At 40.9% G+C, this 72,089-nt stretch overlaps 2 protein-coding genes and 1 long non-coding RNA gene across 7 annotated transcripts; 2 read left to right on the top strand and 1 right to left on the bottom strand.

Moving 5' to 3' along the window:
- Positions 1-14,483: 14,483 nt before the first annotated feature.
- Positions 14,484-47,982, bottom strand: LOC117270335 (3',5'-cyclic-AMP phosphodiesterase 7B-like). Of its 2 annotated transcripts, XM_033647868.2 has the most exons (13): positions 47,665-47,982; positions 41,213-41,273; positions 25,797-25,886; positions 24,061-24,224; positions 23,865-23,928; positions 23,640-23,735; positions 21,004-21,104; positions 19,783-19,914; positions 19,605-19,696; positions 18,891-19,035; positions 17,748-17,844; positions 16,218-16,298; positions 14,486-16,119 (listed from the first exon to the last, which is right to left on the bottom strand). In XM_033647868.2, the coding sequence occupies exons 1-13, from the start codon at positions 47,683-47,685 to the stop codon at positions 15,908-15,910; spliced, it is 1,356 nt and encodes a 451-aa protein (XP_033503759.1). In that variant the 5' UTR covers positions 47,686-47,982; the 3' UTR covers positions 14,486-15,907. The 2 variants fall into 2 exon arrangements, with proteins under 2 accessions (XP_033503758.1, XP_033503759.1); XM_033647867.2 differs by lacking the exons at positions 41,213-41,273; positions 47,665-47,982 and adding an exon at positions 33,199-33,953 and having other exon boundaries at positions 14,484-16,119.
- A 5,973-nt stretch (positions 47,983-53,955) lies between these two features.
- Positions 53,956-59,030, top strand: LOC144466526 (uncharacterized). 4 transcript variants are annotated; one of them, XM_078173770.1, is made up of 5 exons: positions 53,956-54,766; positions 55,043-55,129; positions 55,230-55,276; positions 55,899-55,988; positions 56,895-59,030. In XM_078173770.1, exons 1-5 carry the CDS (start codon positions 54,740-54,742, stop codon positions 56,989-56,991), a joined length of 348 nt encoding a protein of 115 aa, XP_078029896.1. In that variant the 5' UTR covers positions 53,956-54,739; the 3' UTR covers positions 56,992-59,030. The 4 variants fall into 4 exon arrangements, 2 of the variants coding, with proteins under 2 accessions (XP_078029896.1, XP_078029895.1); XR_013493129.1 differs by having other exon boundaries at positions 53,957-54,310; XR_013493130.1 differs by having other exon boundaries at positions 53,958-54,272.
- A 6,601-nt stretch (positions 59,031-65,631) lies between these two features.
- Positions 65,632-71,155, top strand: LOC117271202 (uncharacterized). Its single transcript, XR_004502851.2, has 6 exons — positions 65,632-65,821; positions 67,707-67,793; positions 67,901-67,947; positions 68,341-68,439; positions 68,767-68,862; positions 69,007-71,155. It is a non-coding gene; the product is annotated as an uncharacterized LOC117271202 (long non-coding RNA).
- The last annotated feature ends 934 nt before the right edge of the window (positions 71,156-72,089 follow it).

The raw sequence follows: 72,089 nt of genomic DNA, 5'->3' as shown, positions 1-72,089 counted from the left end.
TTGCTCAAGTTTAGAGTTTATCATCTAGTTTATGGTTTTCTTGTGATGCAAACATGAACACAACTCCCTGCAAAAGCAAGAAACATGATTCTATAATAAATTGCAAGGTTAATTTGAGGGGGAAATTTTCTGGATTTAGATGTAAATGTTTGTTTCAAACTACCAACACAACCCTACCATAAAATTTGGCCGTGGCAACCACAAACAGATCACACTCAAAATAAATAGGGCACGCCTGGTTTAATCCAACACTAAACACCTTGTTTACAGCAGCAACAATATTACTGAGCCCGTGTAATTGTGTCTTTGATAGCAATATGTTTTGACTAATGATGCCAAGCCAAAGGAACCGGCCAGGCAGGTCAGACTGTGCTTGTAATAACAAGAGGAGACGTGACTTACAGGAAGCTGCTGAGTGGGTCTTAAGAGGAATTGCACAGACCAGTGGAGATCATAGGCTTCATGTATACAGTGAGTAAAACACTAAAGGGCCCCTGGTACAATGATTTTGAGGGCTGGTGGCAACACTGAAGAATTAAAAACACTAGAAAAATGAACACCTTCTTAAGTATTTTGGCTTTTTCTTCAAAGTATTTTGCATTTGAAGCCAAAAAGAAAAAAAACAAAACAGTGTAGCTCATGACCTGTTTTAAAATAACTACTCACAAATTGACTTTTAAAAGGGGCAGTACACCAATTTTACACAGGAAGTTCAATTAAGTCATCATGAACAGTACTACACAGCCTGTGAATACAATTAAATACTCTCTTTTGACGCTATAGTGAGCCTTCCAAAGTTTGGAGAAAAAAACCTTAAAACTATCCCTAATTATGTCATCATAAAAGAACACTTCTTGTCTTGTATAGTTGATATTTTGCCAGGTATTTAATACGGTATTGTTTTTAAAACCAAAATCTTATTTTTACTTTAGCATTTTAAGTCTGGCTTCATATGAGCAGAGGAAATCTCGGCTCAACGCTTGGCTAATTTATACAATGTAAAATGCCATAGGCTTGTGCTAATAACGTTAGCATGTTATATTTGTTTGGAAAACATGTTTAGTGTAAGACAGTTATTTTGTCAGTGAACCTTGTGAGTTCTAATGGAGCCAAAATATGTACTGTACCCTTTGTTAAATGTTGCTGTTGTCCCTGGCGTCATATGTGTAAAGGAAAAGTCTAGCCACTAGGCTAATTTATACAATGTAAAATGCCATAGACTTGTGCTAATAACATTAGCATGTTGTATTTGGGCGGAAAATTTGTCCAGATAAGTGTTTGTCTGTGAATGCTGGGAGTTATAGTGAGGCTGATTTGTGTACTTGTGCTTTGAAACTGTCTCTATTAAGCCATGTTTAATGTGTGTTTAATGTGTGTTTAACGTGTTGTTTTGAATCAACTAAACATTACAGCACTTCACAGAAACCTCTGCCGCCTACCAGTGTTTTGGAGGTGTAACTGCAGAGTGGCACAGACACACCACCGCACAAGTAGAAATGCTCACAACTGTGTAGGCTCTGCTGCACAACTATAAATCCTGCTTTACTGTAATTTGAAGCATTAACTGGCACAAGAATTTCCTTCAGGATAAATAAAGTTCCCTTGAATTTAATTATAAAAGTATTTACTATTCAGTTGCATCATGGGAATTGCAGGATCCAGCATTTTTTGGAGCTTGATCTAAACTATACAGGGACTATAATTCAAGATAATTTCTTTGATTTTGACAGCTCTTTTTTCTCTTTTAAGCTCCCCAACTAGGTGCAATAATAAATAATTGGAATACTCTTTTAACTTAATTATTGTTGCTGTTGTATCATGAACATGTCCTATTTTGTAATTATTTTTTCTTATTTCATAGTGTCTTTTAGCAGAGAAACTATTCTCTGTTTCCTGCCCAGGGACTAAAGATGAAAATTAGCTTATAGCTAACTGCGGTGCAGCTCAGTAGCTGTGCATTGTCCCTGTTAAATAAATTAATAAAATCTTTTGTCAGTACAAGCAAAGATCTCAAACCATGTGGGTTATTTTTTTATCAATACAAATTTGTGGGTTGTGCTGCAAAGGACAAAGGTCATTACCAGGGTTGAGATTCGAACAACATAGACATCAAGAAAAGACAGGAAGCCAAACTCAACCCACTCACATATTTGGGTGCAAAAACACACTCGCTGTGTTTGATAATTAACGACTCTCCTCTCTGGATTTGAACATCCAGCGAGGCCCTGAGTGCGTTTATGCTGCAGCCACCTGCGTGACAATCTGCTTCTGAGCCTTGTGTCAAATGGTCAGAAAACACTGAAAAAACCCACTGTACATGATGTACTTCTCATATGCTAAAAGTCCTCTGATCTGCCTACACGTTCTTACACATATTTGCAGTATGCAAATTGATGAAAGCTGCCGACAAATCTGTGAGCATATGCACGCATTAACCCCAAAACACTTAATCAGAGTGAAAATATGAACATAAATGACTGTGCTCACATGTACAGCACTAACTGTCCATCCTTCACACCCTTCACACACACACACACAGAAATGGAGCAGGTGAAATGTGGCAGGTGTGCTTCGGCAGTACCTGAGGGCTGTGTATATCACCAAGTCAGAGACATAGGGGTTAAGACAGCGAGATAAGATCTTTACGCACGCACACACTCACAAAGGCAGAGGTGCAAACAGGTTTTGCTCCTGGATATTGATCATGTACATATTTGTTTGCAGAGTGTTTGTGAATGTGTGGGTGTTGCATCTCAATACTGCATGACAAATTAACCCTTTATTTCCCCTAAGTGTACGCTTTAGTCATTCCACGACACTGAGTGCTGCTTGGAAACCACCTGCTGCTCAGAGACAACCAAATGCAGGGATGTAGTGGAGTGTAAACCTGCTGAAATCCAGTTTGCCACGAATTTTACGTTGATATCAGAGTGATATCTGAATGCAGAGCTTTTCAAAAATGTACAAACTATTTAAAACGAATAAAAATCAATGGAATTTAAAACAGTTTTGACTGTTTGTGGTTGCCCTTTGATGATCAATGTCTCGAGGTCAGAGGTTACGTTTATGCTATTTACTCACCACTCATTTATTTTTTTTCATCTTAAATTTCCCCTTTAGCAGCTTCAAAGTTCGTTAAATGTATTTGTACTTGTTCCATTGATTCACTGGTGCTGTTGTTTTCATCACTTTACACGTGTTCTACTGTTTTTAATACATCAATTCGACGTCAATGCTCAATTTATATACAGTATCTCTTTTTCAAAAGCAATCTGAAAACACAAAAAAATCATAACCACATACAAGAACAATGTACCTTATAAAGCCAGACAGCAAGTGACAAACAGGATCAATAGAACAATTTAATAGACATGGGATTATAAGCTTTAAATTCGTCAAGGACAATGAGATGATTCAGCTTGAGGGAGTTGCAGCTCAAGGTGCACATTACCTGAAACTAGTGCTGCCAAGGTCGGTGTATACTGTACTGTATATGTGGATCATTTGAGGTGAAGCACTTTGTGAACTGTGCGCTGCAATTTCAAAGTTTTAACAGTACAGCTTTGAAGATAACATCACGAAATGATGTATTCCTTCGTGTCGGTGAGAACGTCCATGTGCCCTTTGTGATTCAGAAAGCAGTATGAGTATGCAATGTGTCATTGGTGATAAGGGGTAATGCACTGTGGCAGACAGGTCAGCTCGGCAGCTCTGAAACTACTGTAAGTGTTAGTTGAATTTAAAATAAAAGTATTTTATGCAGGTATTTCTTGCAAGGGTGCAGGTTTTGTTTCAGGATTGTGGGGGGCATATATGAAATACAGGAATTGGGGGTCCTTTTTAAGAAAAATTTTAAGCATCAAACACTTCATTTCCTGCATTTTAGTGATTTTTTTATACACAATTTGAGACATTTCTGCGCCAATTTATGCTGTAAATTTAATTTTGCCAGAATAAAAGTCCTCTGCTACTTCTATGTCGCCCTACCCCTTCTGGAAATCTACACATATGGTTGCTTGTACATGTAACATTAGTTTTTAGTGACAGGTCAGTCTGGAATAAGGAAATGAAAAGGAAAAGGGGGACCTCTACTGTACACAGCTTTAAGGCTACATTTAAGTTTACTGCTCTTTTGTCACTGTGTGGTCACAACAGAGCAAACCAGAGGGGCACCTTGGTATATCAACCAGCACTGTGTAGGGCTACTTCTGAGAACAGGATGGCTGATTGGTGGTGTGTATATATGTACAGTTGGTATTGTATGGAAGTGACAGTGGTGTAAAAAGAGAGTGTGAGAAATGAGTGAGCATGCGAGAAAACTGTATCTCACATGTGCTGCTAAAGCACAGGGGTTTGACAGAAGACCATAGACACGTGCTGCAGAGATATAGTAGCTATTGTATTGCTATTAGCACTGGGTTGCAGGGGCATAGCACCAAATAAGGGGCCCTATGTATAGCAGTCTCCGTGGACCCTCCGTTCTTTCTCTCTGGATCCATGTGTCTCTCATGAACTTCTTGAGGGTTTTTTTAAAATTTATTATAAGGTCAGTATGCTTTCTTCCCTTTACTTTGTTATCTCACTTTTCATTTTTGGAACCCTGATTTTCCTTTTTTCTTGGGAAATCATGACAGCAGCTCCAGCAGCAAGCAGTCCGCAAATGAGAGGGGGAAACAATTTTTATACTAAGTAATAAGTACCATAACTAAATTAAATTGTCTGAATACATCAGTTCAGGGTCTAAACACTGTATAAAAATAGTGAAAGCTCTCTGAGGCTCCTTTCACTTCTTAGAGGCACAAAATGGTTTAGTCTGCCCCTGAACAAGAGTCGAGCGAGTAGCCCCTGGGCGGTTTTGCAGGCAAGCTACAAGCGTTTAGACACACAGAGCGGGATTGGTGAGTTGATCCGAGGTGCCCAATTTTCTGCCAGGTAGGGGAAAACATATTGATGGAACCTTTTTGGTTTAAAAAGAACGAGGCGGCCTTCCACCACGGGAGGGGCTGCTGAAGACTTGGGGGAGTAGCTGTTGATGACGCCGCACATGCGACCCACTGGCAGTGGACTAACAGCAAACAGCTGATAGCAGGAATGAGCAGCTAGTAGCAAGAGGGAAACGCAAACCTGACAGACACTGTAAAGATGAGCAACTGGGGAGACAAGGAATTGCGCGCCCTCCTTGTCCTCGCAAACGAAGAGGCCATTAACCGTCAGATCATGGGGGCAGTGAAGAATGGGCCAACTTATGAAAGAATCGCTGAAGGACTGACCAGCCGTGGCTTCCCTCCCACGTCACTGTTTACGTCACATGCTGAGCTACACATTTTGTTACTTGCTCACGCCCCCCATTGCCCCGAAAAAGGCGCATTCTGTATAAATAAAAGTAGGCAGGTGCACTCCCCGATTTTGTTTTTATACCGATTTTTTTTTTCTGCTAATGCTGAAAGAAGACTGATTGGGCTTTCCTGCAAATTTGCACAATTCCTGTTTAAAAAGGGCTAGTGACTGCTTATCCCTAAGACAGGGAAATCGGGGACCCAAAAACAACAAATTAAAAAAGGAAAGGGAAAGAAAGCAAACTGACTTTGTAAAACAAATTTCATGGTGTTTAAAAGAGACACTGATCCAGAGAGGAAGGACGGGGGGGGGGGGCTACACCCCTGCATTTGGCATTAGCTGTGTTTAGAGACGAATACAAGTGCAGGGATGGACTAAACCATTTTGAACCTTTGAGGGGTGAGAGGGGCTTCAGAGAACTTCCACTACCTTTTACACAAAATTCAGTCTTTCAACCGATTTATTCAGCAAATCTAATCCAGTTATGGCACTTGTAAGAAACGAAAAGTTTCAAACAAAGCCAAACTTTTCATTCCAGGCTTTTCGAGCACCCCCCTCCCACTTGAGTCCTTGGTTATCAGTCCCGCTTTGCCCCCACTATGACTCCCCAGATGGGTTGCAATAAACCGACATAAATTATTGTTATTCAAAGAAAGAGAGACAGGAAGCATGTACAGTACGTTTATAGCAGGGACACTGACTAACAACAAGAGATTAACCCTTTCAGTGCAGAGCACAGTAGCCAGACAGACAAGGTGAGACAGACAAATGCAGCATATGAACACCACAAGTTTCATTTTTCACTTTCTAAACACTGGCTTTACTCTTAGTCTCACAGCAGTGGAGGTCTTAAAAGGTTTTTCTCCAGCACAGATGTGATAACCTCTTCGGTCTTTTAGGTAGACAATAAAGGTATATTCCACGTAATACACTATTCAGGTTCTGGTGAAGGATGTCCAAAAAAAAAGTGCTTCTTCCAAGTTTGCATTTGGAGGTAGATGCTTATCGACACGATGGGGTGCATGTTTTTACAGAGGGAGTGGTTGGCTGACTGTCATTTAAGGGGCAAAAGAGGGGGCTCTGTTTGCAGTGTCAATATTTACAGTGACACACGCTGGATGACTACTGACTGACTGAGGGGAATTGTGTGTGTGAGTGTGTGTGTGTGTGTGTGTGTGTGTTTGAGCGGGAGACAGTCAGACAGAAAGGCAGAATGATCAGCATGAATGGATGTCAGATGTCATGCTCTGATGAACAGATTCAAGCCTTCAAAAACAGAGCTTTGTATATTGTTTTTGGATTATGTGTGTGTAAATATATATGTGTGTGTGTATGTGTGTGTGTATGTGTGTGCTCTCATCCACCCAAAGCAGAAAGTCCCAGAGAAGTGGAAAAAAGCTGCAGTATTGGAGACAGGCCTGCTGTGCCGCTCGATAAGATAAAGTTTAGAAGAGTCAAGCAGGGCAGCGTATTGTGATTTAACAAGTGACCAATCACAAGTGGACGATGTCACAATCTACGAGCCTCCTTTGCATTGCAAACCAGAGATATGCAAATGAGGGAGGGAAACACAGCCTGACTACACTATCTCTTGTGCGACGTGCTTTCCCTCTCTTTCAGCCCTGCATTTACATTAGCTCAACATGTCCCTATTCTTCTCCTTTGAATACTAAATCCTCATTAATCCTCTTAACATTTGTCTTATATATTGGACTTCCCTGCTTCATATGCCTGATGTGTTTAGTAGAAGTTAACTTTTAAACAGGTGATAAAGTGCTAACAACCGTCCTGCTGTATCCCAGTTTCATGATTCAACAGTGTGACTCATTCAGCTTCGTGTTCTCTTTTTGTTTGTCCTGCAAACTACAACCGAGCGCAACTTCATGCTGTTTGATTTTAGCCTGTCTTTCTTCTTTCTTTAAAGGCTCTCTGTTTGCATGTGAGCTCATGGCCCCCAGCGACACTCGCGTCACAGAAATCATCGTGTTGATTCACAAGTTGACTATTGTATTTATACTGTAAACAAAGCAGCAGGGAGAGGCACCCATAATGTGCCCCCCTACCATGAGGAGCGCTTTGTCTCCTGCACAGGCACACTGGAATGATTTTATTGCCCTCTAGTGGTCAAACATTTTCTTTGGCGATTTGGAGAGTTTCAACACACACAAATATACAGTACGTGCAGTGTCTGACACATTGGATGTTAATTGAAAAACATTTATTTCATTGTTCACAGTGCTCAGAGGTTGCTTGTCAGAACAGAAATATACAGTCAAAAAGTCAGATGGCAAACATCTCTAATAACTCACCAGTACAAGTATTAAGTTTTCGACATCATAGGCTTCATTTGAAAAGTTTCATTCAAACATTATCTGATAATTATTAAGCAGAAGATTACCTTAAGACATTTTTCCTTAAAGGGACAGTTCACCCCAGAATCAAATCGACATATTTTTCCTTTTACCTGTAGTGCCATTTATCAGTCTAGAGTGTTTTGGTGTGAGTTGCAGAGTGTTGGAGATATCAGCCGTAGAGATGTTGGCCTTCTCTCCAGTATAATGGAACTAGATGGCACTCAGCTTGTGGTGCTCAAAGCACCAAAAAATACATTTAAACAACTCAACAGCAATGTCTCTTTCCAGAAATCATGACCCGGTTACTCAAGATAATCCACAGACCTTGTTGTGAGCAGTTTCATGTGGGAACTATTTTCTTTCTACAGGGAATGCATGAATGCACTGTTTTTAAAGTCACATGCATTGAAATTTTTAGATCTGGTCAAATCTGAGTTGATACAAAGCACAAATATAAATCAATTTAAAACCCTATACCAAAATAATATTTTTGGCAGATATATAGACAAGGAAGAGTTTTGTTAGGGAAGTGCATATTTATTTTGTAACACTGGGTGGTACTTGGACTGTAAATAAACTGTGTTTGTTACTTATTTATTTAACTGGGTGGTAAATAGACTGGGGATAGTTGTTTATTAGTTGCAAATAAATTCAGGAATTTGTTGAAATAATGTACGAATTAAAAAAAATGTAAGAAAGAGGTAGCGACTTAAGTTACTTCGACCTACTGCTTTTCAGAAGCTGTTATCTTTGTCTTGTTTGTTTTTTTTATTATGTTTTTGGTTTGAAATAAAGTCATTCATTCATTCAAACTACACCCACCAACCGTATCACTAAACATACACTAAATGTGCATCTGCTTCTCACTTTCCTCGCACCACGGACCTAGTTAATGTTACGTCTTACTCTCTTCCATGAGTAGATGCCCACTTCCTTCTGTGCGGTGATACCATTGGAGGGTGTAGTTCGGTAAAAAGAAAGTAGTTCCTACATGAAACTGCTCACAACAAGGTCTGTGGATTATCTTAAATACATGGTTTCTGGAAAGAGACGCTGTCAAGTCTTCCCAATGTATTTATTTGGGTGCTTTGAGCACCACAAGCTGAGTGCCATCTAGTTCCATTATATTGGAGAGAAGGCAGACATCTCTATGGCCGATATCTCCAACACTCTGCAACTCACACCAAACAGTCTACACTTATTAACAGCACTACAGGTAACAGAAAAAATATGTACTTTTGATTTTGGTGTGAACTGTCCCTTTCAGGTAGTTAGCATGTACTGTAGTTGTCTGTGCTCAGACATAATGAAAATCTGAACACCTACAATTCAAAGACAGCTGGGCAGAATAAACGTGCTGATGAATGATGCCATATGATTGGAAGATCTAAAAAACAGCTACTAAATGGACCTTGTGGTGACAGATATTTCTCAACTGTTGGTCAAGAATGAACTTTGAGCTTTTAAAGAAACACTGACAAGAAGTTCTTTAAGTATTCAGAGAAATTTGAACATCTTTCTGGGATCCTCAAAACAATGTAATGTGATTGAAAGCTCCAGAGTCACAACTAAATGGACCTTGTGGTGAGATTGTTTTTCCCATAGTGGGCATGCTCATTTTTATACACAGAGCATCAGCCTCTGTGTCGATCACGGTAAATCAATTTAACAAAATACAGAAAAAAAAACTGCAGTTATCAGTGGCATTAGACTTGAACCCACTTCGCCCCCCCCCCCAAAAAAAGATATTTTCAACTTACTTGAGTGTTGGGCACTGGGATGACAATCATTCAAACCATCTGCTCTGGCAAATGACTATACTATATGTTGATACAAAGGATATACAGTACAGGCCAAAAGTTTGGACACACCTTCTCATTCAATGCGTTTTCTTTATTTTCATGACTATTTACATTGTAGATTCTCACTGAAGGCATCAAAACTATGAATGAACACGTGGAGTTATGTACTTAACAAAAAAAGGTGAAATAACTGAAAACATGTTTTATATTCTAGTTTCTTCAAAATAGCCACCCTTTGCTCTGATTACTGCTTTGCACACTCTTGGCATTCTCTCCATGAGCTTCAAGAGGTAGTCACCTGAAATGGTTTCCACTTCACAGGTGTGCCTTATCAGGGTTAATTAGTGGAATTTCTTGCTTTATCAATGGGGTTGGGACCATCAGTTGTGTTGTGCCGAAGTCAGGTTAATACACAGCCGACAGCCCTATTGGACAACTGTTAAAATTCATATTATGGCAAGAACCAATCAGCTAACTAAAGAAAAACGATTGGCCATCATTACTTTAAGAAATGAAGGTCAGTCAGTCCGGAAAATTGCAAAAACTTTAAATGTGTCCCCAAGTGGAGTCGCAAAAACCATCAAGCGCTACAACGAAACTGGCACACATGAGGACCGACCCAGGAAAGGAAGACCAAGAGTCACCTCTGCTTCTGAGGATAAGTTCATCCGAGTCACCAGCCTCAGAAATCGCAAGTTAACAGCAGCTCAGATCAGAGACCAGATGTATGCCACACAGAGTTGTAGCAGCAGACCCATCTCTAGAACAACTGTTAAGAGGAGACTGCGTGAATCAGGCCTTCATGGTCAAATAGCTGCTAGGAAACCACTGCTAAGAAGAGGCAACAAGCAGAAGAGATTTGTTTGGGCCAAGAAACACAAGGAATGGACATTAGACCAGTGGAAATCTCTGCTTTGGTCTGATGAGTCCAAATTTGAGATCTTTGGTTCCAACCGCCGTGTCTTTGTGAGACGCAGAAAAGGTGAACGGATGGATTCCACATGCCTGGTTCCCACTGTGAAGCATGGAGGAGGAGGTGTGATGGTGTGGGGGTGTTTTGCCAGTGACACTGTTGGGGATTTATTCAAAATTGAAGGCACACTGAACCAGCATGGCTACCACAGCATCCTGCAGCGACATGCCATCCCATCCGGTTTGCGTTTAGTTGGACGATCATTTATTTTTCAACAGGACAATGACCCCAAACACACCTCCAGGCTGTGTAAGGGCTATTTGACCAAGAAGGAGAGTGATGGAGTGCTGCGGCAGATGACCTGGCCTCCACAGTCACCGGACCTGAACCCAATCGAGATGGTTTGGGGTGAGCTGGACCGCAGAGTGAAGGCAAAGGGGCCAACAAGTGCTAAACACCTCTGGGAACTCCTTCAAGACTGTTGGAAAACCATTTCAGGTGACTACCTCTTGAAGCTCATGGAGAGAATGCCAAGAGTGTGCAAAGCAGTAATCAGAGCAAAGGGTGGCTATTTTGAAGAAACTAGAATATAAAACATGTTTTCAGTTATTTCACCTTTTTTTGTTAAGTACATAACTCCACGTGTTCATTCATAGTTTTGATGCCTTCAGTGAGAATCTACAATGTAAATAGTCATGAAAATAAAGAAAACGCATTGAATGAGAAGGTGTGTCCAAACTTTTGGCCTGTACTGTACCAATGAACAATACAGTTAAATCTGGGGTGTAAATGCACCACAGAAATAGTTAGCTGAACACAGTGGTTACTTCCGAACATGTAAAGGGGATAAGAATGGGAAAACGTGCCCCTGCTTCAACGCATATGCATAAAATGTTCAGTTTACAGACATGTTGATAGCTCTTGTAAATTTTGTCAGTTTTTTTGCGTCCGATCTCATAACAACAGCTACTGTACTGTACACCGATCAGCCGAAAAATTAAAACCACTGAGCGGTGAAGTAAATAACATTGATCATCTTGTTACAGTGCAATGTTCTACTGGGAAACTTGGGGTCCTAGCATTCATGTGGATGCCACCCACTGTGGACCAAGTAAGCCCCTCATGGCAACATCACTCCCCAATGGCAGTAGCGCCCCCCTAGCAAGACAATGTGTCATACCACCCTACAAAAACTGCTCAGGAATGATCCAAGGAACGTGACAAAGAGCTTAAGGTCTTGACCTGGCCTCCAAATTCCCCAGATCCAAATCTGATCGAGCATCCTTGGGGCATGCCGGTACGTCATCTTGCAACACACAGGACTCAAAGGATCTGCCGTGAAGACCCTGGTGCCAGGCACAATGGGGCATCCCTAGACTTCCTGTGTCCATACCTCGACATGTCAGAGATATGTCTAATCCGTAGAGGCCCCACTGTGGATGGGGGTACGTCTGGGGTATTGGCATGTCCCACGAATACTCAATCAGATTGGGATCTGGGGAACTTGGAGGCCAGGTTGATGCCTTGGACTCTTTATGACGTTCCTTGGGTCATTCCTGAGCAGTTTTTGCAATGAGGGGGTTTTCTTGGTCTGCAACAGTGTTTGGGTGAGTGGAGTGCATCAAGTAGCATCCAGATATACACCAGGACCAAAGGTTTTCCAGCAGAACATTGCATTGTAACAAAATGATCAATGTTGTTCACTTCACCTGTCAGGGGTTTTAATGTTTTGGCTGACTGGTGTATAGATACAATACCAGGTAGACATAAAGAAATCATTTTTACCACCCCAGGAAATTAAACACTTTCATGAGACTAACTTCTTTTTAATTATTAATCTGTTATAATAGTCATTCTGGCATAAAAACCTTTACTAAACACATTCAGTTCTACGTATTTGTACTTGTAAGTGAACCCAGTGCGGCTCAGAGACCCTGTATCAGTGCTGATTCTAAGAGGTATAGTAACACAAGGCAGCCTGAGGCCTCCTGTCTCGACCACAGTACGTCTAAACTATGGCAGCAATGTGACTCACAAATGATAAAATACTGCTGTTTTAGGTTGTGACGTTCTAAGTTCGTTCTCAGTAACCGCTGCTACGCAAGTCCTGTGAGACAGTCTGTGATTCCCCGTCACAGCAGAGGCGTCAACAGTGAAACAGTATGAACTTTAGACAGTACAGCAGTGTACATACAGTGGGAGTTTCAGCAAAGCCAATGCAGTGCTACAGTGAAGACATTAAAGATGTACTTATTAATTACCAGAGCTATAGATAAACATGAATATGGCCACTTTCTTACAACTTGGCCAGTGACTTCACTTTATTGCACTGCACCTCGTATAAAAGGCTTAAAAACTCTTGAAGAAATTCATTGTTATATAATCGTTTTTACACTTTTTACGAACATAGTTTGTCAATATATCTGTGATAATCTTATAGAATACAATCTATGTTGAATATACTATGTTCTTCGAATCATAAAGCTCTCAGGGAAGACGTGGGGCCTGGGCCTCTGTTAGCACCGTGTACAGTACACAGCCTTGACCATGCCAGACAGGAATCTTAAACATGACTTTATCTACACATGTACAGAATGGAGAGGTAAAAAAATGTTTTACATCGGTACATCTTACATTTGGACCAACTAGTATTTACAAAGTCTTTGTATACTTTGTTTTAGATTAGATCAGCCCCATATGGTTCAGTTTCACCACTGAGATTATAGATTTATAAATACGATTGTAGATGATGAATTGTACATATTTTTCATGTACAATGAATGATGGTATACAGTTTTCTTAATTGTTGTAATACTTTCGTCAGGATAAGGGCGGGAGACAAAAGAAAAATCGATACAGCATTGCATCAGGATATTTTGGGTGGCAAGATAGTATCGACGCATAGACCTTAAGTATTGTTTGTTTTTACTATATAAATAAAATTTCAAATACAAATGAACCCTTTAGTAGCCTACATGAATTAAAATTAACTGCTTTTTTATTCCAATAGATAAATTTTGTACTATTTGCATACTGTGTCATGACTTTAAGGGTAACTCCAGTCCAGTCTTGAGCGGCAGCGATGCAGGCATCAGCTGTGAAATAAGCTGCAATGAAACCACTCAGGGCCATCCATGTACCTTTGATTTATGATCAGGATGCCTCCTGGTCACCTCCTGTTAGAGGTGTTCCAGTCATGTCCGACTAGTGGAAGGCTGTGGGGCAGACCCAGAACACATAAGAGGGATTATATGTCTCGTCTGGCCTGAGAACGCCTCAGGATCCACCAGGAGGAGCTGGAAAGCGTTGCGGAGGGTAGGGATGTCTGGAGTACTTTGGTCACCTGCTACCTGCTGCCCCTGCAACCCAGCCTTGAATAAGCGGCAGAAAATGGATGGATGGATGATTTATGTCCACTACAAGTGCTTGTTTTTGCCACTGACAGGTGAATTGTTAGTGTCTGACAACATTATGGTAAGGATCCCTACAGAGAAAGACCTTTTTTAATTTAACCAGCCCCAACATCACTATTGACAAACCAACCAGACTCCATTGAAATAAAAAGTGATTATAATCATCATAAAACACACTTCATTTGAAAATGACAGAAACAAAATAAAGCTCACAATAAACCACCTTGGTTCGTCTTTCGACTGTGCCAACAATCACCAACTCTGGTTTGGTTGAAATAAACCCGTAATTCACCCAGTTAGACGTGCAAATATGCTGACTTTATACACAATAAAATTACCGTTTATTTAAATGGAGTCTGGTGGGTTTGGCGATGGCGATTTCAGGGCGGTCTCTGCTTAAACAAAAGGTCTATCTCTGTAGGGATCCTTTCCATATCATTGTCAGACACAACAGTCAATCTGAGCCTGTCAGTGGCAAAAACAAGCTCTTTACTGACAGCGCCCTGAGTGGTTACATCGCAGCCTGGCAGCAGTCTCACTCAATACTGGACCACTTTGAAAAATTGTTGTTCCCATTAGTCACTTAGACACAAAAACACAGGAAAATAGGGTCCAGGTTGAAAAACACCAAAGTTAATGTGGTAATTTTGCATTATGGGGTCACAGGGATTGAGTATTGAAAGTAGAGGTATCTAGAATTACTAATTGGCCCAAGTGTGTGACATAAGACGCAGTGCACACAGTGCCTGCAGCAAGTGTAAAAAGAAAGTAATACAAAAGCTTCAGAGAGGTAACAGAGCAGTGAGTCGACATATCAGAACAGTACATTTGCACCTTGGCATTGCTCAGTGGGCGTATGACCCAACCTGACCCTGACACTGGGTGAAAGATCGAACAGGAAGCAAGCTGCTACAGTCCTACCAGTGTGTGTTTCAGTATGCTGGTATGGCTGAAGAAAAAACAGGCAGAGACTGTAGGAAAGCTTGTCCAGAAAATGTCACAACACTGTTACAAAACGTGTTTCACAGACAGACCAGGTTGCTGTTAAGGCTTTGTTGTATATGAGCTCGTAAAGTGAGGTTACCAGATAAATAAATGCACCCGGTAAGTTGTTACAAAGGTAATAGCAGTGTGAGGGTTGTATTTCCCAATATCCATACCCAGTAAAAGGGTTTGTACATTGCTGAGATTTTGGCATGTGAAGTGCTGAGGTCGTACGTCACAGTATGTACAGATTATAGTCTTCTATGTCATTACATGAACACAAACACTTTAAAAAAACATGGCCCCGGTTTGTGTTCTCCATGAGTCTGAAAACATCCAGCTGACAGGTGATATCAGCGTTAAAGCAACTCTTTGTGTCAGTCAATAATCGTATTGGTCAGTCAGTCAAACAGGTTACACAGTTAAAACAGAATACATCGTACAGTTTACAGTACCGTGACATAACCAACTTAGTGAGTTAAAAACGCGCTTCAGTGAAAAGTAGACAAGTGAGACACTTGTACGAAAGAGCATCCAAGAGAAGTGCAAGCTGTACAAAAAGAAGAAAAGTGAAAAGAGCTTAATACAGTCTAAAAGTTTAAAAAGCATAGTATAGTGGATATATTCATTTCTTTCATATACCTTTTCATATATCTTCCCGGCACAGTCCAGCTGTATAGAATTTGGCTTCTTTATTGTTCTAGCAGCATTGTGCAAACACAGCATGTCTCTTCACTGATCCCTCTTCTGCCGTCAGCTGTAACCTTTTAATCCCTGCTTTCCTCAGATACTTTGAAGCAGGTATCACTGGTGTAAAGAGCAAGGCATGACTTTGTCCAATTGGCATATATTTACTAAGATTATCCATCATAAGCTTTACCATGAATATCTCTCCGTCTTTTTTTATTTCCACCCTGCAGGGCTACAATTCACCGCTCTAGCAGAGGGAGCCATTTCTCCTCCCATCCAGTGCTCCTGCTTTCAGAGCCTGTGAACAACCAGCAGTGGGAGAAAATCTGCTGGAGGACAAACAAGGAGGTCGATTAACACTCCTCTCCTTCGTTTACAAAGGAAGATCAAATGCCTCGAGAGACAAGAGCGAGATTAAGGGATGTCTTCCCCCTCTCTTCCTCCTCCTTCGGGCTCCTCGGCGTCAGGGTGTGTTTGCGTGTCTGAGGGTGTGCGTGCGTATCGTAGGCGGCTCCAGCGTGCCTTGTTCTTGTGCAGGTGACCAATCATGGTCTGGCTGAGCGGGCTGGGCTCGGTGAAGCGGTGCCACTCTTCGAACAGAGGCTCCACGATGTAGGAGATGAACCCTGAGCGACACACAACAAAGGTGGGTCATCTCCCAGTGAGCTGAGGAGCATCTTGGTGATGATACAGTATACAGTATAATATGCACTCTGGTACTCACCTATCTGAACGGCTGAGACGGAGTCAGCCTGCTGGTTACACAGAGGACTGATCTCCAAGTCAAACTTTCTCTCCAGGTCACCTGTCAGGTTACAGCCAAAATTCAGAACACAGTATCCACATCAATAACAAAATAGGATGCAGATAATCATAAAATACTCATGATTATATATCTTAACCCTTTGATGAATGCCAAAAAATGTAGGGAGCACAAGCATTTTTTAAGCTGCATTTTCTGGTATTACTACAATTACTGTGGACATAAAACATCTCTTAATAATGACATGAAAGCTCCAGTTTTTTTGGTGTATCCTTCTTGGTGCTTAATAATACAGAGGTGCTTAAAAACCACACAAACATGGATGCCAAACGTCTGCTAAAGTCTGTTTTCAAGTACATTAACCCTAAATTTCATGGATAGATTTCAGGCTGTACCAACTAGTTTCAAGCTCTGAAGCTTGATTCTGAATGTTGACAGCATTTGAATGCTGTGCAGCTTTTGCACTGTGCAGGATATAGGGGGATATATTGGCAGAAATTAAATATAATAATTATGTTTTCTTCAGTGCATAATCACCTGCATCACTTGCAGATGATTCGTCTCACAGTAAAAACCCCCTAAACACTGAACAATGAAAGAAATCTAACCAATAAAAGTTTCAGCACTGCTAGATGCCACCAAACCCCCCTAAATCTTACACACTGTTCCTTTACAGTTGCAGACAAAGCGAGACTTATCCGCAAGGTCTTCAAAACAGGGGCCAACAGTGAAAGTAAACTTGTAGTGTTAAACACAGGAGGACCTACTGGGAGTGAGACTTACCGGCACAGGCCTAAACACTGGGCCTGCTGCGATGGAGCAACCTCTGGTAAGCAGGTAAGTTAGCCGTGGTTTCCTCCTAGTTGGTGATGTTGGTGGCGATAATAACGCAAAACAGCAGTGATATAAACTGCCGTCCCCACTGGCTAGTTAGCTCGTGTGCTAATGACAAGCCGAGTTATGTTAGCAGTAGATCCTCCCGCATCAGGCTATCCTGAGCGGGATAGCGTGACATCGTGGTCTAGTAGCACCATAAATCAATTTTTTAGATTTATTTAACAAAAGACTCATTTATGAAATTATGAATCACTTTATTCATAATTGAGGATTTTGTTCAGGGAGTTTTTCAAGTTTTAGACTAAAGACGTCATAAAATACAGTGACAAAGCTTCCTTCAAAAACCTCAAAAGAAGCTTCGGTACAGCCCCAGATATATTGTTATGTTGTTGACAGTATTTCTACCCCTCACACGACCAACTCGGCGATCATACAACCATCTTGAGTTGCCCAGTAAGTTTCTTTAAATCATCTTTTGATATGAAGCAAAGACGGTTGTGGGAAATGTGGTCTTAAGACTATAAGTCACTTCCACTGTTGTAAAATACATGTTAATTGTAACCCGTACGGCATACAGGCGCTACATGTAGCCCCCTTTCATTAGAAAACAAGTATATATTCTTTTTGTATTGTTTAAAATCACACTGTACTCACCCTGTCTGTAGAACTCCTCACACACCCTCTCACTCCACTGTCTGCTCAGCTCCCAAACCCGACATGGATTACAGACGTCTGCACACTTCAGAGCAATCTGAAGGCAAAGAGAAAGAGAGGCTGTATAAATGGAGTGTAGTTAAACATTTTTGTGAAACATGCATGGATCTTGGAAATTCACTCTTAGGCCCCTCTCGCTCCTAACATAAAGTCAGCTACAAAAGATCTGTAGTGCCATGTAAAGAAAGTAGTCCAGTTCTGTTTTTAATCAACTCAGGAACATCTCCAAAACTAGATCACTTCTGTCCTTCAGTATTAAAAAAAAAAATACACATGCTCTCATATCCTCCCCCTTTGATTACTGTAATGCCTTGTTCATCTGCCGGAACAACCAAGCTACGCAACTACTCCAAATTGTCCAAAATTCAGCAGCTTCACTACATGACCAAAACAAAACAATCCTCACACATCACACCTATTTTGGCTTCCAGTCTCTTTTAGAGTCCATTTTAAATACATTTAATTACGTACAAGGCTCTGAATGAACTGGCACCGGGGTATATACCTGAGCTCCTTACACCGTACCGTCCAGTGTGAGGACTCAGGTCTGCTAGTTTGGGTTTTCTAACTGTTCCAGGGTCCAGGTTAAAAACAAAGAGTGATCGAGCCCTTTCAGTTCTGGCCCCTACAACCTCCCACTGAGCATCAGAGCAGCTGACTCTTTTCACACGTTTAAAGCTTGTCTCAAAAAGTACTGCTGAATAATGGCTTTTCCTGACAACTGGTGGACTTATATTAGTGCAATATTTCTTCCTCCCATTGAGTTACTGTGTGTGTGCATGTGTGTGTATATGTATTTGCAGATATATGGAGATGTATGCATAGGTACATACATGTATGTGTTTACATATATATCCTCCTGAGACCTGAACTTTTGTTTTGTGTGCATTTTTAATTTCTCCTAGGTATTTGGGATCAGTAGAACCTGATAAGTATAAAAAAATAAACATTGCCAGTGTCCTCAAATGAGACGATAATAAAGTCCTTAATGTCTTTTGTTTTGTGTTTTCTTCATCTTGGAAAAACATTTTGTACTTTGGCTTGAAAAGCACTTTACAAATAAAGTTATTATTAATATCATACCTGCAGTATAAAGTGCCTGTGTGAAGCCAGCTGAAGGTCCAGGTCCTGGTTGTCCAGATGTTCTCTGAAGGTCGACAGGAACTCATTCTGCCGGCTGATGTCTGTTGCCAGGATGAGAGAGCCCAGCTGTTGTTCCATGTCCTGCCTGCAGAGTAGAAGAGGGCGCCACTAAGCCACAATATCAAAACCACCAACACCTGTGGGGATTTTGAATCTACCTGCAGCTACATTTTTGATAATATACTCATGAGGTACTAGCTGTACTTTGTACACTGAGTACTCTATTCCTTTTTACAGCTATGTGCTAAATGAAGACCTCCTGTGTTGATGTTTCTGACCTCTGACCTCACAGCAGAGTCTGGCAGATGACAGATTATGATGCCAAATGTCTCCAAATTATTTAACCAGATCAAACAGGCTGATTTCTATTGGTGTATGTGTGTGACTGTGTCTAAATTCCTTGCAGGAGCTGTGTCTTTGAATTCCTGGAGGCTCATATCCATGTTCCCTGATGTGTTACTAGAAATGGCAGGACATAAATCCCAAAGATCTTTGTAGTAAGTCAAAAAGAGTGCCATCATAACAGTTTGCCCACTACAGAGCACTGACACACATGTTCGTATCTTGGTCACAGTTCTCCACGGAGCAAAGGCGTCACTCAGGCATCCTTAAAATATATTTTTTCATGTTAAGTGTTTCCGTAGAAGTTCTTACGACATGTCGGCCGGCAGGTGTGACAGCAGTCCTGACTCTCGCAGCATGGCCACAGTGGACCTCCAGTGGTGACTCTCCAGCACAGACGTGTTCTGTAAATGTGTTTGAAACAGACTTCATTACAGGCTGGACACTAAACCTGCTGCACATTTTAACCTTCACTCTGACCCGTGTGTACCTGGTAGAGGGAGGCCAGGTGGTGTCTGGTCTTGATGAGGAAGGGCTGGTTGACTCCGGGATGGTCCACGTCGTGGGCGGCTGCTGCCATGAGACCAAGGAACACGTCCAGAGGACTCAGCTGCTCTGCCAGCTACAACACACGAAGGGTTGACAGGGCAATGATTGTTCATTATGTAGGAGAGACACTTGACTCTTGACTCCTACAGAAATCAGGAGAGGTGCTATGAAGAGGTTAATTTGCAGTGTTATCCTGACAGGTATCCGCAGGATCGTCACTATGCCAGTTTCTTGATGATGATTGATACAAAGACGGATGAAGCCAATAGGTATAAGGACGGTGATTATTGTCACTGTTGTGGCCCCTCTGCAACATGCTGCAAAGGTGATTAAGGGTTTTTACATCGATATTGGTGAATGGCGCAAGACTTGAACCCTATCATAAAGATCATAAGGGTTTTTTTTTGCATCATGAGGATCTTGGCTATTTGCTCTGGAGCAGCTGTTCCAAACCAGCTGCCTGTCGCCTACTGCTGAGCCTCAGACTGCCATCTAGTGGGCGGCGGAGGTAATGCCAATGGGTTCGATGAAATTAAAAGTTATTTCAGAAGGTCGTTTACATTTGTATTTGAAAACAAAAATTCACTTTGTCATTTAAGTTTAGTAGAGGACACACTCTGGATTTTTTTTTTTAAATACCAAGTACAAAATAAAAAGGTAAAATAAGCAGATTTACATATAAAATTAAATTAAATTGAATCATTTAAAACGTGCACTCAACATTATGGATTTTAATTCACGTAGGTCACAGGGTGGGGGTAAATGCTTAATGGTTAGTAAAGGACAAAATGGCATATTGATCAGACGAGCAGCAGGCTTGCCATCTTAAACTGTGAGTGTGCGCTTGTTATCTAGTGCACGGCAGTGTGTGCGGCTGAATCCAATTTATTTATGTAAGTGCTTTTAACAAAATAGGTGCATCACAAAGTGCTTTACGGAGCAACGAAGGACACAAAAGCAATTACTGTATAAGGGGAAAGATGCAGAGACACTTAATCTGGTCAGAGGGCTTCTGGGATTTCTCCAGGCGGAGGATGGATGTGTTGTCAAGTCCAAGTGAGCCAGTATTATCCCTCAGAAGAGAAGCTAATAGAATATGTCAAGGAGAAGCTCAGGCTGGGTGAAGCCTTGCAGTGTGTGTGTGTACAGTATTATTCATTACCTTGGGCTCCTTCAGGTAGCAGTACATGGCCTGGGTGACATCGGCAGCATGAACAGCATTGTGATAGGGATTCTGGGAGTGGTAGTCCTCTTGCACCATGCCTGGCAGGACAGGACACAAGGTTAGACGCCATTAAATCATCTCAACTTTCACATGTTTAATCGGATTTTAACGTAATGTTGGCAACAATGCTGAGACTGTCATGTAAATGCTTTAATTTGATTAGCAGAGCAGAGTGTGTAAGAAGTGTAATTCAATTTAGAGAGATTTTAGCTTGGCGTTTTGATTCCCTAGGGCATGTGAACACAGAATTTACACTGAATTTTTACGACTTTTCTTTTCTTGGTTAGTAGCAGAGAACAGCAGAATGACTGTAGTAAACCGGAACAATAAGAGAGAGCACGTCTGGTACTGGTGTATCGATGCTACAGAAAATTAGCATTGAAACTGTTTAAAATATTCAGAATCGACATGCGTTGATGAATCCATATTTCTGACAATGTTACTGTATATAAAGATGGACAAAGTGTCTCCACTTCCTCCCACTGTCAAAAAATGAAGCCAAAATATCTCAGATACAGATGCTGACTTCTTGTGCTGGTGGCGTCATTTTGAGCCAGAGTCTGCACTGTAGCAATCAGATGATGAAGCAGCAATATCCCGCACACACAGCTGTCAATCATGACCTCAAACCCCCATTTTATAGCATCAAAAAACGAATTAAAACCAAACTTAAAAGTAAAACGAGCATTTGAACATACATCTGCGTGATAAGGACTACCTAAAATGACAGAAACCATCTTTGGGAAGAAAGTATTTGTCGAGTACTTTCATCTTTTAGTTTGGTTCATGTCCCATCCACTTTCACGGAGGGGGGCAAGGTTTATGAGCTATACTGGGGTAAGCTGTCGGGGCTGAACGAGATGTTTTAGCTTCATTTTTGAGGAGCCGTCATGTCGTCCATCTTTACATACAGTCTATGATGTTGACCAGCAGCTGCAGCAGCTCAGTGAACAAATCACCTGACACAGTACAGTAGGAAAACAGAGTAGCAGCGGTTTCCAGGATTATAAGCAATAAGAATTGATTTTTATTTTCAATGTAATGATCGTATGACAGGAACGAACTAGACACTAGATGATGATACGTGACGTAGGGATTTCTAATCAACTGATGATTTAAAAGACTAAAATACTTGTATTAGCTCTCATTTTCTGGTGTCCAATGACGACTGGAGGTCACTGTAGTTTGTCTTTATATCTTGCATTTTGTGTGGAAAAAACCCAGAACAATGGACAAAATAATGCTTACTGCGCAATTTGTTTCCATAGTAACACACATCCCATTGTTGCTAAGTTGTATCTGATAGCAACACTTAACATACACTGAAGCTCCAGTCTACACCTTTGCAGTCAGTGTTCTTTATTGTTGTTGTTTTTTCCTTTTTAATTCAACGTCTTTTTGTTATTCATTCCTTTTAACTGTTTTTGGTAAATTGCTAATAGGGACTGAAATAAATCACTACTACCATGGATACTGGATTAATATGCCCTTACACCGTCACTCTATCCACATACGGTTTTCATGGTGAGGAAATAAACCCTGTGCGTCTTTTGTAAAGATGAAGAAAGAGCTGACGTCAGTCTGGGCTTTCCTGAAAAGTTAAACCCTTCTCAGCTTTCAGGAGTGTTGTGCCCCGCCAAAAAGGCCGCCGGATGCACTTTTACAGAGGAAATGCTTTCTATGTAGTCATGACAAATGCTGTGTGTAAATACACCAGTACTCCAGACCATTTGCAAGAGTCAATACTTTCCAGACTCTTTGAGAAATCTGATGTAAAAATTTCATTCAGTGTTGCCACTCTTTTGTAATGACACAGTTCAAGGACTTTTCAAGCACTTTTCAAAACCTTATCTACAGTTCAGCATTACTGTTGGATTTGCTGGGCCTGATTCCGGCAGGTTTCAGCTGCTGACAGTCGCTATATGGACACCACAACGTGGCTAGTGGAGCGGCTACTCTTGAAAAGGCTCCCCGGGAGTTTTCGTGCACAGCTGATCTACAGTTTGGCATTACTCTTGGTCCAAACACCTCACTGTAATATTACTGAAATCCTCCCAGTAACACCTGATATTACTTCCTTACTGCTGAAGGTAATACATCAGTTTAACTTATTTTTTTCAGTCACTGCATTTTGCCAAATACATATTATTTGGGACTTTTTTTTAGCCATTTGCTGGAGAAGTAACATTACGGGTAAAAAGCATTCCCATTACTTTTGACAGGAGGGAGGGGTGCATGGCTCTGGGATCTAGCCTTGACACAGAGACACAAATACACTGTTCAATGTTGAATTTTTTTAGAGAGTCAAACAGCCAGCAGAGGCTCAAACTTAGAGATTCTAGTGGGCTTAATCCAAGCACTTTCAAGCACTTTCCAGACCTGTGGCAACCCTGTTATTTGTCCTCTGAATGATTCTCACGTCACCATTATCATGCCGCTATCTTTTATAAAAGCAATGCTTTTTCTTTTTCTTTTAACGTATGTACTGTGTTGTATCTTCCTTGTGTTGTATGTAGAACAAAGCGGGGCAGAGGGTGGATGGGTGTAATCACTGAGACTTTCTCGCAGCTTACCAAGAAACCTGTGCAGTTTGACCATGTCCAGCTCAAAGTGGTGAATGAGGCCGTAGACATTGAAGAGATGGCACATCAGAGTCACCAGACTGTTACCTATAGGGCATAAATTCACTCAGTACAGTCAGTCTGAAAATAACATTTTACAGAACACAATGTAAAGGAATATAGTCGGTGAGGGTCAACATCTGTTAAACTTTTAAGTAACACAAAAATCCATCTTACCATTCGTAAGACGATCAAAGAGGAAGATGTCAAAGTTCCATGTGCCGACTTTTGATAGCATGTGCTGTAGAGAAAGACAGACTGTTTTCAGAACTGATGTGTGATCCACACCTGACACATACACAACACAGGGAGAGCGGAGATACAGCGTACTTGCACCTCAGATTTGTTGGGTTCTAAGTGTGTGCATTCTTACTGCAGCTTGTCCCAGGTAGTCGTCGTCCAGTAGGTGCAGTGACCCGGGGGTGTGGGGCACCAGCCCTCTGAGCAGCCTGGAGGCGTGGCAGTATCTCTGAAAACTCAGCAGACGCTTCACCTTTCTCCTGGTGCCGGCCTCTACCTCCCCCTGCTGGGCACTGGCTGAAATTACAAGTGATTTACATTAGACTATGAACAGTACATGAAAAACAGGTGCAGCTGTGACAGATAAACATCAATAAACTTTTTCAAGATTTCCTGACTTATATGTGGCTCTTTGCCTGGATTTAGATTTTTGGCTTCAGCAACTAAGCACAATTGTGTCTGTTTTTGCCAGGGACACGAGATCTTCACGGGGAGATAGCAGGTCAACAGTACATGCCACTCAGAAGTGGTACACCTCATCTGAAAGCACTCAGTGTCAAGTTTTTCTAGTCATCAATGTGCAATAAATGTTGTGTTTCGTTTAGGTGCCCATTCAAATTTAAATGTCTAGAGTGTATATGGGCTTAGAACATTATGATGGAACAATATGGCGACCATTCCCATGCTCCATTATCTCTCATCAGTTGTTACAGCAATTTTTAGGTTGATGATATCTGTTACACAGCTTTGATGCTAAATTTAAGCATATTTCACCACTCAATAATTAATAATTTGGGTCAAAAAATGCCTCCAAAATACCAAATAGAGACACCAAGATCTCGAGGAACACCATAGAGAAAATTCATGCCTTGATTTGGTATCAAAAACTTTGACTCCTGGAGTTTTCTGTAAGAACTGCATTTGTCAGCGATTGGATTGGATAGCAAACACCTCTGTTCTGCAAACTGCTGAGAAATCTCCTTATTGCCAATACACCTATGAAAGTCATCCATCCTCTGAGTGCCTGAGGTCTCTAGTTTGTGGCTATAGAGAGTTCATGAGGCTGTGATTATTTTATCGGTCAGTACAGGTCATTTTAACAGCGAAGTCCTTCTCCAAAACCTGTCTCACTACAATGAGATAGACTTATTATAGACCAGATTCAAATACACCGTTTTTACAACACGTGAAAGTAACTAATTTACACTGCATGTTTTACTGCTAAAAACGGCATGTGATTAGCATAAAGTGGGCATGTGTGTAAGGGGAAGGCTCGTGGGTACGAATAGAACTTGCATGTATCTTGAGATGAGAGGTCAAAGGACCCCCCTGTAAATGGCCACACCAGTTTTCCTTGCCCAAGTTTGACCTAAAGGCATGTATTGCGAATTTTCACAATGAAGAGAACAATAAAACACATCGAGATCAGTTTGGGATGACACATTGAAAAACTACATCCGAAAAAAATTGATTCAATGTGCAAAGGCCTTAACTCTAGAGCTTTATTTAACCCCTTTCCATCCAGTGGTGCTATCAATGGATGTCTTGGTTTGTCTAGTTTGACATGATACCACTACCTTCTACTCCCTAGCTTGAAAAATGGTGTGCTGCAGCCTCTTAAAGAGAGCGATGTTGGCCAAGATTGCTGGCAGTCTCTTAAGGTTTCAAGGTTTTGAGGTTACACATTTACTGTAATCGCTGTTTGTATAAAGTTTGAATGGAATTCCTCAAAAAAATTATGTTTTTTGTTGACGAAATAATTTGTTGCTAAGAAAACAAACAGATGAGAGTTGTGTTACTGGACTGACAATTGTCAACATGATCTACTGATGTGTATCATCTTGTATTTAAGTTGTTGAGGAGACTCACTTTTGAGGATTCGCAGGTCAATCAGCGGGTAGGAGCCTCGTCTCTCGACCAGCAACACACCAGCATGACCAGTGTTCAGTCTGCAATCAGCTGCACACAGAGAAAGAGGAGGAGGAGGGGAGAAAAAGGAAAACCATGGATGAAAAATATAAATATCTGGTGTTATTACTGATGTTCTGTCGTGGCCTTTTTTGGCAGACATCCCCGCAAAATCCATGAATCAAACATTCCAGGAGTACGGAGCGAGGAGGTGAGTTTAGAGACCAAAGCTAGAAAAAGGTCGATGGCTGAACGATAAGTGGAGCAGTCAGCAGGGTGATGACGGGACAACGGAACAAAGTGTTCCCTGGTGAAGATGTTCAACATAATCAGCCTCATAAACGCAGATTCAGAGTCTCTCTTAAGACAGCCTCTCTGAAACAAGAGGATCTTTGACACATCTGAATCACCCGGACATCACGCATCTGGTCCTAGTTTGCCCGAGGAGAATGGATTTCACGACAGTGTGCAGCTGTTATGGTGCCAGTTAGTGCTGGACTGAGTGGATACATCCTGTTCATGCAATACCTACTCTTACAGTACGAACTTTAAAAGCAGCTGCAGTACCTGCTAAACGTTAAAAGAAATAGTCTGTGATTTGGAACGCAGCCGTGGTCTTTGTGCTAGACTATCTGTCCCGCCCTTCGATAGGGTGACAGTGACGCAGTGCTTTACCCAATGCATCCCACCACTCACATTCACCCATTTACACACCCATTCACACACTGGTGGCCGAGGCTACCATACAAGGTGCCACCTGCTTCTCAGTTTTCAATACAGTCACACAGTCAATTTGGGGTTCAGTATGTTGCTCGAGGACACTTCGACAGACTGGAGGAGCCGATTCGTGGACCACTAGCTCTACCTCTGAGCCACAGCCGCCCCCCACATTTGAACTGGTCGCGGCAGCAGTGATGATTTTGGCTTGCCCAAAGAGCAGCCACAGAGCCTCTAAGTTTTGGGGTGCTTCGGCCTCTTGTCCAAACACCCCCGTCTGAAGTTGAACCAGGGGGCACTGCAGAGCTTCCTGGCTTTGAGGCACTTTGTCTAAACCTGGCTTTCACACGAAGATACGCTCTCAGGTTTCACCATTTGGCACCAATGGACTCAACATTAATCGTTACTCAACAGTGCCAACGTACTTTAGCGAGTACCCTTAAAAGTGCTGAGTTTAACACCTAACCCTAACTGTAACCGAGGACCAAACAGAAGGTCTGGTCTACTTTTCCTGCCTAAACAAAGCTTTTCTATTTGATTCTAAGACATAACAAGAAAAAGGAAATGCGTATTCCTCATGTGTTTGAAGTGCCCGTGTATTTGTGACATGCTGACAGCACATTTTCTCCTAAGCGGATATCAAGCAGTTTTGTCTACTGTATGAATGTTTTCCACAGGAAATGTCTGCAGAGTCCCAGAAGTAGCATTCTGGGTTTTTAATCCTTGCTGCGTGAGCACCTATCAGACAGCCAGGGAACACAGCAGCACAAAGGGTGCTTGAATACTGCCTCTGTTTAAAATGCGCATTTCACACACCCCGAGGCCAGTGACAACAAGACACAACAGAACTGGGTCCCAAGTTGCAGCGCACATGCGCACACATGAAATTTTCACTTGAACAAACTAAAAACTATGGGAATACTAAATAATTTACACACCGTGATGTGAGGAACTGGAGCGTATTATGTCCCCGAGGTTGCCAGTTCGCTTCACCTCTGTGACCTACACAGCACCTGTTAATGGGGTTGGAGTCCCTGTGGTAACTTCCTCGGTATGCCAGCTTTGCGAGTGTGGGTTGCCAAAGCGGCGCAGTTTGCAGGCAACGTGCCGTGGTTTTGGTGTGCTGTGTAGGCTGGGCAGCTATACATAAAACATACGGTGGAAAAGTGGCATCATTCTCTATTTATGCATCTTATAACAAATATAAACCGCTCGGGGGAAGTGACTCAGCCTGGTTGCGTGAGGCAGACGAGTCCTGCTGGCCTAGTTTGCGCAAGAAAAGGAGAAGAGGGGGAAAGCCTCTTTGCTTTTTTATCCTGCGTGCTGGTGGGCAGAGAGAGGGAAATACATCATCTGGAAAACCCCCCTCTCCAACACACGCACACACACACACACACACACACACACACACACACACACCACCCTCTGGCTCTCTTCCTCCACTCGAGCCATCTCTCCATACTTCCATTTTATATGTCACTCCATCCTTCATTCCTCTCCTTCCTCTGGCTCCTGTCTCCACATCCTCCTCTCCATTACTACCCCCTCAACCTTACCATCATCCCTCATTCCTTCCTGTTCAACAACAACCCCCCCCCCCCCCCCCCCCCCCCCCCCCTCCTTTAACTCTCTGTTGGTAAATAGGTCATTGTCTCCGTGCGGCGCAGAACTGGGTCACTTAGGATGAAAACGTGAATCAGTTAGAAAGGGTGTTTGAAGACGCGGCAATGCACACGTGTCTCGTCTGCACCCGTGGATAATAAACACTCGCCACACACACACACACACACACACTTGCAAATGAGGTTAAATCCCTGATTCCAAATGAGAAAACAAGACTGCACACTTGGCACACACTCACACATGGGATGCTGATATAAATATGTTTACTTGGCTTCAGTGAATCTGTGGGCGTTTACGGCACAAATGGTGCTTTGGGGCTGTTTTCCATCGCAGAAAGAGAGACAGTGGGACACATCGTGCCATATGCAGCCAACACTCGAATATAAACAGTGGCACACAGTGGCAGGTGATGTTCCCTCTTTATCTGGGAACATAGAGACATACTGTGCTTCCACACAGAGACACTGCACGCTTTTCTTTTTCAGTGTGTTTTGTTATGACATGTGTTGGATGGTTGCCAGTTCAAATCCCCGTCCGGACCAAATATGGAGTGTAGACTGGTAGCTGGAGAGGTGCCAGTTCACCTGTTGGGTGCTGCTGAGGTGCCAAGGAGCAAGGCACTGAACCCCCAACTGCTTGGGGTGCCTGCCCATGGCAGCCACCTTGCTCTCCATTTAATGAATATAGATCCTGTTTGTGCATGTGTGTGTATTTCAGGCCTGTGTGTATGTGACAACAGAGTGAAATAGAATTGAATTTCCCCTTGGGGATTAACAAAGTATATCTTCATCTTTTTCTTCTTCGTCTGAAAAAATTAAAGGTCCAATGTGTAATTAAATCTGTGTAAATCTGCTGCTTGTCGACTAGCTGATTAATTGACTAACCCGTTTTAAACTGCCTGTAACAAGGTGGGAATATTGTTATTCTGCCTTGCTGTGTATAAAAAAGTACATCAGGTACAATCACGAAACGGGGGAGCAGAGTTATTCCACCTTTAAAGTGGCTGTGGAGGTAATAACAGCGGCAAATCCATGCCCCCATATAAAGTATAAACCTGCAGGACGGGGCCGGTGTGACATTTTGACAATGTGGTATGTGAAAGACAGTGGTGCTATTATGATGAGCCCTAGTGCCAGCTTTTGTGTCAAAAGAGCCTGTATAATTTATAGTATCGTCACATGATCAAATACAGACTTGACATTGGACAACACCAACACACATATAACCAGTCATCACTGCAACTCTGTATATGACAAAAATACCAAAATTAGAATTTGGAATTTATAAAGTTTAAGTAACATGAACATATGATTTTGTTATAGATTGCTTATGACTATTTCAGAAAAAAAAGACGCCCCCTGGTGCAAGACACTGGAGATTTTAGAAGCAGCTAATAGCAGTTAGCAGCTAACTTAGAGAAGAAGAACTGCAAGCAAAAATGTCCATAACTTGGGGAGACAATAATGCCTGGAAGCTCCTTGCCCTCCGAGCAGGCGACAATATCAGCCGCCATATAACGGGAACATAAGTGATTGTTAATGCCATCATTATTGCTTATAAAGCGCTGCTGACGCATGGTATCTGTCACACTAGAGGCTGAAGCTGTTGTGTTACACGTCACGCCTCTTTGGCTTACAGAATGACGGCATGCTGACTAAAATTACAGACTGGAGCGGAATTAGGGTTTTGGTCATGGAAGTAGTTTGGGATCTTTGTGTAAAAAGGACTTTCATTTCAGTTCCATTTTAATGGTTTGTTATAATTTAGTTTTTATTGAACCATTCACATTAACACAAAAGACAGGAAAAAGTATACAACCTGCAGGTGAATTGTCTTCTACAGCACTACAAACATTCAACTTATTTTACTTTACATATCGTCATTTAATCCAGACAGCTCATCTACCTCAGTGTTTAGCTATTAGAAATGTCCTGATGTCAAAAAGGGCAACTTTTAATACATTTTCATAAATGTTTTTTGAGATTTAATAAAGTGTTTTGCCTTTAGGGGTAAAATGCTGAACTCTGACACTCGGTACTTTTTCTACCTAAATGTACCTATAAATACTGGTGTTTTTCTTCAGCCCTTCACATCCTTGAGAATGTCAGAATGACTCACCATCACCACTGACAAGTTATCTCACAGTGTCTCGACGCATGTCATATGCAGTGAAGTCAAACATTGCGCAGATAGCCCTTCACCCCTGTAGGGAGTCATCAAACGAATGAGGTCATCACGAAGCAAAGGGAAAGTCGCAGGCAGTGAAGAGCGTACATTTGTCTGTTTTCCACCTTATGAGTCAGTGGTTACGAACAGGTGATTCCCCACAGTATGAATCATCACTTCATCATAACTCTTCAAAAGCATGTTAAAGATTTACTTGTACATTGTTCCATTTCTGTTATCAGCTGATTTAAGTATTAGTTTTATTGTCAAGTCCTTTTACTGCATCATACTCATATCAATAAATGGCAATTAGATCACCACTTTCAAGAAAAAATTTCACACCGTAAGTCCTTGAGTCAATCTAATATTACATTACCAATAACATGATGCCAATGTATGAGGCAGAACTCTTAAGATCAAACTAAAAACACCACCCTGCGCAAAAAATAACCACTGAGTCAATATCAGAATGTACAGAATGAAAAATGTCAGGTCACTATTGTTCATCACCATCATTGTGAAATATGAAATGCACCTCATTTCCTTTCATTACCGTTGACATTAAAGGAAATGACAACTTTAGAATGAAAATACAGACTCTGCTAATGCATTTCAAAAACGTAAGAATGGCTCGTCCTTCGTAATCCAAGTGCCCTGAAACTGTGGCATGCAAAACTGACTTGAAAAGACATAAGTTACTCCACTTTTATAGCACAATTTCTCACCATGGTCAGTTAGCCTGCAGGCGTGCTGTGTTTACACGGCAACTCGCATGAGACTCGAGAATGTTCAGAGATGTTCTTGTTCTCGAGTCTCGCAGAGTTTTCTTACATTTTCAAAATGATTTTGGATGTGGGTTCCATGCACTTCAAGAGTATGGAAGAATCCGGCTAGCTGTTATCCTCCGATACCCCGAACAAGTTTTGTGGATTAAAAAACTACACTGGACTTCTTGTTGGCATGAGGGTGAGTAAGTACTGTCTGTATTTTCATTCTAAAGTGGTGCTGCTATAGCAGCAAAAAAAATACATTTAAAAAACTCAACAGCAATGTCTCTTTCTGGAAGTCATGACCTGGCTACTCAAGATAATCCACAGACCTTGTTGTGAGCAGTTCCATGTAGGGACTATTTCCTTTCTATCAAAGTACACCCACCAAAGGTATCACTGTGCAGAAGGAAGCGTGCATCTACTCATGGACGAGAGGCTTGTGACAGTGCCAGATGTCAACATTGATGGCAACCTCCAGAGCTATAACGTTACTTAGCTAAGTGATGCTACGAGAGCTAACAGTAGATAAACGCCTCCTTCTGCACAATCAGTACGTTAACATGCAGCTTGAGAAAAACTAATTACTGGCTTAGTCTGACTGAAACCAGACTTTTAAATGCATGTAAACATAGTCCAACTGAAATTGGACTATCCGTGGCTCGACTAACACACCTAGATAATTCGTCTGAAAATCGAACTATTGCTGCATGTATCCACTTAGTCCAACTGGAGTACGACTTGGCGTTCTGGTGTAGCAGCAGTGCAGTAACTCCCGGAAAAACAAACAAACAAACACCATGGCAACTGAGAAGCAGAAGATGCACTTCTGGATAGACGAGGAAACTACATTCATGCTCCGACAGCTAAAGGAGCAAAGCATTTTGAAGTTTATGGATGGTAGGAAAACACGAAACAAGGATTTATTTAAAAAGGTTTCTGAACAACAACCTGAACTAGTTCAATACGCACTGTATTAAAAAAGACACAGCGCTGCCTATTGAGGCGGAGTCAGATGTACTTGGTCAGAAATTCGATTTTCTCTTCTGCATGTATACTCAGACAAGACGAGAAGTCCAACTTGACTGATTAGCCCAGCAATGAGCTTAGCTCAACTACTGTGTGCATGTAAACGTACTGAGTGATACACTTGGCAAGTGTAGTTGGTTTGAAACAAAATAGTTCCTACACAAAACTGCTCACAACAAGGTCTGTGGATTATCTTGAGTAACCGGGTCATGATTTCTGGAAAGAGACATTGCTGTTGAGTTTCTCAAATATATTTTTGGTGCTCTGAGCACCTCAAGCTGAGTGCCATCTAATTCCATTATATCATCCGTCAACATCTCCATAGCTGATATTCCAACATTCAGCAACTCACACCAAAACAATCTAGATTAATTAAAAGCTCTACAGGTAAAAGGAAAAATATGTATGTTGAGTGTACTGTCCCTTTAAGGTAGAATCATCCTTTCCCTACTGACGTAACTCACATAAAACTGTCCACAATGTTGACTGACTTGTCACCCATGTCGCACTCCAGACAGACGGACTCGGCTTGATTGATGGCATCAAGTCAGTGTCATCAGTGCGGCTCAGCAGATGGTAACGCACTCTGGCTTTACAGCACAAATCCCTCATTTCACCGTCTCCTCTGTCTGGGTGTGTGAACTGCTCTGAACCTCGTCTCGAACCACGTCACTCACAAACACGTGCGTAACCATCAGCTGTCAAAGATTATCTGTCTCACACACATACACATGTACACTTGTCAAAAATGAAAACGTGCGTCGCGGCATGGAGTCAAATGTGGAACACTCAAATGCAAAAACTGATGCAGAAAACCACACAAAGACAAGGCCAGACACCTTAGAAACCTGCCAAAAAACATGACCACTATATGAAGAGACAAACAACAAATTATACAGATCAGTACACATCATGAAGGAGTGTGTTTTCTATCACGGATGTGTTTTTATGTCGCGCACACAGTTACTGGGTCACACAAAGAAGGAAAAACATGCATTAGACATTAAACATTCATGAGAACTCCCATGAGCTTTACTGTACTTATAACATGCGCAAGTTACCTTCCAGCTGAGCGCTCCTGTCCTCTATGTCAAGCTTCACCTCTTCTACCTCTTCCTTCTCTGTTTCCACCCAAGTGCTCGCCTGACTTCTCTCAGGCCCCCGAGGGCCTCCCCTGCGGGCTCTCCAGGCTGCCCTGAGCTGCCGTATGAGAGCAGGGAGCTCTAGGGCCAGCGACAGACCCCCGCAGGTAATAGGTGGTGTCCTGAGAGGCCCCCAGACCGGCGAGTGAGGAGCCTCGTCTGGACATACCCCGACTTCGACCCCAAGACTGGAGTCTCGCATCCTAAGATCTGGGCCCCAGAGCCCCTCCAGCACTGGCATCCTCACACCGAAAGACAAAGGATAGATGACAGACAGGTGCAAAGGGAAGGACAGATCGAAGTAAAGAAGGGAAGAGACTGAGGAAGAAGAAAGAAAGAGGGATGGTGGTGAAAAAGAGAGAAGGACGGCAGAGGGGGAAGCTCACCGTCAGGTAGCCATAGGTGAGGAAGAGGAGGACAGACAGATAGTAGCAAGTCAGAATGTAGGACAGAAGAATAAAGACTGCAGGGAGAAAAACAGTGAGTAGCAGCAAAGAAAGAGAGAGAGAACTGAAAGCAGATGAGTGTGGAGTGAAAGCGAAGACAGAACAAGCGCAGGCAAAGGAAGCAGGGAAGAGCCAGAAAAAAGAAGTGAGAATCCGTCTCTATCCCTCTCTCCCAGAGTCGGCCACTGACAGTCTGCTCCCTCCTTCTGCCGCATTCTCTCTCCTCTCTATAGTCTCACTCGCGCCAGTGTTGTTGTGGAGTCGGAAAGCCCCTCCTCTCCCCTCTCTCAGCACGCTTGGCTCGCACACTCTCTCACTCTGCTACATTTGCTGCTACAGCGGCAGCACACCAATAGGATTTGTGTGAACAACTGTGGGACACTGGGTTCACGGACACGGCCTCATGGTCAGGTCAGGGGAAGCCCTCACAGAGTCCAACATTAAGTCTGTACAGACTTTGCATTTAAAAGCAGATAAGAGTATTCGAAGTGTGTGCACAGCAGGTTCAACAAAATACACAAAATATAATTACTATAATTACTTCATGCTCTGTCGCTTCTCCTCTAATCATCACGCTGTAACCTGTGACAGGCTGTTATGATACCACAACTATCACACATTCACATATCTCAGCTGTGAGTGTCACGTAGGTTTACATTACCAACGGTTTATGACAAAATGACTTGATGACACCAACTCCCGTGTGCGCACGGTGAGAAAGGAGAGGGAGAGACGCTGTGCTGCTGCCAGAGGAGCCGCTGAATGAGTTCCCTCTGAGCGGTAAGACGCTGAAAGAGTGTGAGAAGTCCGGGGCTGTTCATAAAACATTCAGGACGCCACAGTTTATTCCACACTACTGAAGCTGCTCCTCTTTTTGGAACCGCCGCAGAGTTGCTTTTAATTTCGCTTTCAGCCATGCTTGCTGTTGCCGTGGGTAACAGTATGACGTCAATATGTCAACAAGTCTAAATATGACAAGTATCACAATATGAATTTTTCATATGATATTGAAAATGAAACCGGTATTATTGTGCACAAGATGATACGGCATGCCTCTAGTGCACAGATACGACTAATACATCTTTTAAAATTATTTGGCTGACTGTTTGATGTATAAATTTTGGAAAATAGGAGGAGAAGCTTAGCTCAATTTACAGCTCACAGGAGTCTCTGGCTTAAATTTGAAATCTACTGTCATGACATTTCCGATCCAACCTTGGTGTAGTTAGCACATATTAGCTCCGAGGGCTAACTTGGCTTGCTTACTATATTACATGAACGTCACTTGCCACCCTGAACATCCCACCAATCATCTTCAAACTCTCAGACTCTATATGGGAAAAAAGAAACAATGGAATATTCATAGTAAACAGCCAAATCCTATTTGATGGTCACAATCCTGAGTCGGGTACAGCCCTACTGAATAAGAAGCACAATGTCACAGCAGCAGACTCCAACAAACTTATTCTGCTTGAAGGTAAACCGAGAAACAAGCTGTGAGTCACTCTTCATTAAGGCTTCACCGGCACAGAGACACTTCAGCGAGTTTGTTTTGATTTATTTGTTCTGAAATCTGCTGTCCAGGTGACTAACCAGCCTTGGGCTTTAACACAACTGGGAATTCTGACAGAAGCAGAAGAACAAGATTCGATCGTAAATTCTTGGAAGATGTTCTAAAAATGGTTAAATTCATAATGATGCACCGATGCATGAACAGAAACTATATCCAGAACTCATCTTAGCACGATTCCCACTTCCAACTTAAGCCTCACGTGTCTTATCTTTCACTATTTATGCTCAGCTGAGTCTTCTAAAGCTGAGTCTTTAACTCGGATGAACTGAACATTTGTTTGGGACTGAAAACACTCCTGTTTCCTTAAATGTCACGCACACCCAAAGGCTTTCCTGTGGCTGCTGAAAGCCAGATATCAATTAACAGGAATACAATTAGGTGAATCAGAGTAAATGAGACCTGTGTGTTCCTCTTTGCACGCACATAATCATGAAGGATGCAGTGCTATAAGCATTACATTTTTCCACGGAAATGTTCCCTTGAGAAACAGTCACATGCAGACACACACACACACAGACAAAGGCGCAGACAGACACACAGCCTTGAACGTCACATATCAGGCGCAAGAAGTCAATTGCAAGAAATCACAAGACAAAGAGCGTCAAGATAAAAGATACAGGCCGTGAGAAACTGGGAGAAGCAGGCAGAGGGACATAATGTACAGCAATGCAGATACACCATGGCTATGTACTAATGTACTGTTGTAGCTCGGCTCGGTAGATGAGACCCTAGTGTAAAAATATTGTAGTTTCTTGTAGTGATTTAATGAGAATCATACCATGGTCCTGGTTGTGACTGGCTGCAGGCTGTCCATTCATTCCAAATATAGGACACCCACTAAGTAGTTCCACTAAAACTCTGTTCAGAGCTCTAACATGATGTGCTGGCTACATAATATCAGCCTCCATCTCAAATGAGTAACCATAGCAACAGGGATGTAGCCAAAGTTAACAAGTTAACATCTAATTACAACTATGACTTCAACATTTCTCATCCTCTCAACAGTACAGGAAAATGACTGTTAACACACAAACAAATTTAGAGCCATTAGTCGACTAGTTGCCCGCATGTTTACGATATTAATTGAATTATTAGATTATATATTTTGGGCGGGGCAACACAATGGTTTGAGTTGAAGGTGTGAGAAAGAATAGTATCAGTAACATTGTTAACACTGTGCTACATTACAGCGAAATACAAAACCGTACTAATGAACCTTCATTGATATAGGCCTATATTTTATCTACAAGTGCACGTCACACACTGAGCGAGCCGCCTGCTAATGACGCTGTGGGCTAATGGGCATGTAGCTACTTCCATGTTTCAGATGATACGTCATGTTTGTAGTTGACCAATGAAGATGAGTTTACATATCACCTTGGGTTCATCCTTCACCTTCTCAAAATGATCCCACACTTTGGATTTCCTGCCCGATATGTTATTAACTAGCCAGTGGAATAACCGCAGGTACCAGTCCTGGAAATTAAGAGGCTGTACACATGCCGCTTCTTTAACCACCTGAAAACACAAGGTCGGACGTTTAGTGCTAATCTTTCTCCTTTTCTGTGCCAGCTTTCAAGAACGCGGTGGCAAGTTGCGTCTGAGGTTGCTAAGCAATCTGAACAAGCACTTTATCATCATCTGTTAACCTGAAATCCTGAGTGCAGACCTGATCTTCTTCTAGATGCTGTTTATAAGTGTGTAGGCCTATCATCTGTGGGACAGATGTAAAGCTCTGGGTAGCCCTGCACTAACATGATCAACTTTTCCATATTTATCAGACTGAAGATTTACAGAAGAAGGGAAAGATATCTGTCGGCTGTGATTGGTTTGTAACGGAACTCCTGTTTGACTGCTGAGCGTGGACACTTCCCGTGTCTGTCCTTTCAAATTGGGTGCGGTTACATGATGGCTTCTCATTCAGAATGAAATAAATCTGAATGAAATCATTCGGAATTAAAGTTTTTCCAGGTAGTTTACATAGGAAATATTCATTCCCAATGAGGGTTTACACGGGAGATCTGTTTAATCGCCTTTATTTGGGTCTGCGCAAGGTTTGGGGCAGGGAAGGTTTCTGATTGGATAGGGGGCAGGGCGGATGTTACGTGTACCGGAAGAAAACACTGTAGTCCACGCTCCAGATAACAAGATGCTTGACGACACCGTTCTTAGTGCCTTTTTTGGGCTTGTTTTGCTTATATTCTTGAAGCAGCAGTACGACAACAACCTTGTTCTGCTAATGCTTCATCTGTTGAGGAGGAGAAGGGAGGTAGAAGGTTGAAGAAGGGAGATAGATGATCGTGCTTTGGCGAATGGAAACCGGTGAGTGCAACGAGTCCGACTGCTCTATCTCAGCCCGTTGCTATGCACGCTGTAGACGTCATCACGCCAGAAGGGCAAGGAAATGAGCATGCGCAGAAAGAACGGAATGGCTGGAATCGGGTAGGAGGTGTATACAAGCCAGAAAAATTCTTCCATTCAGGTTCTGAAAAGGAATATCCCACCCCTGTGCACTAGATTAGATTTTCTTTTGGGTTGGCTGTTTTCATTCGGGTTGAGGTGTTTACAAGGAGCATTTCTATTTGGGTAGGGCTTCCAACCCGAATGCAAAAGGAATACATGGCTCCATGTAAACGCACGTACTAAGGTTTTGATTACTTTTGACAAGGCACAGCTAGTAATAGAGTATCACATTTTCTGCGACTTAGCGACCAATTAAATCTTGACAACTAATGACCTTTCTGGTCGACTAACGTTTGGTCGACTATTAGGGGGCAGCCCTACTCCGCTGTGGGTCGGATGGTTCTGGCGTCCCAGTCGTCCATTACATCCTGACAATGGATAGCTCATTGGCCATTATCCCTTACGTATCTAAAATATAACATCTAAAATCCAAGTGTAGGAACTTGATTTATTGGAAATGATCAACAAGTTCTCCCCCAACTTTATCCTTTAAACTGTGAACATAGGTAAGTGTTACTGAAACCTACAAAGGCGACGCCTCACACATAAAATACACAGAATTTTTTCCATCTTGATAGTCACATATTGAACATCTGAGTAAATACAGACAGGTTGGATGACAGATAAATAACAATTGCATTCATGTCACTAGCCAACCCCCACAATCCCACAGAAACATAAATTCTCACGTGTTTCTGTGCCAAATTATAGTGCAGTCTGTTCAGGAAAAAAAAAGAGAAACAATGCTGCTATGTGATGTCGGCTGAGCCTTTTCCCATTGTAAAAATCTATCTTTCTAATCTAAGTGTTGAGAGACTTACATACAGCCACATAATCCCTCAGCAAAATTATTAGATCTTTTAACACCACATGGTGCTGACAGTGTGAGATACAAGTCATACAGCAACTGGCCCAGACTTTAATGGACCCTTGGTATGTTCAGCCATGATGCCAACTTGTAACTCTCACCAGCACTACAATCATAAAGAGTGTAAAACAACCTTCATCAATATGAAGGAGCGCGACAGTGCCGATGACAGGGAAACTATCCTTCTTCATGTCACCAGTGGCAAAAATACCACACAGTGTGACTTCAGTTGAGAACATGTGAATAAAGCTGCAGGAGAATAATAGCAGCAAACAAACAGAGCTGAGGTTCGTAACTGCGTGGATGTGTGAAAACAAATCGTGTGACAGAGAGTAAGAAACGGTGATAATGGCACAGAGCGAGAGGGAAAGATATCAGTCGACGAGGTCAGTGGGAGTTTTGAGTAAACTTGGGAGTCAGCCAGATGACTGCTGGCTCCAAAGATCCCTCACATACATGCACATGCACACATACACAGAAGATACACAGTCCACAGTACGAGTGAGATTCCACTCGGTCTCTGCTCTCTTTGTTGTGTGTGTCTGTGTCAGTCTCTTTTTTATTATTCTTTTTAATGATGCTACTGGTCACGTTTTCTGGCAGGTCACTGCAAGAGAAGTGGGTCAGCCAGCGGATAAAGTGGCCTGTCTAAAGAAAACAGTTGCAAGTGTTTGTGTTTGTATCTACAATTCTACTGGCTTGTGTTCGTGCAAGTATGTGAACATATTTGGCACTGGCAATATAAATCCTTTCCTATCACATGTTCAAAACTGCGTCACACTTGTACTCAACTACGCATTTCTTCGAGGATCTTGTAAACAACGTTGACATTAATACGGAAAAACAGCTTTAGGCTACGTTCACATTTCAGGGTTTAATGCTGAATTCCAATTTGTTCCCCAGATCTGATCTTTCTGCCTCGACTCCTCACGTTCACATTTTAAGTGACCCATATCTCACATTAGTGTGAACGGATCTCTGCTCTGAAAGGCCTCATGCAACCAACAACATTACACACATGGAACAACAAACAATGTCACATCTGGGAAACCAGCATTTAGGGAAACTAGAACTACCGCCACACATTTGAAACAAAATAAAATCTATCTCAAATAACACATTTAAACAGCTCCCAAATACAAAAAAAATGTACCCTGGGATCTATATATATATATATATATATATATATATATATATATACACACATATATATATATATATATATATATATATATATATATATATATATATATATATATATATATATATATATATACACATATATATATATATAAATATAAATCAACAGGTGAATGATTGAGTTGTTTTTTTTCCACCTGGAACTTACTATAATTACTTCATACTCTGCCATTTCTCCTCTAATCATCACACTGTAACCTGTGACAGGCTGTTATGATACCACAACTGTCACACATTCACATACAGTATATGGAGTTTTTTGTCAAGCTGCTAGCATCACATAGGTTTACATTACCAAAGGTTTATGACAAAATCACTTGACGACACCGACTCCCATGTGCACACAGCGAGAGAGGAGAGACAGAGACGCTGTGCTGCTGCCAGAGGAGCCGCAGAATGAGTTTCCTCTGAGCTGTAACTTGCTAAAAGAGTGTGAGAAGTCCAGGGCTGTTCATAAAACATTCAGGATGCCACAGTTTATTCCACACTACTGAAGCTGCTCCTCTTTTTGGAACCACCACAGTCGGTAATAATTTCGCTCTCAGCCGTGCTTGTTGTTGCCGTGGGTAACAGTATGACGTCAATATGTCAACAAGTTGAAACATTACAGGTATCACAATATGAATTTTTAGTATCATATTAACAACTATACCAGTATTTTCATGGACGAGATGATATGGCACACCCTTAGTGGGCACCCAGGATTAGACTCACCAATTCAGTATTTGACCAAAAGTCGTTGTAGTGTTGAATCACGGCCAGAAAAGTGTTTTTTGCAGAACATTATGATGTCACAGTAAAGTTGACCTTTGACCTATTGGCTATATTTTGTCATCACTCCATCATTATATCCTATTAAATATTTGCATGAAGAAGAACTTCCCTCAAGGCATTCCTGAGATATTGCAATCAAGAGAATGGAACAGAGGGACAACCAGAAAACAAAATATCTCCAGACAGACAAAATATCTATCGCCAGTGTGGAGGCATGGAAATCAGATCTGTGTAACAAGAGAGCAAAGAAATCAGATTTGGGCCACAACTGCTTGTCACATGACCATAGCCTCAGCTACATCTCAAGGTCTGAGACTGTAGTTATAACAAACAGATACATTTTACTGTCTCCAGTCCAGACATCACAAAACATGCCTGGAGTGAAACTCTGTATTAAGCACCACTGTTTTTAAAACAAGCTACGCAGCTGAACAGCGCAGACTGTACAGTATACAGAGACAGCAGAGATTACACTGGGCCAAGGGTTAGTGACAGCCTGGAGCACCGTTACCAAGTATTCAGACACATTTTCCACCATCAATTTGCAGCTGACTATATATATTAACAGCCCTCTGCTCTGCGGTATTCAGGTCACTTAAGTGTTCTTACCCAGCATGCGCACTTGTATGGCATTCTGCTCCGACCTTTTGAATGCGACTGCTCCACACCTCTGTGGCCGAGAGAAAGGAGGAGAGAGAAAGAGAGGCTGAGATTAATATTACAGCACCCAAAAATACACACTGCTATCAAAAGAGCATCAATGAACCTCGCTAATAAATAGAAACTGTGCCAAAAGTCATGGCGACCCTGTTTGCAAAAAGGCTCCACACACACACACACGGAGGCCTCTTTCACACTAATGTGCCATTCTGAAGTATTGAGATGAAATGTATCAAGTTAGTCCCAGTAAATCAGTGTTTTATAATATCTGAAAGGTTGTTTTGTCTGCTCAACAGTTACTATGGTGACAATTTCTCGCCTTTGTCTGTTTGGCTCTTAATCACAAACTGAGTCTGAATTTTGGAACTGGATAAAAAGGTCTCGCTTTAGACACTATTCTTCATCTCGCTGAGTAAGAGATGGTAGGTGCATTAAGCGACAGTGGCATCTGCCGTTCCAGCAGCGACATGTCTGAGTGTTGGCCGACTACACTGAAAAAGTGGGTCAGGCAGCACACTGGCAACGAACTGGCAACCATTTGCACATTAATCACATGGCTGGTCCTCATGGTCAGCGGTCTTAAGTCATCTTTTTATAGCCGTTTTCTTTCAAAGGTGTGTTTATGACGAGGTTAGGTCACATGTTTTTGTTTTCTTTTAGAAATACTTGGAACACAGATGTACTATTATTTCCCCCGTTACGGGATATTTTTGGGGAGTTTTTCCTTATCCGCTGCGAGGGTCCTAAGGACTGAGGGATGTCGTATGCTGTAAAGCCCTCTGAGGCAAATTGTGATTTTTGATATTGGGCTTTATAAATAAAATTGATTGATTGATTGATTGATTGATTGATTGATATTACAGATAAAATTCACAAGATTGTCCATCAAATTAAGTCTGCCATTTTTCGATCATATCTTGGTCCCTCTTAAGGGACAGGTCACCCCTCGATCAAAAAGAAAACATATGTTCTTCCTCTTACCTTTGGTGCCATTTGTCAATCTAGATTATTTTGGTGTGAGATGTCCAAGATGTCTGCCTCCTCTCCAATATATTGGAACTCTATGATACTAAACTTATGGTGCTAAAAGTGCCAAAAAAATACATTTGAAAAACTCAACCACAGTGTTTCTTTCCCAGAAATCATGACCCAGTTACTCAGAATACTCCACAGACCATGGCCCCTTTCACACATGCCTTGCAAACCTAAAACTATCTAGACATTACCCAGAAGAGCTGTATGTGAGAACGTAAATGTCCAAATCAGTTGAATCGGACATTAAATAGGCCTCATCCTCAACAAGTTGAGTTATGGTTATAGCTCAACTAGGCCATTCCATTGGACTACTGTCCTTGTCCCAGCATACAAGCAGGGATCGATGGTGACCCAAGTATGTCTGACTCCACAATGATTGGTGATTATATGCCCCTTTCAGCTTGTTAGTATTGGACCTTTTTCCGGTTGACCTACTATGTCACAGACAGAACAATCGACAAACAAGTTAGCTACGGTTAGCTAGCAGCAAACTGGCACCATGGTAAATGACTTTACAGCTTTGTATATTTTGTCTGTCCAAAAATGCCCGGGGCAGACACTGTGGAGCATGTGCTAAGTGCCACAGTACCTGGGTCTGATTGACTGTGTACATGCAGGAGTAATTCGACTGCCAATGGCATTATCTGGGTCTTAGTCCAACTTCAAGAAATGAATATAGAAAGATTTCAGTCAGACTCACGTGTTAACATGTATTTTAAAAGTCCAGTTTTAGTTGGACTAACACAATGAATTGATATTCTCTAATGTCATGTAAACATACTGAGTGTCTCTGTAATGTCCGACAGAGCCCATGTGAGAATAAAGCACGCAACTGCCCAGAGAATTCACGAGCGAGTGGGCAGGTTGATGACGTTCATATCAAGAGGTTGTGCAAAACCAGAGGAAAACAAATATTAAAGGATTAAGGAAAGTCTTTACACAAAGACCCCAACTGGAGAGACGAGATCAAGGAACTTCTGTTGGTAAGGGCTACAGCCGAAATTGTCATATAAATTAAAGGAACAATGAAAGACCAACTTATGAAAAAGCTAGGGGGATTACTGCCTCCTGCATATTCTATCCAGGCGTCACTCCTCACCTCAACCACAGAGAATACTCCCGACCCGGACAATCTCTCGTTGTGTGCTGCATGTGTAAAACAGAAACACTGTACAGCGTCCGAACCTGATGCTCCGCACATAGACTGGAGTTCATGAGAAAATGGCTCTTGTTTTGATGGGTTAAATGAAGGAACTATTTTCTTTCTACCAAACTGCCATCTAGTTCCATCAAACTGGAGAGAAGGCAGACATCTGTACGGCTGTTATCTCCAACACTCGGCAACTCACACCAAAACAATCTAGACTTATAAACAGTGCCACAGGTAACAGGAAAAATTACGTAGTTTTGATTTTGGGGTCAACTGTCCCTTTAAAGGTGTTCATAGAGAAACACTCACCATCATCACTTAAAATTGGTGAAGAGTTTTTAAGGAACACAATAACCACGAAGTAGAATCATTGCTGCAATAAAGAATTATATTCTAATTACCGTATTGTCTTTAAAAAGTTCAGGAAACACTGAAATATGCTCATAACATTTTTTAGAGTCCAAGGTGGGATCTTAACGATGTTTGATTTTCATTCAAAACCCCTAACTATGTTCACTTAACTATAATATGACAAAGTACAACAGCAAATCCTTACATCTGAGCAGCTGGAACTCAGGATGTGCGCATTTAGCCAACAATTAATCATTGCTACCCTCACTAGTCAACACCAGAAATAGGAGTTGGTTAAATTCGTAAACTTTTTGAACTTTCTGAACTTGTTTTACTGAGTTTTCGTCATGTTTTGTAGGATAATAGCAGCTTTTGAAACACAATGTGACTATGTGTGATCAATGTGTACCACATCTATTAAATTGTGCTCAACTTTGAACATTTTCTGTGCGTTTCCTTACTTTTAGACTAGCCGACTAGCCTAAAATGAAATTTCCTTTTAAATTTCTTGGCATTTTGTCGTCAGGAACATCCCTAGCTGGACCTATCAAAGGTTTGCCATTAACATCAAGCTTCTATCTGTGGTCTAGACTGATCAAAACTTCTGCTGCCTCTCACCAAGCTCCTACAGAGTAACATGAGTGTCCACAGACAAATATTTTCCATCCACAGCCCTGCCCTGTTCTTAGATTAACACATACAGTACCTTACCCATCTTTTTCTGACGAGCTCACATTGACAAAGTGCATCAGCAGTGTGGTAATCTGCTAATGTACCCTGATCTGAGGTCAGTTCCTAAACCTAATTACACCCCTGCAGTTCAGGCTGACTCAACTCAGTACATTTCTCAATTGAGGTCATCTATTTATAATAACTAGTAATGGTTATAATAGCTATAATAGCTCAACATCTGTGAGCATGGTGGACAAGAGGGGACTGAGTGCACTGAGCAGTGTTGGTTTAGAGAAACATGAAGGCAAAGACATGTAGACATTTAACAGAAACCAGGTACCCAAGCTGACCTGATGGATATTACATATTACTGTACATGGTGTTCAATTGAACCCCTGTGTAGGAAGACAGTCACCACACAATCTACATCTAAGTTAGCGCACTGTTATTTACATGTATGCAGGAAACGGGTGGATGGAGACAAACCAGAGGCGATGACGGTTTACTCATCCAGCCCACGTGGTTCCTGCACGTTTACAGGACGTATCTGTCAAATGTTTTTCCATGATCTCTAGCTCTACGCTCACATCATTATTCACCGAAACTGGACAGCTCTCTAGTCAAACTCTCCCCCTGTCTCTGTCTGCTTATGACTTGCTGCTGTCAGACTGTTTACACTGAGCAAGTCTGTTCACTGTCTCCCGTATGTCCACCAGAGCTGGCCAAAAAATAAAAAAAATGCAAGTAAGCTGGTGAACAAGCTCTCTGGAACTCAAGTAATAGACACTGCATATTTTAAACAATATGCACATGAAGACAACTAAGCCATCTCGATCAACCAAGTCGAGCTGGGCGATGGAGAAAATCAAATATCACAATATTTTTCATCAAATACTTCGATATAAATACTGTGGCGATACAGGGTTGACTATCGGTGCAGAGCACATTTTAGCAACCTGTGGCGGCTTTTTGGTAGGTTTCAATAAGAGTAAAGTATTTTGCTCACTTTTTTTCCTCAGAGTCCCTCATGTTTTTATGTTCTATGCCCCTCACGTTTTTTCAGGGGCACTCTGATCGACTTGAGTTTTAAAAAACTTCAACTCAGAGTGGAAAAGTGCCCAACATTATTGCAGTTTTTTCCACACTGTCCTATCAGATGAATTGAGAGACGGGCCTTCTGTGTTGGTGCTAACAACAAGTTAGCAAAGCACTGCACGTGGTTTGTGTTAGATAATTTTAGCTAATTTGCAACGTTGTCCTAAGCAAGCTGCAAGACAGATCTGTATTCTCAACTACTTTCTAACATTTTACCAACCATATTTAGGCCTGAAGCTACACAGCTGATTGTCAAACTGTCCCTGACTCATCCTAAAATATGCCTTGAATCAAGCATCATCCAGGTGAAGCTTCTGGACAAGCTGGTGATTTCTACCTTTCTCATGTATTCACACAGATCTCTGTTTCCCTGTGTCCAACATACTATTTAGGAACAACCTCTCACCCTTAATCAGAATTGATGCCCTATATCTGTCCATTTTGTATGGAACAATAAACAAAAAAGTATCCACCTGGAAGCGGGATCCCTCCTTGGTTGCTCTTCCTGATGTTTCTACCATTTTTTTCCCCTGATGAAGGGTTTTTTTTTGGGGGGCATTTTTCCTTATCCTGCTGTGAGGGTCCAAGGACAGAGGGATGTCCTATGCTGTAAAGCCCTCTGATTTGTGATGTTGGGCTTTACAAATAAAGCTGAATTGAATTTAACTGCAAAAAGCACTCCGTCTGATTGGGGCAGGCTTCAACAAAAAAGGCAAATACACCCCATGTACAAAGGCTTTGTCCTTGCCGCAGCAGCCATGGGTTCAATACCAACCTGTGGCCCTTTGCTGCATGTGGTCCCCCCTTTGTCTACCCCTTAACTAGGTATCTGACTTCAAATAAAAGGCAAAAATGACAAAAAAAAAAAAAGCTCCCTTGGGTTAAATTGTTTTTCTCACACCAAGTTCAAGGATGAAATTTGTGTTTCAAAGTTCAAACACGAAGCAAAGAAGTGGTCCTCGAGTTGAGATTTGTCTAACAAACTACCGTTTCTAAGCTCAAGAATGAACCTTCATGCTCAAATATGTACTGTAAAACTTAAGTTAGTAGCCTGAGCTATCATTTAATTTAACCACTGAACTCCACAGGTCTATATTTGGGACAGGCGTCTGTCTACATGGGAGAGGCCTTTAATTCCTTTCACACAAAACTGTTGCTCAACAATCAAGTTGTTTATTTAAAGCAGAATGAATATCACTTGTTTAAAAATTAGATAACATATCAATTATGAATCATTCATTTGATCTGGCGCTGACACATAGCAAATCTGACAGAGTGAGTTACAGCACTCGAGGATTACAGCACCTGGCGTACCAACTACTGACACCACTTTATCCTGCTGAAACAATCCTCACAACCTGGATAAATTTTTATGAAAAACTCTTTTGATTCATATGATCTGAGGAGTCTTACGGACTACGAATAACTTACAGGGTGATCGAAGAATAGACACATAGATACACATGTGTATTGTCAAAATGTGTAGCAACAACTGGCTAGTAAAAGTGACTTTTAATTGAACAAACACTACGTGTACTTCCTGTACATAATAACATATCTTATTAAGCACTCAGGTCTGTTTGTAACACAGACAATCCTTTCTCATAGGCTAATGCATCACAGCTGCCTTCACTGCACAGCTGGCCCTGGTCTACATGTGGTCTGCAGTGTCCAGGCTGCAGGTTGACTGCTGTAAAGCTGTCAATACACTGACGTGACACATTGAAATAATACACTAGGCCTACTGTAGCCCATCACTGCAGCTTATAGAGGATGATAGGAGGAAGTCTGCGCCAATAAAACACTACCTTAAAAAACACAAGGTCACTATAAACTCACCACCTGGACATAAAACATTTTAGCTACTATGACAACAGCACCACAACCGTGTCATAGCAACACATTAGCATGTAGCATACACATTATACAGTCATTATAAACTCTCTTTTAAACATTAAAGACACTTTATAGGTGCTAACGGAAACATTAGAGGGATTTATAATGGTGTTTTATCGGTCCCAGGCTTCTGAAACAACTCAACCCTGTATGTATGTGTGTGTGTGTGTGTGTTATTAGAGGCTGTGAAGTGTCTACATACCTCGACCATTAAACAGGACATTTAACCATCGTGGACAGCGAGTGAATGCGGCGGAATCAGGCGCGTGCGGGAGTGTTTTCATGTCACAGGAAGCGCACGAGTGGCGGACCGCATGCAGCAGGACGAAAGGTGACGGTGTCCTGGGTGACACTTGTTTAAAACACCGCCTGTGTCATCCTCCTGGGTGGTGTCTGACCCTACACACGCTGTGAGGACCGTGTCGGCTCTTTATGGAGGAAGGTGAAGTTACTGTTTGCCGCCCTCCTCCGCCGCCCTGCCTGTCCGCGTGCAGTTTGTTGGTTGAGAGCCGCAGAGAGCGGAGAGGGGAGGGGTTGGTCGTAGCATCACAGGGGCGGGGCTTATGGGGAGTGGACCAATCAGAGCTGGGTACTGTGGTCCTCAATTAAACAGCGCTTTAATTTGGAATATTTTACTATAAGACTAAATATAAATATAAATAAAAACATTTCATTTGATTTACATTGATATTTATTTTGATATATATACTGCTGGGTAGTTTAATCTACAATAATCTATAATAATAGTAAAATGCACAATATTTTCCTCTGCAATGTAGAGGACTATAAATATAAAGTAGTGTAAAATGGAAATACTCAAGTATCAGTACCTCAAAATTCTCAAAATTTTAATGATACCAGTTGCAAAGTGTTCTGTTTCTACTCTACTAATATCTGTAACATCACATTTTATTTTATTTTATTTAAGGCCTATTGTCATCGCAATGTCAACTTATGGATAAACTCATTGTGAAAGATAAATATGAATATAAATATAAATATAAATAAATAGGTAAATAGATAGATTTTGATTTTTTTATATTTATATTTTATTTGATATATTTGACTTTTTTATAATATATATATATATATATACTGCTGCTGGGTAGTTTAATCTATAATAATAGAAAAAAATACAATATTTATATATAAATATAAAGTAACATAAAATGAAAATACTCAAGTATCAGTACCTCAAAAGTCTGTTTCTACTCTACTAATATCTGTAACATCACATATCTTATTTTATTGTAGGCCTATCATCATCACAATGTCAACTTGTGGATAATCTCATTGTGAAAAATAACTATAAATATTAATATAAATAAATAGGTAGATAGATGATAGATAGATTTTAATATATATTTATTTTTTATATTTACATTTTATTTGATATATATATTTATAAATAATAAATACTTTTTTTAAATTTATTTTGATATACTGCTGGGTAGTTTAATTTATGATAATCTATATAATACTCAAGTATCAGTAGCTCAAAATTCTCTAAATTTTAATGATAGCAGTTGCAAAGTGTTCTGTTTCTACTCTACTAATATCTGTAACATTACATATTTAATTTTATTTCATTTAAGGCCTATTGTCATTGCAATGTCAACTTGTGAATAACCTCATTGTGAAAGATATAAATGTAACCTCCTAAGACCCTGTGTCACATTTTGGGTTTACTTGACCTTATACTTGATTCTACTTAACTTAGACTTGTTGTCTTCATTCACGGACACTTTCTGTGCCATCTAGTGGTAGTGAGAGCACAATACACTAATCCAGGTAAAAACAAGATGGCAGCCATCTCTGCCAAGTCAGTCTGACAACAAATTTGACAAATTTTAGCAACAGTAATGCTAGGACTCTGGGACACTTGGGACTTAATTATTGTTGAAATAGCTAGGAAAATTTAAAAATTAAAAAAATGCAAGAGGAATATATATATATATATATATATATATACATATATATACTGCTGCTGGGTAGTCGAAGAAACTAAAGCAGACAAATAAAAATAGTGGAGTAAAAAGTACAATATTTCCATTTGGGATGTATAAGTATAAAGTAGCATACAATGGAAACACTCAAGTACAAGTACCACAAAATTCTCTAAATTCTAATGATAGCAGTTGGAGAGTGTTCTGTTTCTACTCAACATTTAAGACTACTAATATTTGTCACATTACATTTCATAATTAATCTAAAAAAAATGCTTCTAATGGTAAATAAGATGCAAGAGTGCATAAAAAGAGCATCAAAGTAGAATGTTCACCAAAAAGAAAATAAAAAAATTACGGATCTCGAATCCCCCTACAGAAGGGGACAAAGGGTGTTTCCCAAAAGAAAGTTTGGTACAGATTTGAAAGCAGGGCCACATTAGCCGACTAGAGGGGTTGTGGATCTTTATTTCTTCAGTTAGTCATCTTTATTATCAATGCCTTTTGTGTATAATATAATGTAATGAGTATGTTTTCCTAGCATATTACCTGACAGTAAGAATCTTTTTGTTACATTGAAATAACCTGTTTATATCTACATGTTTCTACAGCAGACAAGAATGGACAAACCAAACACTGGCTCTAGATGGGGCCATTCAAATTTTTGTGTTTTCACGTCTGCCACTGATAAGTAACATGGAACTGCTTTGTACAGCGTTTTCACCAGTTTTAATGTGTGTTTGTTTTGGAGAGGAGGAGACCTCTGCGGTCAATTTGGCTCCTGATAAAAACCTTCTGAACATCCACTGAAGGATTTCTAACCAGAAGAAGTTTCAGCTGGTTGCAATGCAGAATCCTCACTGCTATATGCCTCTAAATCCCCCTAAATCTTACAACCTGAACCTTTAAGATCACAAGTATGCTGCTGTAACACAGAGCATATAGCAAAGCTGAAAGACCTGGAAATCTTATACTTAGATCAACCGTTGCGTTAAGTAGATGGCAAAACATTGTAATAGTTTTTCTCTGGTTCCCAACAATGGCTCTCTACCCCCACTAGGGGTCGCCAAAGCTTCACAGGGGGGTCATGTATAGGCATACAGCCTATATGAGCATTTAATTCATTTCTGTGTAGAAAATTAAATTATTATGAGGTTATAAACACATCACGTTCACAGAGCCTTCACACTCTGCCAAACAGCCTCGTCCTTCATTAAGCCTATTAAGTTTGTATGATTGTTGGGAAAAAAGCATAACACAGACAGAGAATTATTTAAGAAGTTCCTCAAATCTTCAGAGAAACTCTGAGGGAATATTCACAGGAAATAATCTGCTCAAACTCCACCCAAATCTCAGGGTTTACACAAACTTCCTGCAGTTATTTCATTCACTTTTCGGGCTAGTTCATCTGTACTGTTATTATCATGCACTGAATATAATATGAAAGATCCATAAAATATGTCACTTAGTCAGGAGGCATCAGTTAACTCTAAGAAAATTAAGGGAAAAGGTCAGAAGCCAGTCATTTGAATCAACTGAATTTCTTGTTAGATTCTGGTTCAAGGACTGTAAATCACAATCTAGGCCGCAGAGATGGGTCAACAGTTTACTCGAGTATTCAATCTGTTAAGAAACATTCAACAACCAAGATGAAAAATCTGGACATGTCATTTTAGAGGAAGAATGGTTGAGTATGTGCAGTGTATAATAGATATTTTATAACCCTCAAGTTAAATGGTGCACAGATAGAAGATTATGTCTTAAATGTGGATACAGTGTCTGCCTCCCACACTGAAACAGGAAGATGATTCCACTGAAGAGGATCCAGATAGCTGAGGGCTCTGGCTCCTGTTCTGCTTTTGGAGACTTTAGGAACCACGAGTAACTGGGATGATATGGCACTATGAGCTCTCTATGATATGACAGGGCCTGAAGAGTCTGTCATAAATATTAATATATTATATATCTGTTCAAGAAAATGCAGTCAGTTGAAGCAATGTGAAAGCATGGTCTAAATGGGCAATACTGACACCTGCTGGAAGAGAAGTTTAACTTAGTGTGGTTCAGTATGTGCTGCACTTAATTTAGGCTACATGAGTGAGCCAGTGAAATAACTAACACATTTAGGTGCTGTACAGGCTGCACTAGTGAGTGAATAATGAAGGAAAAATAGAATTGAAGAGTCATCTATTCCCTTTTCTCTATTTCCTCTGTTCTGTAAGACAGAAAAACAGGGTAAATAAAGCAGAACTCAAATCCTGCACACACTGCACTTTTTCTTTATCATGCTGCACCATTACCCTCTCCATTACGTTACATCAAATGGTGACATTCATGTTTAATTTTGCACATAGTCCCTTAAAAATAAAATGTGATAAATAAAATCAGAAATAATCAGTTAGTAGAACTTGTGTAGTCCCTTGAGTTTACTTTTATGTGAGTTATTCTGTCTGTAGAGGGCTCAGTGAAGAGGAAAGTAAAAGTAACAAGTACTGCCATGGTGTACAAAGAATTACTTTTTTGTCGTAATACTCCTAGAGCACTCAAAAAAGACTGCTAATATGAGGGGTTCTTGTATTACATATTTAATCGCTTGGATGTTTTGTACTTCCTTTACATTTCGTTCACTCAGTGTGAAAAAGCAGGATGTGAGTGAAAGCTGACAACTTGTTCTGCAGATGATTTCATGTTTGTATCCTGTTACTTAGAAATTTGAAAAAAAAAAAAAAAAAAAGGCAGTAAGAGTTGTTTTCTTGGGAAGATGAAAGTGTCTGGGTTGGTTGGTTGTAGCTAGTTCTCTGTTTGTATGGGAACTCTTACTGAATTTATGAAAACCTCAGCCACCCGTGCACAGAACATAATGCACATAACCCTCTGCACTGCTGTTACTGGGACAGAAACAGCTGTATTACTGATGCACGGGACAGTAAATGTACACACACAGTCACAAACTGTTCTTTTTTGTTGCAAAATATATTTTCAGTTTTAAATTAGAGTGCAAAGTGACACAAAGTGAGAGTGAACAAGTTTGTTTGTACATCCTCGAGTCAGAGGACTTCCTTTGCACGCTTTGGCGCTTTAAACATCTGCACTTCATGCACTTTTAACCACAGAGTGTTTACTTGTTATTCACAGGAGTTCTCCAACATGACAACCCAGCGGGGCTAAAAAAAAATAAATTGTTTTAACATCAAAACATGATCTTAATGAGCACACAATAGGTGAGTGTTTTACAACTGAAATGATACTGTATGAGGGTCATCAGTCGGACATCCAAACTTTAGTCAGATGTCATTTATCTTTAGTCAGATATAATTTATAGGACACTGTAAAACATACATAAAAACAGAATGCAATGATTTGCAAATCTTTTTGACCTATATTCAGCTGACAACAGTACAAAACCAACATATTTAATGTTCAAACTGATAAACATTATTGTTTTTTGCAAAGATACAATTTTTATGATTTTGATGCCTTTCCAAAAAATTTGGGCCGGGGCAAGAAAAGACTGGAAAAGTTGAAGAACGCTCCACAGGTAAACAGAACTGATAACAGAGGTATCACGAGTGGGTATGAAAGGGGCATCCTCAAAAGGCTCAGTTGTTCACAAGACAGGATGGTCACTACATAAAAAATGTGTAGGCAAACAGTCCAACAGTTTAAGAACAATGTCTCTGAGTGACCGTCCTCTACTGACCAATCAACAGACTGCAGTGTTCACAGCTCCACCTTTTAGTACCAGATCTGTGTGCTAGGTGCCCCAACAGAGGGGGGGGGGGGCAAAAATTGGGACGGTACAGAACGGTTCCATCGGTACCATCCACAACTTTTCACAGTGGAAACAGAAAAAAAGCGTACAGAACTGAGCTGAACTGTACTGCTCATCGGAAACTGGTCTGAAGAGTGCAGGTACTGAAAGCAACTGAAATCATATATATCAAGCAAGAGTGGGAAAGAATTTAACTTTGAAAACTTAAATGCAGGAAAATTTTATCAGTTTGAACATTAAAGATCTTGTCTTTGTACTGTATTTAACTGAATATAGACCTAAAAGGATTTGCAAATTATTGCATTCTGTTTTTATGTTTTCCACAGCATCCCAATTTTTTGGGGTCAGGGTTGTAAGTGGACAGCTACAGCTATTGTATGCTTGTAAATCCTCTTGAGACAATTGGGATTTGGGGCTATAAAAACAAAATTGACTTGACTTCTCCTCTCTCTCACTCCCAACTCATCAAAACCAACACTTGTTCAAGGGCTCTCACACTGAAGCACCCTTTAGCAAACTCACAAGGGAAAACGGTGCTTAAACACAGCTGTCCTTGCCTAAAATGTGAAAGAAGTGGTAATTTTGTTCATAAAATGTATGTGCTGTGTTGTAAGCAGCACAGGCAGAGACAATGAAAAGTTGTTTATCCTTGCTAAAGGTGTTGGTGGACGGTTTGGGTGTGTTTGACTTCACGTTCACGTACTGATTTTACCATAAATGTTCATGTCCTGTTTCTTACCATATGAATGTGGGTTTGTGGGTAGCTGCACACTCCTCATTTGCAAGTTTCCTTTGAGAACTGAAACACATGTACTTGTACATCTTGGTATGCAAAGGGAAAATACAGCAGAGGCATTTCATTTTTGCTCATCACCACAAGCATGCAGTTGATGCAGTAGGCCGCTTATTGGGCTGTGAAATTGACTTAGATTGTATAATTCAGAAGATACTTCTAATGGACATCTACAAGACACAGATATCTGTAATCCAACCAACAAGGATAGATTATATGTTTTTGTTTGATTTTGTTTTTTTAAATTTTGTCTCAGGAGAGATGATTAATCAACTTCTACCAACGTGAATAATGGAAAAGTGAGTAACCCACGTTACGTACGAGAGTCCCAAGACAGGTATGATTTAAGTTTAAGTTTTGGGGGTAATCAAGAATAATTTTATATATTTTGTTTGAAAACTCATGTTGAATCATGCATCATCAGCATATAGGGAATACCTCATTGGAAATATGGTTTAAAGTAAGTAGTTTGGGTATTTTTATGGAGGTAGAGGGGCACTTTAATATTTTAGACAGTGAGTATTATTTTAACAATGAATACGGTTTTAGTCTGTAGGATAAATTGACAAAAAAAACCTGGCACAAATAAAAAACAGTTATATGAAATAACCCAACGAGAAAAGGGTTTTATGTAATTGTTTTTAAAAATAATTTTGACGTTCTTAGCATTGGTGTCCATTATGTCGCACTTACATGGTTTGACGACGTCTGAGTGACGTACATACGTACATTTGTGCTTACCCTTGAGCTTGAGAAGGCAGGAGCAATGGCGGCTGATGAAACAATGAGTCCTGTAAGTTTGAATATTTTAGGCTTGAATGAATACACCTGCACGGGTGTATGGTAAAGTATGTGGAAGTACTGCAGTTTGGGAAGTTGCTGTTTGTATTTGAATGTGGATCGACTGAATGGATTGAATCAGAGTCGTGCGTGTTTGTTTGAAATTTTAGCATTGCTAATAGCATGGAGGAAGTCGGCATTTATTTAACCACGCTGTTGTTAAAGTGTTACAGTTTGGTGTTATTATATGGTAATTCATTATCGTAATGCATTTTTGATGATACTGCAGATTTCAATCGAGTGTGTGGACAATCCTTGTGGAATTGGTGGTGTGGTCGTCGATGGCGATCAAACATATCCCCTCCTTTTTCAGCAAGTAAGATTTGTGCCATTTAATTTGAAGTGTAGAATCAAAATCTGTTTGAATATGTGGTTTTACATAATCAATTTTTATATAGCATGTGTTTTGTTTTCAGGATACCGTAGGGTGGACGGCCTCTGGTGACGGACAGGGCCCTCACAGGTTAGCCAAAGCGAAGCAAGGCGATTACATAACACATGAAGGCATTAAGAAACACAAAGCCTTTTAAAAACACAAGACACATATAAATATATATAAAAGGTTTAAACCAATGTTAAAAAGAGGGTTAAAAAACTGTAAATACAGTGCAGTGCAAGATAAAACAGTTAAAACCTCAAAAACAAAGAAACTCTTGGAAAGGTCCTTCAATTCATGTTGCATTTAAGGTGACAGTAGCTGAAGCAGAAGCTGACTGAAGCTGAGCACTGACTTCTGATTGCTCTCTGCAAATATCAGGAATGCAGTTAGTTTAACTGTCTTACTGCTTATTTTTCTGATAGCAACTTATCCCACGACTAGAGTCTTCTGACCACTCAAAGCTCTTTAAAACTACAGAGTCACATTCACACACTGGTGGCCGAGGCTACCATACAAGATGCCATCTGCTACTCAGCTTAAACATTCATACACACTCACACAACCAAGGATGTGGACTGGAGGCCACAACCGCACACTTTGTTCATGCATGTGGATATACTTTAGTAATATTCTAATGATATATGTTTGTACTAGAGGCTAAGCCTCTCTGATGTAGTTCTCTTTCTGTGCAACTACTGTTTTGTAGTTCTGTGAGACCTTTCCACTTTGCCCGTTATGAGTATGAGGACCCTGCCACTCAAGACGATCCAGAGACTGACAGCGGTCCACTATCCAGGTAAAAGAAATATTTTTTTCAATCTACACCCTGAGAGGCAAGTGAGAAAAAAATGCATTGTGCATCTCTGCAAACCACCAATATGTAACATTTGTGCTTTTTTTATATATAGCATATCAAAATTTCTAGGCTGCCCCCGACTAGCAATTTTGCTAGTCCACCAATAGTCGTCATTTAGGGCCATTAGTCGACTAGTCACCTGCATGTTTATGATATTAATTTAATTATTAAATGATATATTTTGGGCGGGGCAACAAAACGATTTGAGTTGAAGGTGTGAGAAAGAGTAGTATCAGTAACATTGTTAACACTGTGCTACATTACAGAGAAATACAAAACCGTACTAATGAACCTTCACTGATATAGGCCTATATTTTATCTACAAGTGCACGTCACATACTGAGCCTGTTAATGACGCTGTGGGCTAATGGGCATGTAGCTACTTCCATGTTTCAGATGATATGTCACGACTAACGTTTGGTCGACTATTAGGTGGCAGTCCTAAAAATGTCTACAGTGATGTAGCTCAAATTATATGTTTATGAGCTCACTTTGTCTTCAGGGGGTGGAGGGGATGGTGGATGGTATGATGTGAGACCTTGGTATGATGGCTGCCAAGCAGCAGACATCTGTTCAAGACCAACAAACAACAAAACTGCATGGTTGCTTTTGTGCAAGATATTGGTGGTGTTTCCAGCCGTGACTGTAGCACCAAAAGTGTGTGTTTTTTGTGAGACATCACCAATGAAAAAAGTAGTAACCTACAAAGATGACTCTGGCAAAGGTTTTGCAAACAACGTATGTCATACCACTACATACTGGATGTAATGACTGTAATACCAGTGTTTATAAGATCAGTAATATCAAGTCATTCTAAACTACACTGCTTTGTTGTATTTCCCACAGTCCCCAGGAGGAGGAGGAGGAGGAGGAGGAAGAAGAGGAGGAGGAGGAGGAGGAGGAGAAGATGAGTGACATCTACAGCCATCAGCCATCTACATAAATTGACCAACTGAGACTCCAGGAAGTAACTGGCCCCAGAGCAAGAATTAGTCTGGAACACAACCCCCTGTAAAGAGGATAGTTGCCCTTTTTGCACATATGCATTTATATGAATTCAACAAAGAACAGAATCAGTGAGCTTTAGAGGTGCTGATAGGAATTTCTGATACCTTTGGACAGAACCAGGCAAGCCATTTCCCAATTAACAAACTTTATTTATTAAATCCAGAGATTTCTTAAAAATGAATTCAAACACTAAGGATTTGGTGAACTGCTCCCATGATATTTCCATGAACGGTGCTCCACTAAAATGTTCATCTGGACTCAAATACTCTATTTTGCGACACTGGGTTACTGAAAGAATGTGAAGCATGAAAAGGGAGTGCAGGAAGGCTGAGAGACAGTGGAATAAATCATAGCTGTTGTACACTATGAGCATTAAGATTTTTAAAATTAAAACCTTAGAACAATGGCTTTGAAGATACAAGAGCAAAGTACTGTAAATTAAAGTCTTGGTTTTTATTTCAGACCATTGTTCATTGTTCATTAACCCTGTTTCTCCCAGTGCCTCTATAGCCTCAAATACAGACTGTGAAAGGTTTTTAAATTTTTTTCATTGACAAGATTGAGGACATTTAATCCAAGATTTACTTCACACTCCTTTCTCTGACTCATCTTGTCTTCAGCCTGATACATTGTACTGTAATACCTTTACCAAATTCTTGTTGGTGATTCTAGATAGTAGGGCTGCCCCCCTAATAGTCGACCAAACGTTCGTCAACCAGAAAGGCCATTAGTTGGCAAAATTTCATTGATCACTACTCTTTCTTACACCTTCAACTCAAACCATTGTGTTGCCCCAGCCAAAATATGTAATTTAATAATTGAATTAATATCATAAACATGCAGGTGACTTGTCGACTAATGGCCCTAAATGATGACCATTGGTTAACTAGGAAATCTCTTTTTAAAATTCTGGGGCAGTCCTACTAGATAGTGTAGCCCCTTGCCTGTTCTCAGTGATCATAAGCTCTTTATCTTCCAGATGTGTTTCAGACTATTTCAAGGCTGAGGTCACTTCTCATCGTCCCTCCAAACATAACAACTACAATCCAGTTTCTAAGCTTCTCCTTTCATCCTGGAGAAAACTGTCTAAAATCAATTGTTGGAATTGTTCACGTGTAACAATATCTTATCTGTTGTAAGAGTTACCAATGACATCCTGATGAAGGATGATGTAGATGAATGCTCCGTAGTGGTTCTGCTAAATCTTAGCACCACCTCTGATGTAGTGGATCGAATTAGCATTACTACTGAAAGGTTGAGAACGTGGGTTTGTACCTCAGGGACTACCCTCGGGCGGTTCTCTTCATGCTTTTCTAAGACCAAATTTATTTTGTTTGTTGATGGCTTTACCTTTTCTCTATGCGTCACCTATGTATGGAGTGCCACATGGCTCTATGCAAATACCAATTATATTCTCTCTTATTATACTACTTTTGGGACGCATTATCAAACAGAATGATGTTTCATTTCATTGATACTCACCTGTACCTGTCCTGTTATTTGTTCCTGTTATCTGTTCTTTTATCTGTACTTATTATTGTGACATACAGATTACTGTTAATTTATCATGTTGATCTGTTCTGTACAACATCTATTGCATGTCTGTCCGTCCTGGAAGAGGGACCCCTCTTCAGTTGCTCTTCCTGAGGTTTCTACCGTTTTTTCCCCCCGTTGAAGGGGGTTTTTGGGGGGAGATTTTCCTTAGCCGCTGTGAGGGTCCTAAAGACAGAGAGATGTCGTATGCTGTAAAGCCCTGTGAGGCAAACTGTGCTTTGTGATATTGGGCTTTATAAATAAAATTGATTGATTGATTGATTGATTGACTTATATCCTTTTTTCTGCTTTCTTTGTTATTGTTATTTAGTGACTGTGAATTTGTTTTTGTTTTCCTGCTTTCTTTCCCTCTGTCTGAAGCACTTCTGTAACAGTGGTTTTGAAAGCTGCTATATAAATAAAGTTATTATTATTGTTAAATATGGTCATCCAGCTTTGTTTGTAACGTACAGGCACAAAAGTAGCATTAGTCTTCAAATCAATTTCACGGCAAAAAACAATAAAACATTACCAAAACTGCCAAGCTATTGCTTTAAGCTTTACACTGAACTACACAAAATCTTTGTCAAAAACTGATGAAAAGTTATGAGGTAGTTATCACATACTGTTTGAATATCAAATATAGACATGGCTCTAAATATAAAGTATGAATTTGAGCTGTGTCCAAGGCAAGTTTTTATGCAGTCACAAGGGCGTAGGTTTCATTTCAACATTGGTGGGGACACATATTAAGCTGGGAATCCTCGGACAAAAAAATTTGAGTGTCTTATTAATTCCCTACATTCTGGTGAACTTTTACACACAGTTTACATCATAAGCACTTCACTTATGTAAAGGAAAACACAAAATTCAGTCGGCAGGTTGACAATTCAGAATATAAAAATATAATGCAGTCAGGCTCTTTCAAATATTTATTCTCCTGTAGATTATCACTGATAAATCAATACACATGTAGATATAGTTTACTTTTCCATCCTTTGTGTCTTTTGTTTGAGGAATAACCTCTTTAAATGTGCATGACTGTTTATCAAGTCAGGACTATTGAAACTTAAAGACTAAGGGCCATTTCATAGTCGACGCAAAGGCATGCAGATGCGAACACATCAAGACGCATTGGCCGCCATGATGCATGCTTGTATCTCAAAATGTGTTGTCCATTCTTTTGACACACGACACAGTGACGCGTGTAATACCATGCGTTGCCAGCGGGGGTGATAATGCAAGCAACGTACTTGAAATTAACCACATTTTATTCACAGACTAAGCAGGTATGAAATATGGCAGGCAAGGAGGAAAAACTTTACGAATTCGCACGGGCACACCCGCATTTATATAACAGTTCTAGTGCCCTTCACTCTAATAAAATAGCAGTACTAACTAGCTACAGCAGTACTAGCTAGCCAGAATGAACCAGTGACTCTGCTACCCCCTATTGCACAAGCAATGTATTGCATTTCAAGTGTCGTCCGCGTTGCTTGCATTCAATGTGTTGACTATGAAAGGAAGTGCGTTGCTCGCGTCGCTTGCTCGCGTTTCATGCGTCGACTATGAAACAGCCCTTAGTTGATTTACGGACACTGTTTGTTATGTATAGAGCAAAATGCAGAGTGTTACCAGATCATTTACAAAGGTTGTTTGTTTTTATTTCGGAGGAGGAGCATGGAAGAAAATTTCACTTTAAGCACCAGTTTGCACCAGTTGCATTTTTGATGCAACAGCTGCATCAAAAATGTGTATTTCATGCCCTGTCTCACTCCAAAGTTGTCAAAATCCGGCGCTTGGGCAGTAACTTGAACAGAAACCAACGGAAAAAGGCATCCTTTAAGGTCGGCATGACAAGCAGCCGGCCACCGTTATAGGTTAACAGTGTCCGGTGGCGTCAGGGGGAAACGCGGCGGGACAAGGACAAAAGTTAAGGCAGTGCTGTACGGACATTGTGCGTTTCTTTTGAAAGAGACTGTATGTAAACGGTAAATTTCCTGTGAAAACTTGTGTATTTTGAAAGAAGACAATGCATGTAACAGGCAGAACTTGACACAGTGTTCCAGAACGTCAACAAACAATGCACCCAGGGTACCTTGCATGGTCATATGTTGACATGGGAAATCCATGACCAAACACCAATATGTTGAAGGGGACACTGTGTATGGCTTCTGATTCTTCTGTTTATTAATTTATTTATTTCTGTGTCTTTCTGAAGTAACTGTAAGTATTGGTTATTAACTGTAACTGACACACCATCTATTTCTTCTTATGTGCTTTGAGGGAGGGGCAGGTAAAATAAGGTTGTTTTCTTCTCCCTGCTCCTTTTTGATCATGGAATGTGTATTATTCATTCTTACTTTCATTTTCTGTAACTGCTTATCCTGTTAGGATCCCAGCTGACATTAGGCAAGAGGCAGGGTTCACCCTGGACAGGTCACCAGACTATCACAGGGCTGACACATAGAGACAGACAACCATTCACACTCACATTCACACCTACGGACAATTTAGAGTCACCAATTAACCTGCATGTCTTTGGACTGTGGGAGGAAGCCGGAGCACCTGGAGAAAACCCACGCTGACACAGAGAAACTCCACACAGAAGGGCCCTGTGTTCAGATATCAAAGCAACATAATACATTTTGTTTGTCGTACTTGTCGTTCCTCTCCTTTATAGGAGAGATATAGAATAGTAGGCAACAAAAGGTGAGCTTTAATGCAGCTGATAAAAACATCCAAAAACAGGCAGGTAACAGGAAGTCCAAAAGAAAACCAACCGGGATAACACGATGAACTCAGGGGGAAAAAAACACAAAACAGGCAGGAAAAAGAGCAGGGAACGATTCCATGAACAGAGAACTGAAATCGAACGAAGGGATACACACAGGTATATGTACACAGAAACCCAATCACAAGAACGAGACACAGCTGTAGTAGGAGGACCAAACAAGACTAATATAGAACAGGTGTGAAGGGAAGACTCTGGGAACAGGGAAGGACTAACGAGACTGGTGGAAGACAGGTGTGATAGAAAACAGTGGGAGGAGACAAGAGACAGGAAGTGAAACCAGACACGACACATGAGGAGAGAATCTACAAAATAAAACAGGAAGCAGATTAAACATAAATGAACAACATAAAACACGGAAGAAAACAAACAGAAAACACAACGACAAAACATGAACAAAATCCCAGGATCATGACAGATACACAATTACAGTTACGCACACTCTCAACATTTCCTATGAATTAATGATCAAAATGGATGTACTGGTGTGTCAAATCAAGGTGTGAGTGTTAACAATAATGAAAGAAACCACTTTCAAAGGAGTGGGTTAAATTACAACACAAATGGGAGTATGCACAAATTACAACACCAAATTTCTCAAATCTCATGACATCCTCCCACTAATGGCAGTTTCACAATTTTTAGATTCAGTTTGAACAGGAAAGAATATTGAGTAATCTGCGAGCAGCTGATATATTGGTCAACTGACCACCATATTTGTCTGACTGCATCTTAAAGGAAGGCATTATCAATAATTATCTTCTTAAAAACAGTCATTTGCAACTTGGTGTCACTGTGAAGTCGTCGAATACTAGCACTTAGTCAGTGACTTCCAGTGTCAGACACCACCTTAAAAAGCCATCCTTTCATGTTGGCATGTTATGCCGCCAGTCACTGTTATTCTGTAGCGGCGCCTGGCATTGTTAGGGGGAAACCCAGCCAGACGACAATAAGGGGGTGAAAGACCAAGTAGGGCGGGTGAAAGGGGTGTTGGATGGGTCCAACAACCACCGACTTTCACTCGAGAGCCAGCGTTCACTTTCCATATGTATGTAACGTTATGCCCTATTATTTTTTTCTAAACTCAACCACGTGCTTTTGTTGTCAAAGGAAAAAAAACGTCAAGTCACAGTGTTGTGCCGACTTGGTGCATTTATTTTAAAAGAGACTGGATGCAAACTGTACATTTCCTTTGAAAACAGACAATGCATGTAAGAGGCTAAAGTTGACACAGTGTCAGAGAAGGTCAACAACCAACATACCTTGCACATCATATCTCAGTGTTGAAAGTCTGTGACCAAATGTGACGTGATCGGAGTGAGAATGTTTTATAATTTCAACATCATTAATTCAAACTACATTAAGAAAGTTTAGTTTAGATACAAAAGCTTTTACCTCCAGTTCTCTGAAGGCTGTATCTCGCTGAGGGTCAGGAAGGACAGAGTGTAACTTCAACATTCAACAGATTAAATTTTCTTGTTTTTTGTTTACATGCTGTGAAACACCCCCGATGTAACCAGATGGGGCAATAGTGCACCGTCAATAGGCCCGTTTCCACCGCAGGAACTTTGGGGTAATTTTACGGGGCCGGGGCCGTTTGTGCGTGTCTCCACCACAGGAACCACCCCCGAAGTAATCTCTCAAGACAGATTCTGCAATTTACATTGTAGAATCTGTCGGCAGCCCTGTCTGAAAGACAACTACGGAGGGGAGGAGGGCGGGGCTTTGAGTTTGAACGATGCTGCGCTTTAGCCAATCACAATGGAGGGGGCGTGACCAAGACGTGCAGGTGTCCCCAGGAAATGTGTACCTACAGAAACAGCAAGCTCTGGGTCCATAGTGACCGCTCCACCCAAAACGCCATCTTGTCAACGTGAAAATTTTTTTTTTTTTCCAGCGGATGTCTTAGTTACAACATGATTGAGCTAACTGAAGTAGTTTCATGTCGTAATCTGATAACGGGAGGCTTTTAACAGATGACATCCTGATGTTAGCTTTGCTAACTGTCCCTGTCAGCTAGAGCCACTGATGCTTTCTAGACATCGTGATTTCCCATAACTTAATAAATACCACACATAGCAACACAAAACTGCTTTGCTAGCTCAATCATATTGTAACTAAGATAACCGCTGAAAAAAATATTTTATTCACGGACCGTTTATTGAGTTAATACCTTATTTTTATACAGTCTATGGTTATTACAGACACCGCTAACGGCTAACGTTAACAGCTAACGGTTAGCCCAGCTAATCTACGATAACCATGTTATTTACAAAACGTGCACACAGAAATAGTAACGTTTGTTCAGTCATTGTGTTTATAGACTTTACAAACATCAGATTAGTCTACACGGTGATATAGTGACGTGAAAAATGTGATATATAGCTAAACTCTGCTGGTTTTCTACCCAGCGATTCCCTGGGGGCACCGCCGGAAGTGAAGGGCATGAGTGATCGCCGAGGCCCCTGCACTTCCGTTAGTCGAAAAACTCCGGGCTGTGCCTCCAGAGGTAAAGGAAGAAAAAAAAAAAGTTTTTTTTTTTTTTTTTTTTTACCGATGGATTTCCAGATTGCCCCCGAAGGACAGAGTTCCGGAACTTTTACAGGGGCTAAACAAGTCCCTGCCTTGGAGTAGGTACTCAGAACGGCCCCGAGAGACTCCTGGCTGGGACTTGGGGATTACTTGGTGCTGATTGGATATACTCAAGGCAGGATGTGACGTTTTGTAATTACTATGGTTACTGTGGATTAGCTGGGCTAACCGTTAGCTGTTAGCCGTTAGCGGTGTCTGTATTAAGTCATTAACTCAATATACGGTCCGTGAAAAAAAATTTTTTTCCAGCGGATATCTTAGTTACAACATGATTGAGCTAGCAAAGCAGTTTTGTGTTGCTATGTGTGGTATTTATTCAGTTTTAGGAAATCACGATGTCTAGAAAGCATCAGCTGACAGGGACAGCTAACAGCAGCAGCAAAGCTAACATCAGGACGTCATCTGTTAAAAGCCTCCCTTTGTCGGATATGACATGAAATTACTCCAGTTAGCTCAATCATGTTGTAACTAAGACATCCGCTGGAAAAAATATTTTTTTCACGGACCATTTATTGAGTTATTGAGTTAATACAGACACCGCTAATGGCTAACAGCTAACTACGTCCGGTCGCGCAACGATTATGTCACATCCAGAGTCCGGTAACTTTACAGGAACCTTCCTCCTACTCCGCTCTCAGTGGAGACACGGCGGTTCAGAGGGCCGAGCGAGAGGATGTTCCTGTAGTAGTTCCTGCCCCCCAAATAGTACCAGGAACTTCTTCAGTGGAAACGGGCCTAATGTGTGTCTATTAAAGTGGTTATTTTTACTGCACACAGGCTCAGGTTGTTATTTCAAGTGTTTGAAGTATCTTTTTGCCTTTTTCTCAATCCAGTCTGTTTCTTAGTGTACCTAAGTCTCGCTCAAGGAGAAGTCTCGTTCTAAAATCTTATGTTTATTCTGGGCGCATAAAAGAATGTCTCCAGCACAGCCCTGTTGATCAGAGAGGGGAAATCCTCTCACATGGTGACACAACATTGTCCTTTGTACAAGGTATGATCCCTGGACATATCAAGACTACCACAATCGAGCAGCAACAAGTCACATTCTTTACAACATAGGCACTCTTCCTCTGTGGGCACAGGGTCACAGCCCCACAGTAACACCACCCTCAGCAGCTGGTTTACCCTCCACTGCCTGCTGTCCCCCTTTCTTTCTCTCCCCATCTGCTCTACAATTGACCCTTGGCTAAGTCCCGCCCCCAGAGGCAGGGAAACTCTGCTGATATTCAACCAGCTGAATGAACGTTGTTTGATTTCCCCCAGAGATCCCTGCCCGTCCAGCAGCGGAGGTCCAGGGTGAAGCCAAACACCGTTCATCTACACACACTGCAATGCCACACAGCTGGTTCAATATCAGCAAAGTTTTCCTTTACATTCATTGTCTTCTGTGGCGATCAGCAGTGATGTGGTGGTTCACTTTTACACTGTGATCTGTAGCCTGTCATCTGCTTACTGTGATTAAACTACTAAAAAATGTTGTTCACATCAGTGAGTAAGACAGAAACATAGGGAAAACAGGGTCCTGGTTGAAAAATGCTGAAGTTACCCTTTGAGGTTCAGTACATCGTGCTCTAGAGGTCAAAGAGGTGGAGTTTCTGGGAATGGAGAACTGAAACAGGCTTCATAAGGAAAGTATTTCCAGAGTTGATGTCATTACTTCCAAGACAGTTTTTTTAAATCCTCTATTTAGGGACTGGAGGAGTCTCGATGGTATGAATCAGAATTTCAGCAGGCAAGTAGAGTCATTACTTCTCTGTCTCTCAGTTGAGACAGCGGACCAAAGCAGACCAACATGAACGGAGGGAATATCTAATTTACGTTCTGCACAACGATCTCAAGACAAGAGGTAAGATACATAGATAGACAGACAGATAGATAGATAGATAGATAGATAGATAGATAGATAGACAGACAGACAGACAGATAGATAGAGACAGATAGATATACAGACAGACAGACAGACAGACAGATGGACAGATAGATAGAGACAGATAGACAGACAGACAGATAGACAGATTGATATACAGACAGACAGATGGACAGATAGATAGACTGACAGACAGACAGACAGACAAAGGGAGGCTGAACTTCCCCTAAGATTTCATAGAAGAAATGGTCAAATATGCACTATTGAATTATTGAATTTACATTAAAATAAGAATTTACATTGCATTAAACGTGCGCTAGGATGACATTATGACTATGATGTTCAAACGTCAGCTGTTTATCACCAGTTTTCAAACGCGACCTCCCTGTTATACATTCTCGTGTCAGCACAGTGGGCGCGGAGCCTCCAAGCATTCCTATGAGACAGTGCTGAGCAGGGTTTTTTTCATGCAGCAAAGCGAGATGGTCATTGGATAAATGCGACAAAATCGTCACTTCCTGGGAGGCTCAGCTTCCGTGGAGCGGTAGGCGGGAGAGGACGCTTGGTGTCTGCATGCTGATTGGCGGAATTGTCTAAAAGGCTGAACCCCTTTGTGATTGACAGCGCTTTGGAAATATACACCGGCATCGGCGAGTGGAGTCTCCTGGCAGAGTGCCGTCCGGAGTTCCTTATTTCCATAAGCGATATAGCTCATTTTCACCGTTAAACCCATCTGAAAACCTTGGAGATGTGTTTTGCTGTGGTTCTATGGCATGAGTGTGGTTGAAAAACGGCTTCAATTAAGTGTTCCTTTTATAAGTTACTGCCTCGCTACAATATGACAGATTTTATGATGTAAATTTAAAATGAGCTTCCCCGGTTTGAAAGACCAGCAGCCGCCACTGATATATAGTATGTTGATATTTTGGTCAAGTAGAACCCAAAGAACTCTCACTCTCTGTTGGACCTTTTATGAACAAATTGTTAAAAAAACTTCAATAAGAAAAGTTTAATAAGTGGGATTTAGGAGAAGTAGTGCTACGTTAACAGTGCTGTCATCATCAAGTAGTTTTGGTATTTTTTGGAGGGAGAAAGGTACCATGATATTCAATTCAATTTTCAATTTTATTTATAAAGCCCAATATCACAAATCACAATTTGCCTCACAGGGCTTTACAGCATACGACATCCCTCTGTCCTTATGACCCTCGCAGCGGTTAAGGAAAAACTCCCCCCAAAAAAACCCTTTAACGGGGGAAAAAAAATGGTAGAAACCTCAAAAAACGGTAGAAACCTCAAAAAAACGGTAGAAACCTCAGATATCTCCACAGTTAGTGTTGTTTTGAAAATGAATCATGTTTTTGTTGGCAAGATAAGTAAATAAAAGATTCTTCTTTGTGTGATAAAAACAACAAAACATTAATTATTACAATATTGCATAAAACACATAACAGTCACGTGGTCTGACGCCACCACGCTGGTGTGACATACCATTCATTTGAACAGGGAACAGAGTGCAAAATGGCGTCCTTCAGTGAAACACAGCGTGTAAGTTTACACAGGCTAAAATTAACACATCTGTACACGTTTTAGGTAAAATATGTGGAAGTACTGCAGTTAAGGAAGTTACTGTCTGTATTTGGATGTGGATCGACTTAGTGAATTGATTGAATCAGAGTCGAGTGTGTTTTTCCGAAACAGCGCCGCATTGCTAGAATTTCCTCTTCCTGTAGCACTGTTAGCATGTGGAGGAATTCAACATGCATTTAAGAAATGTGCTGTTAAAGTGTTACAGTTTGGTGTCGTAATATGGAAATTTCATGATACAATTCATCATCGTTATACATTTTTGATGATACTGCAGATTTCCATCCAGTGCGTGGACAATGCTGACGGGTTCTGTGGTGTGATCGTCTATGGCGATCAAACATTTCCAGTTCCGTCTCCACGAGTAAGAATTATACCATTTCATTTGAAGTGTAGAATCTTATTCTGTTTAAATACACACTCTTACATAATCAATTTTTATGCAGTGCATGTCATGTGTTTTGTTTTCAGGGTGCTATAGGCTGGACTCTTTTTGGTGATGGACAAGGCCCTTACAGGTTAGGAAATTTAAAGTCCTTTATGTGAGGAATACACCAAAGTAAACTAGAAAGTTAAAATAGGCTCATATGAAGACATATCACAAAGTATAATCAAAATTATGGTGCAGCTACAGTGCAGTGCAAGATATGAATAGTCCCAAATTTCAATTGATAAAATGTCTTAAGCACTATTATTTATCAACTGAGGATGTCTTTACTCTTCATGTCACAGACTGTTATAGCACCTGGATGCCTAATGCTTTAATTGTCTTACCGCTCATGTTTCTCTGTACACTTTGTACATGCCATGTGTGGACTCAACTTACTTTAGTAATATACCAGACAATATTTGTTAAGACTAAAGACTTAACTTGTCTGATTTATGTATCTCTCTGTGCAACTTTTTTACAGTAGCTCTGTGCGACCTTTCCAGCCTGTCTCCTCTAATGATGGAGACGTGGAGGACACGGATTTGGATCCTCCACAGACTTACAGTTATTCACTAGCCAGGTAAAAACAGTCACAGGCTAATATTTTTTTACTGTGTATGTCAAAGATCATTACACCACCTGAAATGCATAATGTTTTAACTGAAGACTGAAGTGCAGGTAGTTACAGTGTCCATGCTTACTCTGACAGCTTGTACCATCACAAAGGGGCGGGCGTAGTGAAAGATCAATTGTGTTACCACTCATGTTTCTGATAGCAGCATCTGTCATAGCAAGAGTTAATGTGATTTAACTTGTGCACTTTGTACATGCATTGTATGAATTAACTTATATTACAATTCATACCTGTTAATGTCACTTATCTCTCTGTGCAACTTTTTTACTGTAGTTCTGTGCCACCTTTCCAACCTGCTAACTCTGACGATGGAGACGTAGAGGACACAGACTGGGATCCTCTGCATACTGCTAATAATTCACCAGCCAGGTAAAAAAAAAAAACAGGAAAGAAAAGAAAGGAAAGAGATCCATCAATCTACAGATTAGCAAATACAGACTCAGAGTACACAGTTAAGTATTTGAATTATCATAATATCAGTCATTCTAAACTTCTCTGTTGTGTCTCCCACAGTCTAAAGGAGGGTGAAAGAGCTGACTGAAGAAGAAGAAAAGAAGAGGACCAATGGCTTAGTACTGTACATAGTAATGTAGCGACAGCATTGTCTGTAGATCTATTGGGTTGGGTGCATATTGCTGCTGATCCATCATGTGACAGTGAAAATGTTATTCAGCACTTGAGTTTGTTGGTAAGCACAGTGTTTCAGCACCCTACCATTTCATTAGGACCTGTGGCTTTCCGTGCATTTTTCCTGTTTTCAAAGCTTTATGATAATTCAGTTATGTATGTATTGTTATTGTTTACATTTTTTTTTCTCAGGACATCAGTGGAATGTTCTAAACTAAGCACAAAAAGTAATGAAATTTGTGTTTGGTAGATTATTTCTTTGTTGAAACAATGCTTGTTGGAAATAAATCTTGGAAAGGTTGTTTATATCCCTTTTAAATGGTGCCACATTTGTAAGGAACATGCATTTGTCGGATGAGCAGCAGAGCTGAGTATGTGGCTTGCACCCATGTAAAATTTGCCAAATCGGCTCTGCCAATGCCAAACAGCTTTTTTGTTTTTGCTGTTGACTCTTGTTTGGTTTTGTTTGGTGGATTGGGTGATTGAAGTCTGAAGAAACAAGACATATTGGCAATTTAACAATTTATTAATTTAACAAACAGGAGCCTCAGTAGCGTGTGGAAGAACCATACACAGCCACAACAGCCTAACACCTCCTCCTCATGTTGGTCACCAGCCTGGTCACACACTGTTGTGGGATGGCATCCCATTTTTAAACCAGCATTTGTCGCAAGCCACCCACCATTGTTGTGATGGTCTCTGATAAATTCCGCTCTGTGGGGGCGAGAATTGTCATCCTGGAGGATAGAGTTCGGTCCCAGACTGTGGAGATATGGGATTGCCACTGGTTGCAGAATTTCATCCCGATATCTCTCTGCATTGAGATTGCCTCCAATGATGACAAACCTTGTTTTGCCAGTGAGGGAGATGTCGCCCCACACCATCACACTGCCTCCGCCAAAAGATGTTACTCTATCCATGCAGCAATCAGCAAAGCGTTCTCCGCGTCTTCTCCACACTTTGACCCTACGATCCAACTGCTGTTGGCAGAATCTGCACTCATCGCTGAACATAATGTTCCTCCACATGTTCAGGTTCCAGTGCACATATTGCCAACACCAGCGCAAACGGGCCTGGCGGTGAAGGGCAGTCATGGCAAGCCTCCTGGCAGCCCTATGAGACCAGAGATTGGCTGCATGCAGTCTGTTCCGGATTGTCTGAGCAGAGAGCCATCGGCCATATAGTCCTGCAAACCCTGACTGCAAATCTGTATAAGACTGCATATGGTTTCTGAGTGCTGACAGGATGAGAAAACAGTCTTCTTGGGGTGCCGTCTTCTTGGGACGCCCACTTTGCGGCCTGTTTCTGACATCCCCTGTTATATAGAACTTGGCCTTCAGTTTGCAGATGGTACTAGGGCTCACTCCAAATAATGCTGCAACTTGGTTTTGCGAAACACCAGCTTGAAGTTGCCCTATCGCACGGGCCCTATCCAGAACAGTCAAATGTGGCATGCCGATTGTTGGAGTAGACACCAACTGACCACTGTAGCAGTGCCCATGCTCACAGGTGCTGACAATCAGGTGCCAATCACCTGGGGGTACCAGAAGCTCAAAACAAGAGTCAACATAAAAAAAAATGCTATTTGGCATTGGCAGAGAAGATTTACCAATTTTTTTCATGGGCACAGCCCACATACTCAGCTCTGCTGCTCATCCCACAAATGCATGTTCCTTACAAATGTGGCACAGTTTAAAAGGGAAATAAACAGGCTTTCCAACAGTATAAGATTTTTTTTGCCAAGAAGCATTGTTAGAACAAAGAAATAATGTACCAACAATAGCAGATCCTGCTATGCGATCTTTATCTTATTTACACAACTTTCCTTATTTTTTGTGCTTAGTTTACATTGTGATAATATGCAGTTGCTACAATTACTGGCTAATGTGAGTTCTTGTAATAGGGATTATTTATATATTTATGTATAGCTGTTGCTGGCCCAAAGCGGGAAATACAAACCAGAATTTTATGTGCTGTCTTATTTCTTTACTGAGAGTATTTATTAGGCAACAGAGACTCAAAAAACCAAAACAAAGCTAGCTGTCTCCCTGTTTTCAATCTGTGTTTCTCAGTTTTCACCAGCAGCATAAAAAAGTATCCTTGTACAGATCCTTCTGTTAAAACAATAATAAATTTTGCTTGGCATACCAACAGTGTCAGAGGCCTTTCTTTGAAATCTACATTGTAATATAATCTGTCACAATGTGCTAATTACACTACACCATATTTAGCTGCCCTTCAATTGCCTGTGTAAAACTGCACTCGCCACAGTGACACAACATGTAAGCTGGGCATACAGCACACAGTAGCTCACCTGGTAGGGCTGGCACCCCATGTACAAAGTCTGAACATAAATTACAAATCGCCTGTAAAGCATTTCAATAGGTTGCTCTATAATAACAAACAGAACAAACAGATATGTGAGTCTGATAACATTTTTAATAAATCAGCATCAGTCCTAACAGGATGTGAGTGTTTCATTGACTTACTGTACAGACTGAAGGCTGCTGGAAACTGTCTGACTTGACCACAACTTTTTGTCACCACCCCCTGCTGCAGCCGCCTGATCTTGTCCACTTTCCAGGCGAGGCGCAGTTCATCTCAAACGAGTCAAGTATCCGCAGACAGCCAGTCACTCAGAGTGGCCCACCCTTAATTATGCGTAACTTGTTTATTTCTAGGGGTGTAATGATCCATTGATGTGGATCGACATATCGATTCGATGATCAGTGATCCAGTTTCATCGATGCAAAGTGAAACTATCGATATATATATATATATTATATATATTATAATATTGTCAGCTCAAGGTTAATCTAATCTGTCGGGAGATGCAGCAATTTAAGCCAACAGTGATTACAAAAAATAAAGTTAAAAGTAATTTGTTAAGCTATGAGTAGGGGGGAAAAAAGTCTGCTAGCTGCTGGGCTAATTTATGCAATGTAAACATGCTGAAGTTAAAATGTGTG

This window comes from Epinephelus lanceolatus, chromosome 13, assembly GCF_041903045.1.
Source record: "Epinephelus lanceolatus isolate andai-2023 chromosome 13, ASM4190304v1, whole genome shotgun sequence".
NCBI lineage: Eukaryota > Metazoa > Chordata > Actinopteri > Perciformes > Serranidae > Epinephelus > Epinephelus lanceolatus.
Note: the sequence above shows the minus strand (reverse complement) of the source record. Positions and strands in the feature narration are given on the sequence as shown.

Coding starts and splice junctions, on each gene's coding strand:
- LOC144466526 (XM_078173769.1), top strand. CDS start 55,001: ATGGTAATTCATTATCGTAATGCATTTTTGATGATACTGCAGATTTCA. Junction 55,130..55,229: donor ATCCCCTCCTTTTTCAGCAA/GTAAGATTTGTG, acceptor TTTTGTTTTCAG/GATACCGTAGGGTGGACGGC. Junction 55,989..56,894: donor GACAGCGGTCCACTATCCAG/GTAAAAGAAATA, acceptor TATTTCCCACAG/TCCCCAGGAGGAGGAGGAGG.
- LOC117270335 (XM_033647867.2), bottom strand. CDS start 33,520: ATGCCAGTGCTGGAGGGGCTCTGGGGCCCAGATCTTAGGATGCGAGAC. Junction 25,887..33,198: donor CAGGAGCGCTCAGCTGGAAG/GTAACTTGCGCA, acceptor CTCTGTGTGCAG/CTGATTGCAGACTGAACACT. Junction 19,036..19,604: donor CACCTGCCGGCCGACATGTC/GTAAGAACTTCT, acceptor TCTACTCTGCAG/GCAGGACATGGAACAACAGC.